General features: G+C 46.7%; 2 protein-coding genes across 5 annotated transcripts; one reads left to right on the top strand and one right to left on the bottom strand.

Annotated features, from left to right (window-relative positions):
* Positions 1 to 13,071: 13,071 nt before the first annotated feature.
* PLA2G2A (phospholipase A2 group IIA) lies at positions 13,072 to 53,419 on the bottom strand. 3 transcript variants are annotated; one of them, XM_023626373.2, is made up of 6 exons: positions 53,211 to 53,419; positions 52,548 to 52,662; positions 16,337 to 16,386; positions 16,029 to 16,173; positions 15,664 to 15,770; positions 13,072 to 13,532 (listed from the first exon to the last, which is right to left on the bottom strand). In XM_023626373.2, the coding sequence occupies exons 1-6, from the start codon at positions 53,359 to 53,361 to the stop codon at positions 13,390 to 13,392; spliced, it is 711 nt and encodes a 236-aa protein (XP_023482141.2). In that variant the 5' UTR covers positions 53,362 to 53,419; the 3' UTR covers positions 13,072 to 13,389.
* Positions 41,530 to 61,578, top strand: PLA2G5 (phospholipase A2 group V). Of its 2 annotated transcripts, none has more exons than XM_005607394.4 (6): positions 41,530 to 41,995; positions 49,616 to 49,783; positions 54,960 to 55,009; positions 57,378 to 57,522; positions 59,404 to 59,510; positions 60,239 to 61,578. In XM_005607394.4, exons 3-6 carry the CDS (start codon positions 54,970 to 54,972, stop codon positions 60,361 to 60,363), a joined length of 417 nt encoding a protein of 138 aa, XP_005607451.1. In that variant the 5' UTR covers positions 41,530 to 41,995; positions 49,616 to 49,783; positions 54,960 to 54,969; the 3' UTR covers positions 60,364 to 61,578. The 2 variants fall into 2 exon arrangements, with proteins under 2 accessions (XP_005607451.1, XP_070108257.1); XM_070252156.1 differs by having other exon boundaries at positions 41,701 to 41,995; positions 54,963 to 55,009.
* Positions 61,579 to 66,701: the final 5,123 nt, after the last annotated feature.

The raw sequence follows: 66,701 nt of genomic DNA, 5'->3' as shown, positions 1-66,701 counted from the left end.
ATCCCTCACCTGTATGGCTCCCTTCCTCCCTGTTTCTGCCTCTGCTTCCTGCAGTCTCTTCTCCGCACATCGGCCAGAGTGCTCATGTTACCTGTAAGTCACATCATCTCACTTTGCTCGAAAAGTTGCAGGGCGTCCCCACTCATCTGAGAGTAAAAGACAAAATCTCACCATGGCCACAGGGCCCTGATGCTCCAACGCCCTGCTCCTCTCCTGTACACTTCTTCCTCACTCTGCTCCAGCCATTCTGGTCTCCTGGCTGGTCCTGCAACATGCCAGCTGCACCCCTGCTCTGGGGCCTCAGTCTTGGTTGCTCCCTCTGCCTGGTAGGTTTTTCCCCTGGATATCTGCATGGCGGACACCCTCACATCCTTCAGTTCTTTGTTCAAATGTCACTTTCTCAGTGAGGCCCCCCCACCATTTACGATTACAACCCCTCCCCTGCCTCTGTTCCTCTTAACCTGCTGCACTTTTTCTTTTTCCGGAGCATTTATCACCTTCTAACATACCATATAATTTACTTATTAATTATGTTTATTGTTCACTGACTATCTCCTCCCTCCCCCCACCCCCGCCACCCCAGGGCAGGGACCTTTGCCAGACACCTGTTTTATCTGATGTGTTCTGAGTACCTGGAACAGTGCTGGATCGTAATAAATGCTCAATAAATGTTTATTGAACGCTTGCGTAAAGAATCTAACAGGTTTAATTCTATGCCCTGTAAATAAGGCTATTCCTTCTAGTGAAGTGTGTCTCGGATATAACCAAAGACAGACCATACATCAGGTCTCAAGAAACCATCAATTAATTTTTTAAAAAGGTGGAAATTGTGCAGACTTGGTCTACAACACAACAAGAAGTAGTGATAACTAACAAAAGGAGAAAGAAAAGCCCCCAGTCACTCAGAAAGGTAATTCTCCTAAAGGACCCTTATATGCATGAGGACACTTTTAATATTGCAGAATATTGAAACACTTGCCAGATTCTGCTCTAGGCACTGAGGATACAGCAGGGAACAGCAACCCCTGGCTTCAGGAGCTGACATTCCAGCAGGGGCTCCGAGTGCAGTGAGAGCTCAGCGCATGCTGTTGACTCTCGTATCCTTTAGTCATTCAGCAAACGCTTGTTGATACCTGCCCTGTGCTGGATGCTGAAACTACAGGAGGACCAAGATGTAGGGCAGCCTGCAGTGTACACTCTAGGCATACGCTGTCTGATATGGTAGCCACTAGCCATGTGTATCTATTTAAACGTAAATTAATTAAAATTAAATCAGAGTTAAAATTCAATTTCTCAGGGCAGTGATGATGGGAAGGGAAGAAGATGGGCCTGACAGGTACTTAGCAGGCGGAACCGGCGGTACCTGTGACTGCCAGATGTGAAGGAGAGTGAGAGGGTTTGCTAAGCGATGAGCATGCTTTCAGCTTGGGTGGTCGGGTGGAGATGGGGTGGAGATGGTGGTGCCTCCGGCTGAGGTCAGGACCACAGGAGGAGGTCTTAGATGGAGAAAGAGCAGTTCCGGTGGGGACATATTGAATGCAGGGGCTTGTGGGACACCCAGGAGGAGAAGTCCAGTGGCAGCTGGAGGTGTGCACGGGAGGGTCGGGGCTGAGGACCCCTAGATTGGAGACTTATCCACTGAGAGTTGAAAGAGATTGCCCATTTCACGTTTAAGCGCTCAGAAAGGAGCGCAGAAGGAAAAACCAGGAAGTAGAAGGAAAACAAGAGGGAGCAGTGTCCTGGAAGTCAACAGGTGGAAGGTTTCAAGAAGCAGGAGGTGTCGGATGGTGTTAGAAGAGTGGTGCTAGCAGAGAGATCCAGTAGGACACTGATGGAGAGGGCTTCCTGAAGGCGGAGACCTGGAGACCACTGGGGACCTTGGTCAGTGTGGTGCTCATGGTTGGTGCGGATGAAGCGGGCTGCTGTGGATCGAGAGCGAGAGGAAGCTGAGGAAATGGAGACAGTGAACGTAGGCACATTTTTTAGAAAGTCCGATTGTGAAGGGCGGCAGAAAGAGGTTGAGAGGTTGCTGCAGGGGGCTGCTCAGTCTGAGACAGATAACTTAGGGTCTCTGAGGATGGAGCCCTGAGCTCGGTTTTGAGTGTCCCTGACCTCTAGGGCTCCCCCAGGTCAGGGACTGTGTGTTCCCTGAGGGTGTGGATCCTGTCTCTCCCATCAGATCAAGAGCTCCTTCAGAACAGGATGGGGCTGCCTGCCATCAGGCTGGGAGCTCCTCTAAAGCTGGGACGGTGTCTCCACCATCAGACTTGCGGATTCTTAGAGACAGAGACTGTCTCCTCCATCAGACTGAGTGCTCCCTGAAGCCAGGGACTGTGTTGCCCTCCACTCGATTGGGAGGTCCAGAGGGGAAGTATTGAGTGTCCTCACTGGTCAGAGGCCCCAGAGGGAGGGGCCTGAGTCTACTCCTTCCTCTGTATGTCCCGGAGGTGTTCAGTATAGAACGCGACCCCGTGTCTTTCCCCTTCTCTCATGTCTGTTTTCCGTGGTTTCGGTGAAAGATGCCTTCTGCTAGGAAGCAGCCTGTGACTGAGACAAGGAGGCTGCCTACTGTTTCCTTGACAACCTCTGCACCTACAACGAAATGATGTGCACCTTCCCCAGTGCCTTGTGTGCAAAGCTGGTCCCCCCCTGCTGGGGGCCTCCTCTTCCCTCCAGCCTTTTTCCAGGACGAGGGCTTCCTCTCCTCCACTTGCTTGTTTCTGCACAACCCAGACTCTCGGTCCCCCAGCCTCTCCACCCAGAGGCAGGATGCGGCCCCACCCAAGAACAGAAAGGCCAAAGTCAGGCTGAACCATGTTTACCTGGCCCTGGCCCTGCTTCCTGGGAGGTTGTTGGGGATGGAGTGCAAAGTTTTCCGCATGGGGCCCCAGTCCTGCACTGTTTCTAGATCCACTCCCTTAGCCATCCGTCATGTTGCACTTGTCTTTGAAATAAAGCAATCCCGTGGTAATGTGTGCATGCATGTAAACGGGGGAGTGAGAGGTGTGCCAAGGGCATGCATTTCATGCATTTCCTTCATTTACTCATTCATTCCACAAATATTTATTCAAGAACCTATTGTGTGTCAGGCACTATTGTGGGGTCTCACGGTTCAGTGGGGAACAAAGCAGTGAGAAACAGAGCTCCCCTTGGCCCACTTCATTCCAGCCCCTCTGACCTTTTGCTGTTCCTGGAATAGGATGTTCCAAGCTCAAAGCCTAGAATGTTCTTTCACAGTGGCTTTTTCTCATCTCTGAGTTTCTGGCTCAAATATCGCCTCCCCGAGAGCCCTTCCATTTCTACCCAATGTACAGCAGCTTCCTCCCCCATCTCTTTACTCTTTGCCACATCATCCTGTTTGGTTCCTTCTTGGCAGATATCACAATCTTGAGCACCTCATTGTTAGTTTTTATTTTTTGGTTAGCTAAAAGAAGGATGAAAAGTGGGGCCCTATAGGCTTCTTGGGTAGAGGAAGCTTTAAAACTCTCCCCGTTTTCTCCACTCCTCTTCTTGCTTTCCTCCTGAGAGCAGGTGTGTGCCTTAGGTCTTCTGGAAGCCATGCCAAGATGGAGTTGGATGTGAAGGAGATGTCCTGGGGGAAACAGCTCTGAAAGATAATGGGAAAGAGAAGGAGGGGAGTGGGGAGAGAGGGCGTTCAGATCATGAACAGGTCTGACACCTCTGACAGGAGAGGAGGAAGGAAGGACGAGTGGATGGGCAGCCGCAGGGCAGCTCTGAGGAGTCTCAGAGAGCCTGGTGGGAGCCCCAAAGGAAGGATGCCCATTGGAGGGTCCTGCAAGAGGAAGGGTGGCCTGGATCCAGGCCCCTGTCACGCTCAGTCATGGGAACAGTTCAGGAGCACGCGGCTTTGTCATGAACAGGTGGCAGATCCCAAAGGTACAGGAGCGTGGGGGCTGCCCACCAACTACACCCCTCGAACGGGTTCTCATTGGAAGGGAGACTGACAGGGGCATCTCCAAGGTTGTCACTGGAGGGGTTGCTCCGGACTGGTGAGATTCTAGGACGCCATCTGAGCCATGTTTGCTAGTGGGTGGGATCATTGAACATAAAATGTTAAGTGCAGAAGGTCAGGCAACAGGAACTCTCGTACATTGCTGGTGGGGATGTAAAATGGGACAGATGCTTTGGAAAAATGTTTTGACTGGTCTTTGTAAAATTAAACGTACCTCTACCCTTTAACCCACTCCTAGATATTTAATCGAGGGAAGCGAAAACTTATGTATCAGAATGTTCATGGGCTGACCCCATGGCCAAGTGGTTAAGTTCGTGCTCTCCACTTCGGTGGCCCAGGGTTTCACTCCTTTGGCTCCTGGGCGTGGACATGGCACCTCTCGTCAGGCCACGTTGAGGCGGCATCCCACTTGCCACAACTAGAGGGACCCACAACTAAAATATACAATTATGTACTGGGGGGATTTGGGGAGAAAAAAATATATGGGCAACAGTTGTTAGCTCAGGTGCCAATCTTTCAAAAAAAAAAAGAATGTTCAGAGCAGTTTTATTCAAAATATCCCCAAACTGGAAACAGCCCGATTGTCCATCATCAGGAGAATGGATAAACAATTGTAGTGATGCCCACTATGGAATGCTGCTCAGCAGTAAAGAGCAAATTACTGACACACGGCAGCGAATGAATCTCGTTGTTATTATGCTGAACGGAATCAGCCAGACATAAAAGAGGACACACCATCTATGATTCCATTTACAGGAAGTTCTAAAGCAGGCAAACCAGTCTAATGTGAAAATAATTGGAACAGTGGGTTCCCCAGTGATATGGGCTGACTTGTGTCCCCCCAGATCCGCGTGTTGAAATCGTAAGCCCCAGTACCTCAGAATGTGACTATGTTCGGAGAGAGGGTCTTTAAAGAGGTAATTAAGGTAAAATGAGGTCATTAGGGTGAGTCCTAATTCAACCTGACTGGTGTCCTTATAAGAAGAGGAAGTTAGGGCACAGAGGGAAGACGGTGTGAAGACACAGGGAGGAGATGGCCTTATGCAAGCCAAGGGGAAGAAGCCAGCCTGCTGACGCCTTGATCTGGGACTCCCAGCCTTCTGAATTGTAAGAAAGTAGGTTCCTTCCGTTTAGACCACCCCCTCTGTGGAGCTGTGTTATGGCAGCCCTGGCAGACGAATCCACCCAGACAGGAGGACTGACTGGGGAGAGACGCGGGGGAGCTTTCTGGGAGAGGGCAATGTTCTACACTGTGATGGCATGTGGGTTATGAGGGTGTATCCATCGGTTTGGTAAACCTGTCCAGCTGAGATTTGTGTATTTCAACATGTGTATGTTTTACCTCTAAGAACGAGCTATAAATAATAATGATGATGATGTTAACTGAGTGGAGATACAGAGTGGGTGGAAGCACAGATGACGAAAGAAGCCAGAATGTGGATTACTGTTGAAGCTGGAGGATGGGTGCAGAGGAGTTTGTTATGTGATTTTGTTTACATTGTATATGTTAGAAATGTTCAAAAATTAAAAGTTTAAAATAAAAAGGTTAGGCACATGGGAGTGGTGCTCTCGTCTCTTTTCCTGGCTGGTGTAGACTTCCTGGCTCTCTCTTCCATCCTTCCACATGACTGGCTGGGGTGTGGAGAGATTCTGAGGTTCAGGCTTAGTGGAGGACCTGTTGCCATGGTTTCATAGAGCTGATGTATCATAGGGATTAGGAGCTCAGTCTTTGGAGCTCTGAGTTGGAATCCCAATTGCCATTCACTAAGTAAGAATTTGTTTTAATCATTTGACCTTTTTCATTCTCTGTTCCCCATTTATACAGTGGAGTTAACAATAGTTACTTCATCAGAGAAGCTGAAAAATAGTAAACATAAGAATGTATACAAATCATTTGGGATGTTTTTAATGCAAGTAACAAAACTCCAACTCAAACTGGTTTAAACAATAAAAGAAATCTGTTGACTTGTGCAAGGAAAATACAAGAGGCTTTCAGGTATGGTTTGATCCAGAGGCACAAGCTTATTATTATTATTATTATTATTATTGTTACTATTACTATAATTATTATTTCCCAAAGCCACCAGGTAGGTGTACTTCTCTTTCCGTATTTTATTCTAGATACCTAGGAGTTTTCTTCTTCTTTGTTTTTTTCTCTTCTTATCTGCCTGAGAAGAGATTCCAGGAAAGATTAAGCAGCCTTGATTTCATTTCCTACGCTCTCCTGCTTGCTAACTGCACGTTCTTTTGGTTCTTTCTGGTATTGTTCTGTACTTCAATTTCCTTCTTTCTATCCTCAATTACATCAAGCTCAGTCCTGCCTCTGTGCCCTTGCCTTAGCTGTTCTCCCCCTTGGATTGATTTTCTTTTGATCATCTTAGAGCTGACCCCTTGCTGTCATGCATGATCTCACTTCAAATGCCCTCTCCTATGCAGCACCTTCCCTGGCCACTCCATCTAAAACACGTACCCTGTCTTCCCCCTACCCTCTCCTATTCTCCTATTTTATTTTCTTTATATTATTTACTGCTATCTTCTTTTCCCTTGTAATTTGTTTCTTGGCTGCAGCTGGCTCCTCCCTGTGGCTTGTAAGTGTGGAGAGGCAGGGACACTGGCGGTCTGGCTTTTGCTGGATTCTTAATGTCTCGTTCTGCGCTGGAACATTAAAAGTTCTCAATAAGTATCCTGTTGAATGAATGAATGGAAAGTGGGAATAGCAATGTTCTCTACCTCGTAGAATCGTTAAGAGGATTGAATGAGAAAATGCATTTAAAATACTTGGCCCAGGACCTGCCACAAAGTAAGTGCTGGTAGATGGGAGTTGTTGAGACACAGCTTTCGCTGCTGTTGTCAATATCCTGGCTTCAGAGTAGCTTTCTCCACCACGCTCTCGTTTGGATGGAAGTTACTCCCGGGCCGTGACCCAGCTGAAAAGTGGGAAAGTCCCTCAGTCAGCCAGCTGGCTCTTTCATCTCGTCCACACCGCATAAGTGGTGGATGTGATTTATTTCCCGTAGGGAATGGAATTCACCAGTAGTTTTGCCATTGAAAAGTCTCCCGGGCTACGTTTGAACTAAATGTGGGAAGCTCAGATGGTCTCAATTCAATTTTCAAGGTCTTCAGAGACCAGCAACAGCCTCATCACTTCACTGGCCAAATAAGAGTCATGGAAGTAAAGGGAAGATGTGCTCATGGGAAGTGACTAGAAGAAAGGATGGTTTTTTCCCCTAAAGATTTAGCCTTTCCTGAAAGAGCCTCTTCTTTGGGACAAATCCTTTTCTCCAAGAGTCCAATCTCAGAGTTTCTTGAGCCAAGACGGGTGGCAGTACCATTCTTAGACGTGGGTCGCCAGGGCCCCTGGCCTGGGGCGAGGACTCTGCTGGCCTGAGGGTGTTCCTGCCTGCAGCCTGGGGTCCCCCTTCCAGACCACGATCAGGGAGCCTGTGACTCTGGATTGTCCTTGCCCAAATGGCCCTGAGTCACTTCCAGGACCTGTGTGGGTCACTCGCCCAGGTCTATCCTCTTGAGTGAAGGTGACGTATGCCATAGGAACAAGAAATGAGCCAAAGTGTGGGCAGAGAATGAAGGAAATCTGAGATGGGTGTGGGAGGAAGGAGATGATGAGTGTCAGCTAAGACCTTAGAAGTGGCTAAAGCAGTGGGGACTGTGGCTATTTCACTAACCTTTTTTTTTTAAAGGTTTTATTTTTCCTTTTTTCTCCCCAAAGCCCCCCGGTACATGGTTGTATATATTTTGGTTGTGGGTCCTTCTAGTTGTGGCATGTGGGACGCCGCCTCAGCATGGCCTGACGAGTGGTGCCATGTCCGCGCCCAGGATCTGAACCCATGAAACCCTGGGCTGCAGAAGCAGAGCGCGTGGACTTAAACACTCGGTCACAGGGCAGCCCCTCACTAACCTTTTTGATAAAATCTTTTAGGAGATCTGGATTGGATCTTGAAGAAGACTCTGTGACCCATTGGCCTTGTACCTCCCTCTCAGTGTGGAAGTGAGGGCATCTTGTTATCACGAGATAACAGTGGCTCCGTGCTGTAGTGTGGAAGCTGGGCAGGATGGGAGAGCACAAGTGGATCCGACTGGCTCCGGGGGTAGACTGTGCTAGGCGCTGTTTCTGGGTCTCCCCAGATTCTCTAGGACCTGTGTCCTGGAGCCTCAGCGGTTGCTGCATCCAGGCCAGGCCCCGAGCTTATGGTGAACTAGATGTAGTTTCTATCCTCAAGTTGCTCCCACAACACCACTCACTCATGCATCTACTTAATTAACGTCCCATCGCGTCATGTATAGAAGATTTCAGGCTCAGGGCATCACCTTCCTGCCACTCAGCAGGAACCTGACTTTATTCTACTGGTGATCAGGCAGGATCCACCAGTTCAACTCCATCATAATAAAATTGAGGGCAAAAGCAAAATAAGAATGATTTTCAGATTCTGTATGGTCTCTGTTAACATAGCCCAGAGATAGCAATAATTGGGAAATGGGCATTTCATTCTGGCTAGATTGTATAAATGAGGACCCAGAGGCCCAGCCGGCCGGTATGTCAGTGGGCACTCACACTGACATTCCAGTCAAGCTTTCTAACATCATGGGCAGCAGAAAGAACAGACTTTGGATCGAGACAGCTCTGGGTTTGAATTTTCTGTCCCTTACACGCTGCTCATGCATCACTGTGTGTGTGTCTGTGCATTTATAGGTAAATTTCCAGAAGTGGGTTGCTGCGTCAAAAGATAAATGCATTTAGAATTGACCAATTGCTTAACCTATTATACCCCGGCTTCTCCTCGGGGCACACTGTTATCGCTGGTTTATGTAAGACATTGGTTTTGCTTTATACATTTTTCTCCTTCATTCTCCAGCTCCAGTATTGATTTATCCTTCATATATTTATTTAGATATATGGTTCCATGAGAAATATGTAGTGTCTCCGCATGTGTGCTTTTAAATTACTCACAAGATACTCTGCTATATATTTCCCCTTTTCTTCTGCCAAGATTGCAAACTGGCAAAGACCGCTGGCTCCCTTTGCCAAAACCAGTCTGGAAAACCTACAAATCCAAGGGAGAGGCTTGGATTTGAAGAACAAACCGAAGGGCCCGTGCAGCGTCCTGCAGGAAATATGCAGCTGATCTCGAAGGCTGGGTGTGGCTGTCGGGAGAAGGGGCTGGCTGTGCCCTGGAGCAGAGGATGGCTCGTTCTGGCAAAGACTGGATAGGTTGGGAGGAAGCTTCTTAAATTCTCTCCTTCCTCTCCCTTTGCCTCTTCATCCCAGAAGCCAGATGCTCAAGTTCTGGAGATAATATTAGGACTGTCCAAAAACCTGCTGCAGCGAGGAATTGTGGGAAATAATCCAGGCTGCTCAGCGACCCTCAGGCACTCATTCTTTCATCTCATCCTTCACTACCTCCTTTTCTACTGCACCTCCAATCCCAGGGGCGGCCGACTTGAACCTGGGGTGCGACTTCTTGCCAGTGTGGCTGCTTCTCAGGTGCTATCTGACCAGAGCACCTGCCTGTGGGGGCAGCAATTGGCAATCATGAAATCTAAGACTCATCCTCTCCCCTCTCTCTAAATTCACCGTGAGGCATACGGACTATGCCCACTAGGAAAAAAGGAAATATACTTGATTGCATATACCATGTGAAATAGAATTGTTAGAATGGATGAACGAGAAGTGAAAATAAGCATGTTAAATATACATATGTAGATAAGGGAAGATATTAGCATTACAAGCCAAGAATAAGAAATCACTAAAAAATACCCTAAGTGTAAATGTTAGTTATGAAGAATGTAACTGTTGAGATGGGATGGCCAGCTGAAGAATGACACGGGGAGTTAGGGGCATCGATTGAGAAATCCTCATGGGAGAAAGTGTATAGAGAAAATGGGGGAAAAAATTGAAGAGATATGGAGGATAAATGTGCCCACGTGCAGATAATAGAAGTCCCAGAAGGAGAGGGAAAATGGAGGGAAATATTCAAAGAAATAATGAATATGAAATTCCTGTACTTAAAGAAAGATGAAAAGACATAAGAACGCACACAGGACAGATAAGGAAAAATCGATGACTGGACACGTTGTAGTGAAAGTTAAGAACATCAAAGACTGAGAAAAATTCTAAAGATGAAGGAGGAGCAGACAACCAACCAACGATTAGGAGGCAGATTAATATCAGACTTTTCATCAGCAACGTTGAAAGCAAGGAGAAAACGGAGGAATATTTCTAAGGTATAATAGAAAACAATTGAACCTAGAATATTGTGTCCTTTCAAGTTGTTATACAATGTGAGGTATAAAGGGAATGTTCTTAGAAATAGAAGGCCTCGAAGATTTTGCACATAAAGACTTGCCCTGAGAATATTCTTGGAAGAATATTCAATTAGGAAGAGCAAAGTCTTCGCTAGAGGGAGAGCTGTAGCAGAGTTTGTCAGTCGCTGCCTCTCTCTTCCCCTAGATCAAGGCAGAGGGAAAGAAGAGGCTTTGTCAAACACTTAATGAGGCTTTCTTCAAAGGGTGGTTCAGAGCATCTCTTCTGAAGCTGAAGCGCCATCACTGAGGAGTAATGTGGTCCCATCCTCACTCCAGCGGGTCCTGAAGGGTCGATAGGGGAGAGGAAGCAATTCTGCCTACCCAGGAATAGTGGTGCTTACCTTAAGGACAGAAACACGTTGCTGATTATGGAATCATTAAGAGCATTTGTCTTTCCTCGATATGGGTCGGACCAGTGTTTCCAAAGTGGGGTCCAAGGGCGAGTGTCTCTGTGAACTGTTTCCATCCAGGGTGAGGTACATACAGAGATTGAAAGTCTCTAGAAACTTCAAAGCAACTTAGAGTAATTTTATGTTCATTGAATGGAATAATAAAACCTTTGGGTTCGTATTGTATTTTACATTTGGGTTGTCTTTTATTTTGCAAAAGTGGTGATCTGAGGCAGATCAGAGACAACGAGAACCAGTCCTTCCCCAGGGGCAGTTTGAGAAGCCCTGGCTTAGACCAGGGATCCGCAAACTCTTTCTGCAAAAGGCCTTACCTTCTCTGTTACAACCATTCAATTCTGCTGTCGTAGCATCGAAGCAGTCATAGACAGCATGCAAACCAAAGATCATCGTTGTGTTACGATAAAACTCTATTTATTGCCGCTAAAATGTAAACTTCATACCATTTTAATGTGTCACAAAATGTTCTTCTTCTTTTGTTTTTTTTCCAACTATTTAAAAATGTAAAAACCATTCTTAGCTCCTAAGCGGTATAAAAACAGGCAGTGGATAGATTTGGCTGGTGAGCTTGGTTCCCCAGTCCTGGGATTAGACTATATTGTCTCTGAGAATTAGCGTCTGTCTCAGGGAGAGGAATATTTGTGTGTGCTTGATTATGCTAATTTTCTTTTGAATAAGAAATACATTAGAGGACTAAGAAAAATTATATATTGAGAAATCTCCCTCTCATCTCATCTGTGCCCGCTGCATTTTCCTGCCAGCCCTGCTCCTTACATAGGTAACCATTTTAATTAACTTCTTGTGTGTTCTCTAAGTGTTTATGGCAATATTGGCAAACACATATCCGCATTTCTGCCCTTTCCGACAGGAACGTGGCACACGGTTTATACCATGCTCCCTCGTGTTCTTTTCACTTGCCGCCACGTCCTGGAGATTTTCTGTATGGCAACAGACGAAGCTTCCCTCATTAAACAGATGTAGCATGTCTCATCTTGAGGTGGTATCATTGTTTCTCTAACTAGTCCTCTCTACATGGACATTGGGATTATTTCCAACCCAATTCAGAACAATGTGGCAAGGAAAAACTTGCTCACGATTCACTGTGCATGTGCTTGTGTGTGTGTGTGCACGCATAGGGTAAATTTCCAGAAGTGCGGTCATTGAGCCAAAGGAGAAAGGCGTTTATAATTTTGGTAGCTGTTGCCTGTTTGCCCCCTGTGGGCCTTCTGGCCTCCTGCCAGCTACCTATGACAGTGACGGTTTCCCCATGCGGCCTGGCCGCTAGAGCTCGTTGTCACACTTTTGGAGTTTGATCTATTCTTACAGATAAAAATGGTATCTCAGGGGAGTTTAAATTTTCATTTCTTTTATTGTGAGTGACAGTAAACGTGATCAGGGCTACTGCCAGCAAATGAAGCATCTTTGTGCAGAATTAGAGAAAGGCACTCCTTCTGGCAGGATGACTTACAGAAAGCCATCGCCTCTGGGTGAACACAGAGCTTGCTGAGCCGTGCATGGACTAAAGTTCAGCTCCCACCTGCGCCCCTAAGCAAGGTGCCTTGTGCAGACGTCCACACCCAGCACCCCTGATGATGGGTAGTGAAGAATCAGGTGGGGCTGTAGCTGGTCCAGGTGGAAATATCCCCACGGAACCCTGGATGACAGGAGGGGAAATAGCATTCAGGTGAGGGTAGAACCAGCTACATAATTTGTGGGCCCCAGCGCAAATAAAAAGTGGGATTCCATCTTATTAAGAATTTTGAGATGGCTGGGGCAGAGCATTAAACCAGATGCGGCATCCTTCCGAGCGTGAGGCCCTGCAGGACTCTGCACGGGTCACATGCCCAGGAAGCTGGCCCTGGGGGAGGGGATAGTGCTCTGAGGGCACTGCTGGTGCCCAGCATTATGCGAACCCACTTTCACCAAGTGGCAAGACAGGAGACAAACGTGCCACGCAGAAGATGTGGATGATAGCTCCCCAGGACATCAAGACCAACGTTCTTCCTGTTTTCCCCCCAACAGGCCAGCAGGAGCTGCCCTTGCCCAGGGAAGGAGAGGCGGACGGCTGGCTTCCACGTGTAATAAGGATGACAGATGCAGACCTGCCAGACCCAGTGCTTGACATTCCTTCTCTCTTTGAATTCTCCAACAAGCCCATGCAGTTGGTACCCACGTTATCTCCGTTTGGATGAGAGAACTAAGGCTTAGGGAGGTGATGTGGCGGGGGGGGGGGGTTGACTCAGCTGGTCTGACTCCAGAGTCTGGATTTTAACCCCTTACACCATATGGCCTTGTACCAGTTTGTTTTCACACTAACAGTGCCTGGGGCAGCGCGCGCACACACACACACACACCCACACCCACACACAGTTTGCCAATGAATTGCTTTATTCAGAAGAGCCTCCCGGGAGTGTAGCTACTACTATGGAGCAGGAAGCTGGACTTGGAGGAGAGCGGAAATGCTGAGGGAGCAGAGGGAAAGGGCCAGGCACGGATGGGAGAAGGGCCAGGCTTTAGGCTCCTTGTTCTGGATAGAAGACTTCTGTCTGGGGATGGGAGGGCTCCTGGCTTGTCTCTAGGATGGGAGATGGTGGTTCCTTCATGGCCAGGGAACTTGGATCGGGCAGGGAGCGGGGTGCTGGAGAAGGATACAGCATTGGGCGGCGAGGCTCCCAGGGTCGGGGGCTGTCAGCACCGGGGGGTCTTCCCTCTGCATGACTTGTTGTTGTAGTATTGATACTTTTTACTGTAGGTCTTCCGGTTTCTTGCAAAACACGAGGCGGCTGTTTTGTCACATTGACACAATTCACTCCTACAGGAGTCCTGTTTTGCTGAAATCATAAGAAAACGAACACCAGAAGAGGGTTTGTTAATATTCTACAGCTTCTTGTGGGAACCCTGGGGGAGAAGACACAGCCCCTCTCCTCCAGAAACTTCTAGTCTGAGACAAGCACCTATGCTCCAGATATTTCTGACTGACGGGGAGACAGAATTCCTGCCCTCAGGAAGCTAACACTCAGTCTGATGGGGACACCAGTAGCCAAGCACTGGTAGACTCCGTTAAAGGCTTTCCCGACAGCCGTTGTCTCTTTCTTCTTGCTAACGGATGTGTCCAGGATGGTCATCCTTTCTTCCTTTGCAGTGACTGGCCTCTGGGTTGCACGTGACCTTGCCTTGGCCGATGATCCAAAAGAGGAAGTCTGAGGGGGCCTTCCGGGAGCATTCATTTCCTCCCTCAAAAAGAGATGTGCAAGGGGAAAGCCTCTTTGGTACGATGAGGCCATGATACTTGGAGCTACATCGTGTGTCTTGGCATCACATGGCCAACACGGCAGAGCAGAAGGTTGGGAAGAGGCTGGGTGTTTGACGACACAGTTGAGAGGCTGTCCCAGCCCTGGCACTGCCCTCTTCCAGGCTTCTGTTCTATGAGAGTCAGACTTCCCCATTATCCAAGGCTCCTTGAGTTGGGCATCTTGTTGCTTGCAACTCAAAGGCCTCCAAGGATACATGACCCCGTGGAGAGGTCATGATGGGGAGACATAATTTCTGATCTTAAAGAACTCAGGCTGTGGGACGAGAGCTTATGCTTTCTCAAAATCTCACCAGTGGATCTGCTGTCTAGGGGCACTGAGCAAACCCTTCCAGCTACCAATCTGCCCTCCCTACTCCTCCCCTTCAGAGTCAAGCTTTCTCCAGAAAGTTGTCTATACTTACTGCCTCTGCTTCACTTCCCGCTTCCCACTCGCTCCCCAATCCACTCTAATCTGGTTTTGCCCTCACCACTGCATGGAAACGGCTCCCCCCGAGGTCTTCAATGGTTTTCCTGCCTCCAAACCCAAGGAGCCTTGTTAACCCTTATCCCAGAGGACTCCGCTGTTGAATTGGCTGCTGTGAATCATCTGCTCCTTGCCTTCCTTGACCTTCTCTCTCAGTTCTCCAGCTCTCTCTCTCTGACTATCCCTCCTCTGTCTTCTTTCTGGGCCTTTAAACATCAGATGGGTGAGCACAACCAACTCTCAGCTCTCTGCTGCTGACTCCTGAATCTGTGCCCCTGGTCTTGATCTGATCCCTCTCTGGAGCCGTGAGTTTCTACATCCAGCGGCCTGCACATCTCCCTGGGGCTTCTGGAAGCCTCCTAAACTCAACGTGTTCTAAATGGAACTCCTCTCCCCTCACCCACCAGACCCCCCTCCTGTGATCTGTACCTCAGTTTTCCATCCATACCTCATGTACCCTCTCAACAGCTGCTTATCCCCGGTCATCAAGCCCAGCTGATTCTACCTCAGATGCATCTTAATGTGACTCTCCACCCTTCCATCCTGACCACTACTGTCACACGTTAGGCTCTTTCTCTTGTCTGCCTTATGCCGATGGTCTTCTCACTGGGTCCCCCTTTCATCCTGTCTGGATCCACCCTTCAGCCAGAGAGAGTCCTCCAAAATGCAAATCTGGTCCTGTCACTCCTTTACTTAAGAGCTCCCTACTGCTTTGTGACAAAATTTAAATACAATATGGCCTCGGGGCTTGGTCTAGCCCCTTCCTATCTCTCCAGCTTCCTCCCTCCCCACTCCTCCTCCTCACATTTCCCTTCAGTAGCACAGAATTGTGACAACTCCCTCTGGTCCCTTTGACCCTGCTGTGACCTCTTGTTGGATTGCCCCAAATCCTCCTCTTCCCTGACTCCTGCACAGCCTTTAGGACTCAGCTTGGATGTCACCAGTTTCTGGAGCCTTCCTCGAACCTCAGCCTGTGTCCAGGCTCCGCCAGTTTGCTTACTTCCTATTGGAGTCTATCATGCTGTGTTTTCATTTTCTTTACTTCCCACTCAACTGTGAGCTCCTAGGGGCAGGAACTCTGTCCCTTTGGAACTCTGTCTCTGGTGCCCAGCATGGTGCCCAGCACAGTGGAGACTCAGCGACACGAATGAAGGAGACTGGGTGGAGGTGCAGAACTCTTTCTTACCGCAGATGATCTTGCCCCCGCGGTAAGAAAATTTGTAGTTCAGAAGTTTGGTGCCACACCCACGTTTCTGCAGACGATAGTAGCAACAGTCATGGGCAACGCAGCACCTGTGACGAGAACATCCTATTGGGGCTGCCCTGTCACAGCTCCAGGGAGCCTGGTGCATGGTCTCACCCCCTTGACCCTGGGCAGAGACCCAGTGACTTTGGGATAGTCGAGAGCAGAGTTTCTAACATGCTGGCTGCTTGTCCAGCCAGGCCCTCCTGGGGTCCTGTGCCCATGGGGCACCAGTCCTACCGTTGCAGCTCCCGGCCCTGCCCGGGCCACAAGTGGGCAGAGGGAAGGGAGGGCTGGGGTGGCCTCACCGATCTGTTGCATCCTTGGGGGATCCTTTGCCGCCCACACCACAGTGGCAACCGTAGAAGCCATAACTGGATGTAGCTTCCTTTCCTGTCATCAACCGGATCATTTTCCGGAAATCCAGCAAATGCCCCTGGACCTGCAGCAAGCCTAGAAGGAAATCACGTGGTGATGGGGCCTAAGGCACTGTGTCCTCCCTCTCAGCCTCTCCTTCTTCCTACTGAGAGAGAGTCTCCTGCAATGGGAACGGAAACAGGAGGGCTTCCCTCCCTGGGCTGCCCCTTTGTGGCCAGAGGTCAGGGTCATCTCTTACCAAAGGCCATGATCACCGCCAACAGCAGGAGGGTCTTCATGTCGACAGCTCTGTGTGGGAGAAAGGCAGATGGATTGCCTAGACTCTTCTCCCAGGTGGTGCCAGCTTCTGTCCTGGTCCCTTGCTCTCCTGCTCACCCTCGACAACCCCAGAGAAGGGACTCTTCAAGGCAATGTTCAGACATGCTCCTCCATCCCAGGCGGGGGCCAGAGTGACTACTTTCGTCACACACAGGGTACACAAGAAGTGTGCACATGCATGACTTCCTGACCCCTCCCAGCTCTGCTGAATGAACATTTTCACACACGTGCAGGATTCAGACCTATCGCTACCCCCACCTGATACACTAGTGAGACCTCTGCCCTCAGGGGACTGAGAGTTCCTGGAAGGTCCCAACGAACTGGGAGATTCCCAACGTCATAGGTTGTGTGTCCCCCATTAGGCATATCTTACTTGTCCCCACACTGGAGTCAAGGCTTGGGAATTTCATCTATGGATCCAGTCCCCAATATTTTTCTCCAGAATGAAAGCAGCACCCTCTCTTTGTAAGACTGTCCCACCCCTTACAGATATACACATGCACAAACATGTACACATTTACACACATATGCACACATACACATACTCTTGAGCTCATGCACTAATGCAGACATCCTTTTGTACGATACACTCACACAGCTGCACAACACACTTGTGCACGCATACCCTCTTGTACACATCAAATCATGTGCATGCGTGCTCCTGCTCACGTACGCCTACATATGCATGCACACATACATGCACACACACACACACACACAACCCAGACACTCTCAAAGGCAGCCAATGAGCAGGAAATCTTACACTCCCCCCCGGAGCACTCATTTCTGGGTATTTACCTCTCAGAGGACGTGAGAGTTGATACTTCCAAGCGACTGCCTTGTGTATTCTGAACTCCAGTTCCCCTTAAATAGCCACTCCCTCTGGGAGCTGGGGGGTTGGCAGGGCAGGGGCATGGCATGGGGGTGCGGCCAGTGCATGGACTCACAGTTTGGCATGCCCACGCCCCAGGGTAATCCCCTTTTCTTCCCCTCATCAACTGGCAGGACAGAGCTGAAAAGGGAAAAACCTTACGTGCCGCTAGCTGATGCCAAAATTTTAGATTATTTCGTAACCTTTACCACAGGCCTCACTCCTGACTGAGTAAACTCCCATAACAGGCTCCGGGCATGAGTACCGGTCACCTCCCTGCGACCACTTCCGGGAGAGGGCGGGGCATCTGCCACTGCTGGCTGTGGACTCGTTTGCACGGCCAGTGGGACCTTGACTGAGTGAGGATCTCTCCTTCCTTCTGCTCGACATGGCATTTGGGAACTGGAAACAGTGCATTTAGTGTTATTCATTCGTTCACTCAATCATTCATTCCCAGGAAGTACACGCAAGGCTCTACAAAGTGCCAGGTCCCATGGGAGCCTTTCAGGAGGTGATAAGACGTGCCCTGCCCCTGCGGACCCCAGCAGGGAAAGGGTGCAATGGGGCAGACGCCCCTACATTCTCTTATAGCTCCTCTTTCTTCTTCTCTTCCTCCTCTCCTTCTGGGAAAAGCCAGAGACTGTTCTGGAATTTCCGTCCAAAGTACAGCCTTCCCCTCATCCCCAGTCCTCACCTGTTTGGAGACGGAGCCAATTAAGGCTCCCTGGCACTATTGTTCTTTCTTCTCCAGTCTTCATGGACACAGTGACTCCTGCTGTAATTTCTAAAGCAAATAGCTTATTTCCTGTCCTTTGATATATGCTAAGGATTTAAGTCAATGTTGCCAACGCTCTAAGGAAACACGGCCTTAAGGAAACACTACTGACACCAGCCCCCCAAAAGTCAGCATGGCAGAGGCTGTGACATTCACAAACATTCCATCTGCGCCCCACCTTCTCCAGGCCCCCTTATAGGGGTGCAGGCCCAGGAGACTGGTGCTGGCTGGCAATACGTGAGCATTGGTGCTGAGGGTCACTTCCAGGCTAAAACAAGGTGCAAACCACGTGCAGTGCCCCAGCCTTTCTCCGCCCCTCGTGAGGAACCGGAAGATGGAAGCAGCTTGGACCCCTGTGTCCTGGCGTGGAGCGCAGCTGTCCTGAGAGTCCTGCAGACCCTCAGTGGACTCAGTGTGAGCAAGAAATAAACTTTGGTTGTTTTAAGCTGCCTGTCACTGAGGTTGGTAGCGACTGTAGCATAATCTAACCTGTGCTAACAGCCATCCAGGCGCTTTCACCTTGAAAATACAATTTATGTCAAGGGCTGGACCCCTGTTACGGGTTGGATTTTGTCCCCTGCAAAATTCCTATGTTGAAGTCCTGACTTCTAGTCCCTCAGAAGCTGAGCTGGTTTGGAAACAGGGTCTTTGTGGAAGTGGTTAGTTAAGGTTATTAGGATGGGCCCAAATCCAAAATGACAGGAGTCCTTATAAAAAGGGGATATTTGGACCCAGAGACACACACAGGGAGAAGGCCATGTGAAAATGAAGGCAGAAACGGGAGGGATGCAAGCTGAGGAATGCTGAAGATGGCCAGGACAGCCCGGAAGCGCTGGGAGAGGCCTGGAACAGAGTCGTCCTCACAGCCCTCAGCAGGAACCAGCACTGCCGGGCCCTTGATCTCTGCCTCCAGAAATGTGAGACAATAAATTTCTGCTGTTTCCGCCATTCAGTGTGTGGTACTTTGTACCTGGTGCAAGGCCCCAGCCAGCCAACACAACCTCCAGGGATCTCTGTCAATCTCCTTCGCTCTCTGTAATGTCGGATTTTCACTCGTAGCTGTTTGTTTCAGGTTTAAGTCACGGTTCAGAGGTGATGGGCTACAGCTTCACCTTCTTTTAAGCCCCTCAGTGTTTGGAACTCTGTCGTTTCTACAATAGGCAGACTACCCCCTCCCCACCTCCCATATATCCTGGTGGCCCCTGGTATCGCGTCCAGGTCTCAATACTCAAGGACTCTGGTGACATCACACATTGCCTCTCCTTTTCCCATCTTTTCAGGATTTTTTCCCAAGAATTCAAAGTCCATGATTTGGTCTCTTGTCTGGGCTCCTTCATCCAAGGACTAATTTAAGCATTTGGAATACATCCACGAATGAAACAAAATCTCCACTCTCGTGGGGCTTGCATTTTAGTGGAGAGGCAGACAGGAGACAAAAGACACGATCAGTAGATTATATAGTATGTCAGATGGTGACACTGCGCTGGGGAGGAAGCGCCAGAGATGGATGGGGCGCAGCAGGACTATGAGTGGGTGAAGGGAGGGTTGCAATTTGACATACGATGGACGAGCACGAAGGGAGGCACGCTGAGCAAAGTTGGTGCTCAGAAGTTTTAAATTGTTAATAATTAAAAGAGTCAGCCTATGGGCAGCGGTTGCTTTTAGTTTCAGGATTATGGTGGAAATTTTTCTACTACCCTCTGCTTCTTAATTTTTCCTTTGTGAGAAAAAATTACTCATTCTGTTTTTGTTTGGAAAAACTTCTTATTCTGAAAGACACTTACACTTATTGAAAAGTTGCATACCTCTCACCCAGCTTCCCTGAATGTTAACATCCTACATACAGCCGTGGTCCAGTTACGGAAAGCAGGAAATGCACATAATTAACTAAGCTGCAGAACTTACTTGAGCATCACCAGTTTTCCTATTAATGTCTTTTTTCTGGTCCAGGATCCACAGTGCATGTAGTTTTCACGTCTCCTTTGTCTCTTCCAATCCATCACAGCTCCTTAGTCTGTCTGCTTTTCGTGACCTTGAAACTTTTGAAGAGCCCTGCTCAAATTTTTGTAAAATGTCCAGTTTGGGTTGGTCTGATGTTTTCTCATGACCAGATCGAGGCTATGCATTTTTGGCAAGAATATCACAGAAGCGATATTGCGTCCTTCTCAGAGAATCTTATTAGCAGTCAAAATTGGGAAATAGAGACACACGCATGCACTCACACACACACTCATGATGAGTTCACACTGACACCTCCAATTCTGATCCAACACCACGGGGTTCATTTTAACCTTCCCCCCTTCCTTATTTAGAGCTGCTTTCTCTAACAGGAGTTTCTCTATTCACAACATGTTTACTTACTTGTTCAATGCTAGGACAAATAAAGTCGTTTTAGAATTGCAAAATCTGTGCCTCTGTGAGAAATGGATTTATTAACTTTTGCAAATATTTTCTCCCAGTTCCTGTCTTGTCTTTCCTATTCTCTTGACCGTGTCTATTGCAGTGCAGAAGGTTTTGATTTTAATGGAGTCCAATGTATCTAAAAAGTCATCACCAAATCCAAAGTCATGTAGGTTTTCTCCTATGTCATGTTTTAGGAATTTTATAGTTTTGTGTTTTGCATTTAGGTCTATAATCCATTTTGAGTTAATTTTTGTGAAGCATGTAAGGTCTGTGTCTAGATTCATTTTTTTGCACGTGGCTGTCCAGTTGTTCCAGCACCATTTGTTGAAGAGGTTATCCTTTCTCCATTGAGTTGCCTTGCTCCTTTGTCAAAGATCAGTTGATTATGTTTGTGTGGGTCTGTTTCTGAGCTCTTGATTCTGTTCCATTGATCTATTTGTCATTGATTGCTGTAGTTTGATAGGAAGTCTTGAAGTCAAGTAGTGTCAGCCATCCAACTTTGTTCTCCTCCATCATTATTGTGTTGGTTATTCTGGATCTCTTGCCTGTCCACAGAAACTTTGGAATTAGTTTGTCACTATCCACAAAATAACTTGCTGGGATTTTGATTGAGATTGCATTAAATCTGCAGATCAAGTTGGGAAGAACTGACATTTTAGCAATATTGAGCCTCCTATCCATGAACATGGAATATCTCTCCATGTATTTAGTTCTTTGATTTCTTTCATCAGAGTTTTGTAGTTTTCTCATATAGATCTTGTACATGTTTTGTAAGAGTTATACCTAAGTATTTCATTTTTTAGGGTGCTAGTGTAAAGGGTATTGTTTTTTATTTCAAGTTCCAATTGTTCATGGCTAATATATAGGAAAGCAACTGACTTTTGCATATTAACCTTGTATCCTGCAATCTTGCTATAATTGCTTATCAGTTTCAGGGTTTATTTTTGTTGATTCTTTGGGATTTTCTACAAAGACAATCATATATCTGTGAAAAAAGACAGTTTCCCCCTTTCTTCTTAATCAGTATACTTTCCTTTCCTCATTGCATTAGCTAGAACTTCCAGTATGATGTTGGATAGGAGGGGTGAGAGGGGACATCCTTGTCTTGTTCCTGATCTTGGCAGGAAAGCATCCAGTTTAGCACCTTTAAGTATGATTTTAGCTGTAGGTTTTTTGTACAAGTTCTTCATCAAGCTGAGGAAGTTCTCTTCTGTTCTTAGTTTTCTGAGAGTTTTTATCATGAATGAGTGTTGGATTTTGTCAAACGCTTTTTTGTTTCTGTTATTATGATCACGTGGCTTTTCTTCTTTAACCTGTTTATGTGTTGGATTATGTTAATTGATTTTCAAATGCTGAACCAACCTTGCATATCTGGAATAAATCTCACTTGGTTGTATAGTTCTTTTAATACTTTACTGGATTCTATTTGCTGGTATTTTTTGAGAATTTTTGCAGCTATGTTCATGAGAGGCATTGGTTTATAGTTTTCCTTTCTTGTAATGTCTTTGTCTGGTTTTGGTATCAGAATAATGATGGCCTTCTGGATGAGTTATAGAGTATACCCTCTGCTTCTATTTTCTGGAAGAGATTGTAGAGAATTGGCATAATTTCTTTCTTAAATATTTGGTAGAATTCACCAGTGAAATCATCTGGGACTGGTGGTTTCTGTTTTGGATGGATATTAATTGTTGATTCAATTTCTTTAATTTATATCAATCTATTCAAATTTCAAGAATTTGAAGAAATTCAAATCTGTTTCTTCCTGCGTGAGTTTTGGCAGTTTGTGTCTTTCAAGAAATTGGTCCAGTCCATCTAGGCTATCGAATTTGTGAGTGTAGAGTTGTTCATGATATTCCTTTATATCCCTTTAATGTCCATGGGATCTGTAGTGATGGCCCCTCTTTTGTGTAAGATATTAGTGTTCGTACATTCTCTCCTTTTTTTAGATGCCTGGCTAGAGGTTATTGATTTTATTGATCTTTTCAAAGAAACAGCTTTTGGTTTTACTGCTTTTGTCTGTTGATTTCTTGTTTTTAGTTTCATTGATTTCTCTAATTTTTGTTATTTCTTTTCTTCCACTTACTTTGGATTTCATTTGCTCTTTTTTTTTTCCAGATTCCTAAGGTGGAAGCTTGGATTATTAATTTTAGATCTCTCTTCTTTTCTAATGTATGCATTCAATGTTATGAAGTGCCCCCAAACATTGTTTTCACAAATTTCAAAGAGTTGTATTTTCATTTTCATTTAGCTCAAAATATCTTTTAATTTCTCTTGAGATTTTTTCCTTTAACCATGTGTTATTTAGAACTGTGTTATTTAATATCCAAGTATTTTAAAATTTTCCAGCTGTCTTTCTGTTATCGATTTCTAGTTTAATTCTACTGTGGTCTGAGAGCTTACATTGTATGATTTCTATTCTTTTAAATTTGTTAAGGTGTGTTTTATGGCCCACAATGTGGTCTATTTCAGTGAATGTTTCCCATGTGCCTGATAAGAATGTGTACTCTGCTGCTGTTGCGTGAAGTACTCTATAAATGTCACTTAGATCCAGTTGATTGACAGTGCCGTTCAGTTCAACTGTGTTGTTAATTATGTCGTTGCTGATTTTCTGACTCTGTCCATTGCTGATGGAGGGGTGTTGAAGCCTCCAACTACAACAGAGAATTCAGCTATTTCTTCTTGAAGTTCTATTAGTTTTGGCCATGCTTATTTTGATGTTCTGTTGTTAGGCACATATACAAAAAAGATTGTCCCATCTTCTTGGAGATTTGATCTCTTTATAGTGTGTGAATACCTGTCTTTATCCCCGATAATTTTCCTTGCTCTGAAGTGTGCTTAGTCTGAAACAAGAATGGTTACTCCTGCTTTCTTTTTACTAGTGTTAGCATAGCATGTCTTTCTCCGCCCCTTTACTTTTAATCTATGTATGTCTTTATATTTAAAGTGGGTTTTTTGTAGACAACATTCCTGGTGTCTTTTGCAGCTAGGTTTCTGAATTAGATTTAGGTTCTGTAAATAAGTTACAGCCATGTGAATCTTGAATTCAGAACTGATTTTGGGGTCTGAGGCATGCATTTTGCTGGTGCAGTTTGTAGACGGACATCCTGATTCTGGAGCTGCAGCTCCAGAAGCAGCTTCTCCATTTGGCAAGTCAGTTTCCTGATTGTGTTGGAGGCACCAGTTCCCTCTGTGGCCTGGTTGGGAGATTAAAGATATTAACGTCCAAGTGAGGAATGCCTTCTCCAGGGTACAGAAAATTGGTTCAATTAAGCTGGAAGTTAATTCCACGTGGAATTACCACATGGCCATTTTGGCATTCTCATTCCTCTGGAATAATAGGAGATCACTTAGTTGGAAGTGAGGTGCAAATATGAGAAGAAGGGCACGTGTAGCAGTAGAATAAACAAAAAGACAGACTGTGGAAGATATCTGTGGACTGCCTTGTTCAACATCTCCTTCAATTCCATCTCCTTCAGCTTCCTGCACTGCAGAAGCTGGAAAACTTAAATAAGAATTCCTTGCAGATAAGATTCCATATAGTATAAGATTCTGCCTATCAGATATATTTGTTTGAGCTTTGCAATCAGAACTGAGTGACTAGGAAAAGGGGCTGGATGGAAGGCATCAATTTTCTGGCCTAGGGTCATAGCGGAGGCGAGATTCTGGGGATGGAAACCATGACGACAGCTTTGTGATTTGATGAGCAACTTCCTGTGGTGGCAGAGCAGCAGCTCCCTTCGCAGAGCAGCGCTGTGATGTGACTCTGGGAGTCGTGTCTGGAAACTTGGTCTGCTTTTCTGACATCCCAATGATTCTGTAGGATGCACTGCCCTCTGTAAATATTTTTCTTCTAAATAAGCTAGACCTCCAACACTGAGTGGTGTCCTAGGGGAAGCTTGTTGGAGGCATTCTACGCAGAGGAAGCTGTAAGGACCACGGCTGTGTACAGGAGGAAGTGCGCTGTTGGAGGAAGTGAGAAAAGGCCATTGGGATGGAGCACAGGGGATGAAATGGAAGTGGAGAAGTCAGAAGGGCTTAGAGTACCGCAGGCCTTCTGGCCTTCTTGGCTCAACCTATGGCACTGTGAAGCCATGTTGTAAAAGGTGGAATGCTATTGATCAGCTCTCATCTTCAATCAGTTCAGTACTTTCCACGCACAGAGATTCAATACAGTGGTACGTTGAGGTTGGGTATGAAGAAAACCTCGTTTTGTTTTAAGACTCAGAAGCATCCAGAGGCTAGCGTTGGAATGAGTTTAAGGAAGAGGCCCAGAGCCCTTTTGGGGGCTGGATAAAGCAGGTCTTTCACTGCCACAGGGGGCTGGGCTTAATGACCCTTTATGGACCAAGCAGCTTGGCGATTCTGGACCTTCCTTCTGGGCGGGCTGAGTCTCTCCATCGCTCAGACTTCTCTCTGGGATTTGATCCAGGAACACAAATAAATCCACCTCTTCATCTTTTCCAGAAAATGTCCTTGATTCTGTTTTCCACTTTAAAATAATTGGCACCCAGAGAGGTCATCTCATATTTGCTCCACCCTGGCCTGTCCGCCGCACTTGTGTCATAAATCTCTCAGCACGAGTATGAATGTGGGCTTCTCCTTCATGCTTGAAATGAGTAGGGCCCGAAAGAATCCCTCTTTCCACATATCTTCCATCAAAACACCTCTCTGGGGGTAAGGCACCCCGCTCCTTCCCTCAGCAATAAGCCAGCCCTCTGCTGTTTTATAAGGTGCTGCAAATCCTTAGAGATTAGTATTTACGGATCCAGTCTGTCCCCAAACAAGGAGCTCTTCCAATTCTGGGAGCTCTGCAAGCACAGAGCTGTGTCTTTCTCTGCAGACTGAGAACCCCTTGAGAATAAGGAATGGTCTCTCCCATCCGACAGGAAACTCTCTGCATCTCATACTCCTCTGTCTCCCTACGTTACATTCCAAGAAGACGTAAGAAAATTGTCCCTTCAATTCGAACCACATGGAGAGTGCCAGGACAGCAGAGCTGAGCAGGGAAGCCCACTGCAGAGGAAAAACTCTGTTAGCACTCGCGGATGAGTGTAGTCCCCCTCCGCTCCCGAGCTGAACGTTCAGAGGGAACTTGCCCTGGGCTGACAAGGTGAGAAATGACAAATAGAAATGGCAAGCAATAGGATATATTGGAGTATATGAGGAAGCCATTTGGTGTAAACCTAATTCGGCCTGACGTTGTTTTTCCAAAAGGGCCTGACTGAGGCCATTGAGCATGTATTGCATATCTGCTTTAGACATTTCCTATGGCAAGAACAAAGGCCCTTGAGATAAAGGTGCAACTTCCCTCCCCCTCCCAACGTTGGCATTTCCTTAAGGATTAAGTATCTTTCCTTAGGCTCCGAACTGATTGCGGCGCTCACCTGTGATCACCCATCTGCGACAACAGACTTGTTTCCTGCTGTGCCCACCAAGATAGCAGACCCACTACCTGCTGTGTCCATCAAGTGCTGTGCCAACAGGGCAATCTTGTGACTATTGTGGGAGGGACATTTCAATCATATGTGAAATATCCTGTTTGGGGGTATATAACCACTCTGTATACCTCACTTCCTTGGTGCCCTTTCTTGCTTCGGGAAGAAAGGCCCCGGGCCATGGTCCTCAGATTTTAGCTCAGAATAAACTCTCCCAAATTTTCATTTATAGATTGGTTATGGATTATTTTTGTCGACAGAAAGCAAACTACTGTGCATCTTGTTCCCACAGCACAGGGCCTGTTGAAGGGAGGGGCTCCATAAGTGAGTGTAGAGCAAATGAGTGGTAAATATGTGGGTATTTATCATCTCAAACACCAGGTAGTAGGGCACATGATTAATTCTAGGTCCAACATTTGGGAGGCTTATAAGTTGCTTGTTTGGGTCATGATTGGCTCATAACTGGACAGAGCTGTAGTCCGAAGCTTCTAGAGCCCCAGTGATGAGGATTTTAGGCTGGTTAATTTTAAAACTGCAGATCAGAAGCAGGCTCTGAGGACTGGAATTTTCTTGCCCTTTTGAGAGACATTTGCATTTGTGAAGGAAGGGGGGATGACCTTGTAGGGACCTGAAATTGGCCACCCCAGGATAGGTCTCTTTGGCATTGGGATTGTTTGGGGCCGATTGCTTTCGATAAACTGGGACAGGGAGGGAGGCTCTGGGGAATGGAACTTGCCCTTTGTTGGGACACATTTACATTTGTAAGGTAAATCTCTATCTGTAAAATATGCCTCCCTCTCTGTACCAGGAAGAAGAGAGATGACCTTGTCCCTAGAAACTCTTAATGGGGAAGGCAAGAACTTAAGTTGGTTGCTGTCTGGCAATCTCACGTAGCTGATTTAGGGTGGTGGCTTCTGACCTTTGCTTAATCCGATTTGATTCTTGTCTAAAAGTCATGGGATCACCCAATGACCAGACCCCACCTGCACTGATACCATTTTAACGGTTTTTCATATTCTTTCCTTTGTCTTGTAAAGAAATAACTCACATACCCATGCCTTATAAAATTAGCCCTAACCCTCAACTCAGGGCAGCAGCAGCTCTGACTGCCTATGGGTCCTGTCCCCATGCTATTCCACACTGTTCTCTAAATAAAAGAGCCCTACTGCCAGACCTTGAGAGTCCAAGAAATCTTTCTTTCGACTCCTCGGCTCGCCGATCCTGCATCACCAGGACCTGTAGCTGAGAAGGTCTGGGGCAGGTCCAGGGAAATGCCTGCTCATGGCTTCTTGAAGAGTTTGTGTTTGATTTAAGTCACGAGTTTGATTTCCTCACAGCAAACAGGTGCTCCGGTTAGTGCTGGCGGCCTATTCAGTCGTTTCCTTAACTGACTTTTCTGAATCCATTCAACTGCAGCAAAATCTTCTTTGGCTCCAGGATGGAGCCAGGTGCCCCGAGGCCATCGGATGTCAGTGGAGCCTGTGGGCAGAGGTGCCGAGAGGAGGGTGTTCTAACAGTGCCCAGCGTCCTGGGGTTTCCAGCCTGCCCGGGAGAGGCAGCCCATCCTGGAACAGGCTTCCCCCTCGGCTTTGAGACATGAAGTCAGGCAGCTGGAAGTCCAAGGCTGCAGCCTCGTCTGACTACCGCTTAACGGACCAAAGGTGGATAAGCATGGGGGAGGGAGCTAATCAGTTGTGATGTGGGCTCGGTGAGTCAAGGAGTCGAAAGAAGGATTTCTTGGACTCTCAAGGTCTGGCAGTAGTACTCCTTTATTCAGAGCACGGCATAGAGTAGCAAGGGGACAGGACCCCTGGGCAGTAAGAGCTGCAATGTGTTGAGGGTTAGAGCTAAATTTATAAGGGATAGGTATATGTGAGTCATTTGTTTACAAGACAAAGGAAAGATCATGAAAAAAATCGTTAAAATGTGACAAATAAAAATGGCAAGTAATAGGATATACTGGAATATATGAGGAAGCCATTTGGTATAAACCTAATTCGGCCTGACCTTGTCTTTCCAAAAGGGCCTGACCGAGGCCATTGAGCATGCATTGTATATCTGCTTTAGAGATTCCCTATGGCAAGAGCAAAGGCCCTTGAGATAAAGGTGCAACTTCCCTCCCCCTCCCAACATTGGATTAAGTATCTTTCCTTAGGCTAGAAACTGATTGCTGAGCTCACCTGTGGCCGCCCAGCTTGAGACAATAGACTTTGCCTCCTGCTACACCCACCAAGATAGCAGACCCACTACCTGCTGTGTCCATCAAGTGCTGTGCTGACAGGGCAATCTTGTGACTATTGTGGGAGGGACATTCCAATCATATGTGAAACATCCTCTTTGAGGGTATATAACCACCCTGTGTACCCCCACTTCTTTGGAGTGCTCTGTTCCTTTGTGGAAAGACTCTCCTGGGTTATAATCCTAAGATTTAAGCTCAGAATAAACTCACCCAAATTTTCATTTATAGATTGGTTATGGATTATTTTCGTCAACAAATGGTATCAGTGCAGGTGGGGTCTGGTTATTGGGTGGTCCTATAGCTTTAGATAAGAATCAGATCGGATTAAATCAGGACATCCTATGCTTCCTGGAGGATGATATAGATGGGTATGTAGGGCAGGACGCCTTGGGCTTCTCCCTGGGGCAGCCTGGATCCTCATCAAGTTGGAAACTTGAAACCCTGGCCTTGGAAAACCCAGAGTCGGGCCCTGATTTGGAATGAATGTGCTTAGAATAAAAGTAAAGAACGCAGAGTAGGAAGGGCCCCTAAAGAGGCTGGGACTCAGTCATCTCATTTGGGAACAGGGAATGCTGGAGAAGCTGAGACCCAGAGAATCTGGCAGAGCTGGGACTCCAGTCCCCTCTGAGTCTTTGCACTGCGCCATAGCTGTCTGGGAACACGAAGCTGGTACAGTGCAACCACCTCCTTCTCATTGTGTTTGCCACCTGACTTAAGACTCTCTTTCAAGTAAGCAGCCTGTCCTTTCTAACCCCAAAGTAGCCATTGTCTGGGCAATGCCAGTAGTGACCTTCGAAGCCTCTAGAACACAATATTCACTTGATTTGTACAAATGCAAATATTTGGTGGCCCTATTGGCCACCATAACCTTTTGTTGGGTTTCACTCAGCCATATAAACTTCCAGTCTCAGCCGATTCATTTAGTTGAAGCAGAGAGTTCCAGTGCCTTTGGAAACAGAAAATAAATGTGATTCAGAAAGAAAGGGTATCACCAACTAACTGAGTTCTCAGAGGAACTCAAGGGTGGTTTTGGAAGCATTTAACTGTTTTTCCAAATTGTTTTTTTCCTTTTGTTACATTAAGGAGATGCAATCACCAACCTCCCTGAAGAAGACCACGCCTCACCAGAGAGCTACGCCTGTGACCTTTGCCTTATTTTTCTGGCTAAGAGCTCTCCAGGAGGAGCTGATTTCTGTAACCTGCAGCGTGTGTGGAAGCATGTTTTCCAACTGAGACTGCACAAGCAAATACCCACCTCTTCCTTTTGAATATTCATTCTCCATCCGAAATAAAAGGTCCCAGCTTCCCTTTGTTCCGGGACGCCATAACTCTGGAAATGATTCCACGTGGTCTCCTATTTGCCACAAATGTACTTTACTTTGTGAGACAACTTCTGGTAGAATGTCCAATTTAACTCGCCAGTAGGGGAACCCACCCTGCTTTTGGTAACAAGGGCAGTGTTAAAAATGGAATTTAAAAAAGGAACCACAAAAAACACTGATGAACATTGTCATGAAATTAGACTTTCTTACCCCCTTATCTAGAAAACAGATTACAGAGGGTGGAGCCCGAGTCTTCCGGTCTTTTTTGCATGTCCTGCTACTCCAAGTATGGACCACATACCAGCAGCATTGGGATCACCAGGGAGCTTGTTAGAAACATAAAAATCTCAGGCCTCTTCCCAGACTTGTGGTCCAAAATCAGCATCTTAACAAAATCTCCAGGTGATTTGTAGGCATAGTAATATTTGGGAAATACCACCCTAGGGCATGAAAGCTAATCAAACACAGAATAGGTTTGAACAAAGAAAGAAAATCTTTACCTTGCTTTCACTGTAATCAAGAAGGTATGTAATCATGTAAAAGCATTTATTACAACAATGGTTCTTCTAAAATTAATAGACTTTTTTTAAGGACAATTTTAGATTTACAGAAGAATTGTACAGAATTCCTATATACCTCTTCCTAATCTGGACACAGTTTCCCCTATTATTAGGGTGGCATTAGTGTGGCACAATTGTTACAATGAATCAATCAACATTGATACATTATTATTAACTAAGGCCCATAGTTTACATTAAGATTGACCCTTTGTGTTGTATATTCCATGGATTTTGACAAATGCATAATGTCATGTGTCTGCCGTCACTGTATCTTACAGAATCGTTTCATAGCCCTAAAAGTTCTTTGTGCTTCCCCCATTCATCTGCTCTCCCCGTTCTGATCTCCTGGCAACCACTGATCCTTGTACTGTCTCCATAGATTTGCCTATTCCAGAATGGCATATTGTTAGAATCTTATAGTATGTAGACTTTTCAGACTGGTTTCTTTCACTTAATATGTCTTTAAGTTTCCTCTGTGTATTCTGTGGCTTGATAGTTTCCGTCTTTTTATTGCTGAATAACATTCCGTGTATGGACGTACCACAGTTTGTTTCTCCATTTACCTATTGATGGAAATCTTGGTTACTTCCAGTTGTTGGCAATTAGGAATAAGGCTGCTATAAGCTTTCATGTGCAGGTTTTTGTGTGGGCATAAGTTTTCAACTCAATGAGGAAATATCTAGCAATTTAATTGCTGGATGCTAATGTAGGGTTATGTTTGGCTTTCTAAGAAGCTGCCAAATGGTCTTCCAAAGTGGCTGTGCCATTTTGTGTTGCCACCAGCAATGAACAAGAGTTCCTGTTGCCCCACATCCTTGCCGGCATTTGGTGTTTATCAGTGTTTTGGATTTTAGCTGTTCTAATAGGTGTGTAATGGGGGTTGTATTAATTCACATTTCCCTGATGACATATGACGTGGAGCATCTTTTCATGTGCTTCTTTGCCATCTGTTTATCTTCTTTGGTGAAGTGTCTGCTCAGATCTTTTGCCCATTTTGTAACTGGGTTGTTTATTTTCTTATTGTTGAGTTTCAGGAGTTCTTTGTATATCTTGGCCACAAGTCCTTTATCAGATATGTGTTTCGCAAAGCATTTGCTCCTGGTCTGTGGCTTTTGGCTTTTGCAGAACAGAAGTTCTTAATTTTAATAAAGTCCAACTTGACAATTCTTTCCCTATTTGCACGTTCAGTCGTGTCATTTAGGTAGCTTGAAATCAGTCATAGTAAGAGTACCTTACACTTCAGAAATTGGAGAACTCTACAAAACTCTACAAAGCTTTTTATTTCCCACAAGAGTGGGTTGTAAAACATTTGCTAGCACACTACTGCCTTCTGCTAACCTTCTGAATTGTCCCAGCTGGTCTATTACTTTACTAATGATTTTTTTTTCTTTTTTGCAGGGAAAGATTTGCCCTGAGCTAATATCTGTTGCCAATCTTCCTCTTTTTTTTCCTACCCAAAGCCCCAGTGCACGATTGTATGTACTGGTTGTAAATCCTTCTAGTTCTCCTGTGTGAGGCACCACCACAGCATGGCAACTGACAGGTGGGTGGTGTGGTCCTGAGACCAGGAAGTGAACCTGGGCAGCCAAAGCAGTGAGAGCACCAAACTGTAATGACTAGGCCATCAGGGCTGGCTTGCTAACAATTTCTTTTTATGTATCAGAGAAGTTTTTTATTTTGTGTATATGTGTAAAATATTGGTATTTTATTTTTCTTTTGATTTAATTACTGCTATTTTTCACATTGTCCCTACTAACACAGGGGATATGCTTATGGTCATTTTTTATCTGGGTGGGAATTCTTACATAATACAAATTGTTTTTTTTCCCTCAATTATTACTGCTTTATTTATTTATTTAGTTAGTTTTGAGGAAGATTAGCCCTGAGCTAACATCTGCTGCCAATCGTCCTCTTTTTGCTGAGGAAGACTGGCCCTGAGCTCACATCCGTGCCCATCTTCCTCTACTTTATATGTGGGACACCTACCACAGCATGGCTTGACACGTAGTGCCGTGTCTGCATCTGGGATCTGAACTGGGGAACCCCGGGCCACCGAAGTGGAACATGTGCACTTAACTGCTGCGCCACCGGGCCGGCCCCCTGTTTTATTTATTTATAAATGACTTTGATATTAATGATTAGACAAAGTTCTGATTATTGATGCAATTTCATCACAAGTTATTTGTTTGAGAAATAAAAATAAGTTTATGCCTAAAATTAATAATTCCACATAATTAAGCCAATTCAACAAAGGAGATGAGGAGCTTTTATAACATCTGATTTTTTAGAACTTTTTATTTGAGATTATGATAGCTTACAGCCTTGTGAAATTTCAGTTGTACATTATTGTTTGTCGGTCGTGTTGTAGGTGCACCACTTCACCCTTTGTGCCCATCCCCACCCCCCTTTCCCCTGGTAGCCACTAATCTGTTCTCTTTGTCCACATGTTTGTGTATCTTCCACATATGAGTGGAGTCATACAGAGATTGTCTTTCTCTGTCTGTCTTATTTCACTTAACATAATACCCTCAAAGTCTATCCATGTTGTTATGAATGGGATGATTTTATCCTTTTTATGGCTGAGTAGTATTCTCTTGTATATATATACCATATCTTCTTTATCCAATCATCAGTTGATGGGCACTTAGGTTGCTTCCACATCTTGGCTATTGTAAATAATGCTGCGATGAACATAGGGGTGCATGGGACTTTTGGAATTGCTGATTTCAAGTTCTTTGGATAGATGCCCAGTAGTAGGATGGCTGGGACATACGGTATTTCTATCTTTAATTTTTTGAGAAATCTCCATACTGTTTTCCATAGTGGCTGCACCAGTTTGCACTCCCACCAACAGTGTATGAGGGATCCTTTTTCTCCACAACCTCTCCAACATTTGTTACTTTTTGTTTTGGTTATTTTTGCCATTCTAACAGGTGTAAGGTGATATCTTAGCGTAGTTTTGATTTGCATTTCCCTGATGATCAGTGCTGATGAGCATCTTTCCATGTGCCTATTGGCCATCCGTATATCTTCTTTGGAGAAATGTCTGTTCACGCCCCCTGCCCATTTTTTGATTGGGTTGTTTGATTTTTTTGTTGTTGAGTTGTGTGAGTTCTTTGTATAGTATAGAGATTAACCCTTTGTCGGAAATATGATTTGCAAATATTTTTTACCAATTGGTGTGTTGTCTTTTTGTTTCAATCCTGTTTTCCCTTGCCTTGAAGAAGCTCTTTAGTCTGATGAAGTCCCATTTGTTTGTTCTTTCTATTGTTTCCCTTGTCTGAGAAGAAATGGTGTCCGAAAACATCCTTTTAAGACTGATGTCAAAGAGTGTACTGCCTATATTTTCTTCTAGAAGGCTTACGGTTTCAGGTCTCACCTTTAGGTCTTTGATCCATTTTGAGTTTATTTTGGTGAATGGTGAGAAAGAATGGTCAATTTTCATTCTTTTACATGTGGCTGTCCAGTTTTCCCAGTACCATTTGTTGAAGAGACTTTCTTTCCTCCATTGTAGGCCCTCAGCTCCTTTGTCAAAGATAAGCTGTCCATAGATGTGTAGTTTTATTTCTGGGCTTTCAATTCTGTTCCATTGATCTGTGCATCTGTTTTTGTACCAGTACCATGCTGTTTTGATTACTGTAGCTTTGTAGTATGTTTTGAAGTCAGGGATTGTGATGCCTCCAGCTTTGTTCTTTTTTCTCAGGATTGCTTTAACAATTTTGGGTCTTTTGTTGCCCCATATGAATTTTAGGATTCTTTGTTCTATTTCTGTAAAGAATGTCATTGGGATTCTGATTGGGATGGCGTTGAATCTGTAGAGTGCTTTAGGCAGTATGGACAGTTTAACTGTGTTTATTCTTCCAATCCATGTGCATGGAATGTCTTTCCATCTCTTTATGTCATCATCAATTTCTTTCAGGAAAGTCTTGTAGTTTTTGTTGTATAGGTCTTTCACTTTCTTGGTTAAATTTATCGCAAGGTATTTTATTCTTTTTGTTGTGATTGTGAATGGGATTGTGTTCTTGAGTTCTTTTTCTGTTAGTTCGCTGTTAGAGTATAGAAATACTATTGATTTATGTAAGTTGAGTTTATATCCTGCAACTTTGCTGTAGTTGTTGATTATTTCTAATAGTTTTCCAGTGGATTCTTTGGAGTTTTCTATATAAGATCATGTCATCTGCAAACAGAGAGAATTTCACTTCTTCATTGCCTATTTGGATTCCTTTTATTTCTTTTTCCTGCCTAATTGCTCTGGCCAAAACCTCCAGTACTATGTTGAATAAGAGTGGTGAAAGTGGACACACTTGTCTTGTTCCTGTTCTCAGAGGGATGGCTTTCAGTTTTTGCCTATTGAGTATGATGTTGGCTGTGGGTTTGTCATATATGGCCTTTATTATGTTGAGGTACTTTCCTTCTATACCCGTTTTATTGAGATTTTTTTATCATAAATAGATGTTGGATCTTGTGGAATGCTTTCTCTGCATCTATTGAGATGATCATGTGGTTTTTGTTTCTCATTTTGTTAATGTGGTGTATCACGTTGATTGACCTGCGGATGTTGAACCATCCCTGTGTCCCTGGTATAAATCTCACTTGATCATGCTGTATGAACTTTTGGATGTATTGCTGTATTCGGTTTGCCAGAACTTTGTTGAGGATTTTTGCAACTATGTTCATTAGTGATATTGGCCTGTAATTTTCCTTCTTTGTGTTGTCCATATCTGGTTTTGGGATCAGGGGGTGTTGGCTTCGTAGAATATGTTAGGAAGTGCTCTATCTTCCTCAATTTTCTGGAATAGTTTGAGAAGGATGGGTATTAAATCTTCTTTAAATGTTTGGTAGAATTCTCCAGAGAAGTCATCGGGTCCTGGACTTTTATCTTTGGGGAGGTTTTTTTTTTTTTTGAGGAAGATCAGCCCTGAGCTAACTGCTGCCAATCCTCCTCTTTTTGCTGAGGAAGACTGGCCCTGAGCTAACATCCGTGCCCATCTTCCTCTACTTTATATGTGGGATGCCTACCACAGCATGGCATGCCAAGTGGTGCCGTGTCCGCACCCGGGATCCGAACCAGTGAACCCGGGCCGATGAAGCAGAACGTGTGCGCTTAACTGCTGTGCCACCAGGTCAGCCCCTGGGGAGGTTTTTGATTACTGTTTCAATTTCTTTACTTGTAATCAATCTATTCAGATTCTCTATTTCTTCCTGATTCAGTTTTGGGAGGTTGTAAGAGTCTAAGAATTTATCCCTTTCTTCTGAGTTGTCCAAATTTTTGGCATATAGTTTTTCATAGTATTCTCTTATAATCTTTTGTATTTCTGTGGTATCCATTGTGATTTCTCCTCTTTCATTTCTAATTTTATTTATTTGAGTCTTCTCTCTTTTTTTCTTCATGAGCCTGGCTAAGGGTTTGTCAATTTTGTTTATTTTCTCAAAGAACCAACTCTTCATTTCATTGATCCTTTCTACTATCTTTCTTGTTTCAATTTAATTTATTTCTGCTCTAATTTTTATTATTTCCCTCCTTCTACTGACTTTGGGCTTTGTTTGTTCTCCTTTTTCTAATTCTGTTAGGTGTAATTTGAGATTGCTTATCTGAGATTTTTTCTTGTTAATGAGGTGAGCCTGTATTGCAATGAATTTCCCTCTTAATACAGCTTTTGATGCATCCCAAATGAGTTCATATGGCATATTTTCATTTTCATTTGTCTCCAGATAATATTTGATTCCTCCTTTAATTTCTTCAATGATCCACTGGTTGTTAAGTAGCATGTTGTTTAGTCTCCACATTTTTGCCCCTTTTCCAGCTTTATTCTTGTAGTTGATTTCTAGTTTCATAGCATTATGGTTGGAAAAGATGCTTAATATTATTTCAATCCTCTTGAATTTGTTGAGGCTTGCTTTGTTTCCCAACATATGGCCTATCCTTGAGAATGTTCCGTGCACACTTGAGAAGAATGTGTAACCTGCTGTTTTTGGATGGAGTGTTCTATATATACATCTATTAAGTCCATCTGGTCTGATTTTTCATTTAATTCTACGGTTTCCTTGTTGACTTTCTGTCTGGATGATCTATCCATTGGTGTAATGGGGTGTTGAGGTCCCCTACTATTATTGTATTATTGTTGATATCTCCTTTTAGTTTTGCTAGTAGTTGCTTTACGTACTTTGGTGCTCCTGTGTTGGGTGCATATATATTTATAAATGTTATGTCTTCTTGACATATAAACTTTTATCATTATAAACTGCCCCCTATGTCTCTCTTCACCTGTTTTGCTTTGAAGTCTACTTTGTCTGATATAAGTATGGCGACACCTGCTTTCTTATGTTCATTACTAGCTTGGAGTATCATCTTCCATCCCTTCACTCTGAGTCTGTGTTTGTCTTTGGTGCTGAGGTGTGTTTCCTGGCAGCAGCATATTGTTGGGTCTTGTTCTTTAATCCATCCTGCCACTCTGTGCCTTTTGATTGGAGAGTTCAATCCATTTACATTTAGAGTGATTATTGAAATGTGGGGGCCTACCACTGCCATTTTATCACTTGTAGAAATCTGATTTTTTGAAAATATCTAAAATCATTCACACTGTAGGTAATAATTATATTTTGTGACTTTTTCAGAACTTAAAGAATTATATTCAATTTGATATGACAATAACCTCCTATTTTGCTTATCTGCCTGCTTAGTAAAGTGCCTGTCATATAGTAGGCACCCAATAAATATATACCTAATTAATGAATCAATTAAGGCCAAGACTAAGACACAGATACCTGCTATCACACCTGGAATTATATATTTTACCAGAAGTCTTAGCCAGTGGAATGAAACAACAAAAATAAATAGGTGTAAAATTTAGAAAAAAATAGACAAAATTCTCATTTGCAGACACTACGATTTTCTTTGTGGATGATCCAAGAGACAATCACCATGGTTCACTAATAAGAGAATTTGATAGTTGCTAAATATCATAGCAATATACAAAACCAAAGGCATCCCTATGTATCACCAATAATCAATTAGAAAATGTAATGGAAGGAAAGATGCCATTCATGATAAGATAAAAAAATACAGGATTTCTAGAAAAAAATCTAATAAATATATGTGAAAACCTTTACGAAGAAAAGTTATAAAATATTAATCAAGAACATATAAGAAAACCTAAATTAATAGAGTAACATCATGTCATGTTCAGAGTTGGCAAGACTAAATATCATCAAGTCATCTATAAAATTCAATGCAATTCCAAAAGAAATCTCAATGGGAGATGCCATGGAATGTGAAAAGTGAATTCTAAAATTCATATGGAGGAGTAAAGGTCCAAGAATAACAACAACAACAACAAAAAAACGTTTTTGAAGAAGAAGAAGAAAGAAGAGGGACCTCCTTTAGTTTCTATGAGGACTTACAAAGACATAGTGATTGGGCAAAGTGATATTACAGCAAGTGTAGACGCATAGATGAGAGTAAGAAAAAGGAAATCCCGAAATAGATCTAAGCATAGGTGGAAATTGAGGGAGCATTAAAGTCGGAGGGGAAAGATCAGACTGTTCAACAAAAGGTGTTGAAATACGTGACCTTCCCTACGGAGACGCTAAATTAAATTCCTGCTTCATACTATACACAAAAGCCAATCCCAAATGGATTAAAGGATTCAAGTTCCGAGTGGAAAAACTAAAAATTTAGAACCAATAGAAGAAAAATATCTTTATGACCTCAGAGTCACGAGAGACTTTTCAAACAAAATGCTAAAGCAGATTGGTAAGTTTTATGACATAAAACACAAAAGCTTTTCTACTATATAAGCTATCCTGTACAGTTTACTGTATTGTGTAGTATACTATAGTATAAGTATGGTATATAACTCATATAGCACATAACTTACATAGTATAAGTTGTGCTATATAGCACAGTACACTATATAAGTTTATAGTATAAAAGTTGAAAGCTTTTATACTAGACACCATAAATAAAGGTAAAATACAATTGACGTGCTTAGAGAATATATTTGCAACATACAGAGCAAAAGATTGATGTCTTGCTCTCCAGTCTCCTGCCTCCTGGAAGCAGCTGATACAGGAAGGAATGTACCCCCCTCACCTCACCCCTGCTCCCAAATAGAGCTGAGCAGGGGAAGGATGGGGATGGAGCTGGGAGGAAATAGGACTGTAATTAGCACAAATATGAACAGGTGTTCATTAAAGAGGAAGCCCAAATGGCTGCTAAGTACGTGCAAAACCACTCAGCTGCACTAACAGCTAGGGAGTTAAAACTAGTTAAAATGACAAGGATATACCATTTCCTACTCATGAGATTGGGAAACAAGGACAAGTGGAACATTGTCAAGTGCTGGCTGTGGTGCTGCTGGGAGTGTAAACTGGTACAAACATTAAGGACAGTATTTTGCAATAATTAGTAAAATTGAAAATGTGCATGTTGTATTCTTACCAAAAATGTCTAACCTAGTAACCATGAGGAAACAGTAAGACAAATTGAAACTGAGGGGTATTCTGCAAGTCTACTGGCCTGGATTCAAAAGTGTGAATGTCATAAAAGACAAAAAAAAAAAAAAAAAAGATTGAGGAACTTTGTAGATTAAGGGAGACTGAAGAGGCACAACAGGTTGCCATGACAGGAAATGCAGCGCCTGATTCTTGTTTGGATTCTGAATTGGAAAAAAGCAAACAAATTGGATATAAAGGACCTTGGTGGGACAATAGGGAAAACTGGACATTAGACATTTTTAATGTATGGTAGATAATTGTGTTCTATCAATGTTAAATTTCTTGAGTGTTGTAAGTGTGTTAAGTTATGTAAGAGAATGTCTTGTCTGGATGACAGATTGCTCAATTACTTAGGATGAAGTGTGTGGGGGACTGCTCTTGGCCACACCAAGATATGTCTCTTTGGCATGAGGATTATTTGGGACAGGGAAGGAGGCTCTGAAGAGTGGAACTTGCTTGCCCTTTGTTAGGAGACATTTACATTGTAAAGGAAATCTCTGGGTGTAAAGGTCCCTCCCTCTCTGTACCAGGAAGAAGAGGGGGATGACTTTATCTCTAGAAACTCTTAATCAATACCAAAGGCAAGGACTTAAATCTGCATAATAATCTTATTCCTGTTTCTGGTAACCTCCTGTAACTGACTCCCCCCATCCCCAACATCCTCCTTTGTCTTTGGCTGGACATGATATTTAAGGTGAGGGCTTCAGCCATTTTGGCAAGTTGCTCAGTTTGCCTGAGCCTCCCATGTATATATTTTATAAAGCTTTGTTTAATTTTCTCCTGCTATTCTGTCTCATGTGAATTTAATTCCTTCTCTGGCCAGACGAACCCAGAGAGGGTAGAGGAAATGTCTTCCTCCCCTACAAGTGTCTGCAACTTACCCTCAAATGTGTGTGAGAGAGAAGTAAAGCAATTGTAGCAAAATGTTGGTGAGTTGAAGGATTTATGGGTGTTAATTGTTCTCATCTTGCAACTTTTCTGTAGATTTCAAAATTTTCAAAATAAAATTTTGGGAAAAAATGTGAATATTACTCAACATTGCCCTTTCCAATATATACCTTAGAATAAATCACTTCTATTGGGATGTACATGGATAGAGGGAACAAAGTAAGTTGCAAATGTTAAGTACACTCTCATTCCACTTGTGTAGAAATAGAAAGCAGGAAATAATGTTATATATTGTTTATGGATACACATCAATTTCATGATCTGGTTACCTGTGGGCAGAGAAGGAAGGAGCAGAGAAGGAAGGACAGAAGTAGGATGGGAGAGGGGACAATGAGAATTTCAATTTAACCTGTAAAGCTTTAATTTTTTTTTTTTTTTAAAGATTGGCATCTGTGCTAACATCTGTTGCTGATGAGGATTATTTTGGGCTGGTTACTTTTGAAAACTGCAGACAGGAAAGAGGCTCTGAAAAGTGGAATTTACTTGCCCTTTGTTAAGAGACATTTACAGGAGGTCTCCATCTGTGGGGGTGTCTCCCTCTCTGCACCAGGAAGGGGTGGGGGATGACCTTATCTCTAGAAACTCTTAAAGGGGACAGCAAGGACATCCTGACTTAATCTGATCTGATTCTTACCTAAAGTTATAGGAACCACTCAAGAACCAGACCCCACCTGCACTGATACCATTTTAACGACCTTTTTTTTTTACATAATCTTTCCTTTGTCTTGTAAAGAGATAACTCACATACCTATGCCTTAAATTTAGCCATACCTTCAACCCGTGTTTGAAGCTCTTACTGCCCATGGGTCCTGTCCCCATGCTATTCCATATTATTCTCTGAATAAAAGTGCACTATTGCCAGACCTTGAGAGTCCAAGAAATCTTTCTTTCGACTCCTTGACTCACCAAGCCCGCATCATTGCCAATCTATTTTTTTTCTTCTTCTCCCCAAATCCCCCCAGCACATAGTTGTATATTTTAGTGTGGGTCCTTCTAGTTGTGGCATGTGGGATGCCGCCCCAGCATGGCCTGATGAGTGGTGCCATGTCTGTGCCCAGGATCGGAGCCAGCGAAACACTGGGCTGCGGAAGCAGAGCATGCGAACTTGACTACTCGGCCATGGGGCCAGCCCGTAGAGCTTTATTTCTTGAAAAAAAGAAAAAAAAACGAAAATCTGAAACCAAAGTGAAAGCTACTATGGACAAAAACGAAAAGAAAGAAAAATAAAAATTATTAATAGTGGTTATCTTGGGTAGATTATGGCAAAGGTTCACTTTTAACTTTACACATTTCTGGATTGTTTTTTAATGATTTTTTTGCTCCTCTCTGATCATGAGAAAAAAAAGATTTAATATCCATATTGTGTCAAGGACTATACCAATCAAATGAGGGGTTGCCAGTCTGAGTGAACGGAGTCCTAAGCTCGCCGGAGCGTCTGGTTAGCTGTGTCACCTTGGCCCACGCCCTGGACCCCCTGTCTGCACAGCCCTTGTCCCACAGTTAATGTCTATGTTGAACGGGATAAATCACGGTTTGTGCTTAGCCTCGTCCTGGTACACGGTAAGTGCCCCATGAATGTTAACGCCGCAATTATTATCAGCGGCCGCTGTTGCTATTACTCCCCAGCTGCCCTGGCTGGGCTGGGGGCCCTCTCCACGCTGGGCTGGGCTTCTGTGTCCCTGCACTTCTGCAGTGTTTCTGACAGCGTGCTCACTCGTCAGGTCTCCACCATTAAACTGAGCAAAGAGACCCCGATTCATCTCTGCACCCGGACCCTCTGCCCAGTGGCTGGCACACAGTAGGTTCTCAGGAAATAATTTTTGAATGAATGATACCGCCACACTTCTGGCCACTGGTCCCCACTCTCAGAATTCACCTCTAGAAGTCTATTTGCTTCCTGGATGGCTCCAATTCCTCCTCTGACCCCCTTCCTCCCCATCTGTTTTCCTGGGCATCCCATCCCCAGGCTCTGTGTTCATGCTCCTGTCTCAGCAAAGACTAGGAACCCCCAGGTACTCAAATGGTCAAGTTGCTTAGTAGGGTGTCAGGTCCTTAAGGAAGTTTGAGCTCAGGGCCGAGGTGGCAGTGATTGCTCCAGGCTGAGGGGATTAGCCAGGCCTTGTGAAGCCGGATGAGGCTGTGACCTGGATAATTCAGGTCTCTCATCCACCCCCACTGGAATTCTCTGGGTGGCTGCCCAGGCCCCTTTGCTGGAGAGCCAGCCCCGGGCTCGGAGAGTTTGCTGGACTTCCTGTGTCTGTGAAAGCAGCTGGGGGCTGAGCAGAGGAATGCCTGGCCGGGTCCAGGCAGAAGTTTCTCCTCACCATCTCCAGGCCTGTCTTCACCGCTCGCTTGCATTCTTGGCTTTAAGATTCTGGAGGCCAGGAGTCTGTTGGGATCTACACCCCATGGACCTCAATGTTGTGGCTGGTGGTGGGGAGCCAGCAGGGCCGGGGGCTCCAGGCTCTGCCCGATGAGGCTGCTCATGGGGGCAGGCCGCAGGAGCGGGAGCTGAGGCCAGGCCAAAGAGGTCAGTTCTGGGCTTGGGGGCTGCACAAAGCTGGAGCGGGAGAGACTGGAAAAGGGGGGGGGGGGTGGTGTCTGGAGAGCAAAGCGGGGTCCCTGGGAAGGGAGGGCAAGGCACAGACCCTGTTGGAGGAGATCCCTCAGGCTGCTGGTGTCCTTTACTCATAACATATCAGACCTGGTGAGCTGTGTCGTTTTCAAGGAGGCAAGGCCACATCTCAAGGGAAGACGGGGGTGACCCGGAAGATGGAGGTGACCCAGAAGATGATCCCTGAAGTTAGGGGCAAAGCGGGGCTGGGCTATTGATAAGGTTAGAGTTGGGACTTGTTATGTTAATCTGAGGCCCTGCCTGAATTTCTTTTTAACCCAAGTCACATGAAAATATTCATCTTTAGGAAAAGGAATTGTCAACATTCCCTAACCTTTTCTGAGCATCCTCTGTGCGGCAGGCACTTTGGGGCACGGAGAAAGAAACGCGGAGACGGGGAAGGTGCCATTCCAGGCCCTTATGCGGGGGTCTTTCTCTTCCCTTCCTCCATCTTTCTCTGGCACTCCCCTCCCTCAACTCCCAGGCCTCCCCTCTCTCTGGAAGGCAGGTTAGCCTCAGGCTAAGTATACGTGGGGCCTTGGGAGTCAAACTGATCAGGTTCAACTCAGAGCTTAGCCACTTACCAGCTGTATGACATGGGTGTGTTACTGTCTTCCTTTGAGCCTCACTGTCCTAATGCACAAACTGCATATGATAGTACTGCCTACATCATAGGACCACTTTAAGGATAAAATGGGATAAGCCACATAAAGAACTTAGCATGGTATCTGTGCTTAATAAGCATTAGCTATTTCTATTAGTCATTCAACACACCTTTTTTTTCTAGGACCCAATCTGTGCCATACAGTGTACAACTAGGTGCTGCCACGGGTAGGGATGAATGAGATGTCCTCAAGGATTCATTGTCTGGTTTGTTCATTCATTCATTGATTCAGTTAGGCAGTCAATAAATACATATGAAACCCTATGCTGGGCAGGGGAATGTGAAAAGACACACTCCCCGTCCCCAAGTTGCTCACAGTCTGGGGGGAGACACTGTAATAGAATATGTTTGATGCTGTGATGAGGGCGCTCACAGGATGCTGGGAGAACACGGAGGAGGGGAACCCATCCCGTTTCGGGTAGCGTGGTGGGTGCAGTAGAAGGCTTTTTGGCAAAGGGAGACCTAACTTTCTCCTTGATTCTCCAACTCACAGGCTTGCTCCTGCTCCAGGACCTTTGCACTGCTCTTCCCTCTGCCTGGAACATTCTCCCCCAGGATATCCCCACAGCCTGCTCCCTCACCTCCTTCATAGCTTTGCTCAAATGTCACCTCTGCAGTGCGAACTTTCCTGGCCACCCTGTTTGAACTGGCTGCTCCCACCATCAGCCCCCTCCCTCAACATGCACACGCACACGCACATGTGCACACACATGCACACACACATATGCACACGCACGCACACACACACATGCACATGCACACACCACTCCCATCCCCTCCCCTGCTTAATTTTTCTTCATAGCACTTAACACCACCCCTAAACTGTATATTTTATTTATTTGCTTGTCTATTTCTGTCTCCTCCCACCAGAATGCAGGGTCCATGCGGGCCACAAGGGTGGAGTTCTCATCTGTTTTGTTCATTGCTGTTTCCCCAGAAGACAGCCTGGCACAGAACAGGTGCTACCAAACAGCTATTGCATGACAAGCATGTTAAGTCTAGAAAGAGGAGTAGGAGCTGAGCAATAGAAGAAAGGCCAGGGACTAGCAGGTGAAAAGGGAGTGAGGGGAGAGAGGGAGAGAGATGCAGCGCGTTTGGGGAACTCAAGGGCTGGCACAGGCCTCTTCCCAGGGACGCGCTGTGGAGTGGATGGTGTCTAAGGCAGGGCTGAGGACCTGGCGGCGGGGCCAGATCGCAAGGGGCCACGTGCCTGTGCGGGAGGCTGGTACCTCTGACTTTGGCAGCGTGTGATGTGTGCTGAAATGGAGGTTAGGAAGGTGGACCCAGGAACAGAGGAGGAAGCCGGGCACCCTGCCTGGCGGGTGTCAGGGAGGGCGGCTCAAAGGGGTGGCAGCTCGCCTTAGGCCCAAGGAGGGAGTTCAGACGTTGTTCTGGTGTCACGGGCATTCAGAGACCTGGTCTCGTTTCCCGCTCCTCACGGGCAGATGCTGGATGATAGACTGTGGAGTGCAGCGGCTGATGGAATCAGCTGTGTGTTCTTGGCGCCTCCCTAGGGCTCTGCCCGCAGGACTGGCTCCGGAAATGGCTGCTAGTTTGCTCTGGGATTGGAGGCAGGTGGAGTGGCCTGGAATCGACAGTGTTCTGGAACCCTGGATCTTGGATCTTGCCAAGCAGAGCAGTACCTGACCTAGGGTTTCTCCCCCCTCCAAGAAACAGGTGACAATACAGCATGGAGAAGCAAGGAGGCTCTCACCAGGTGAAAGAGAGGTCAAAGGGCATTCCAGGGGGAGGGAACAACAGACGCAAAGAGAGAAAGAAAGGCCGGTTTGGGGTATGTTTCTGAGAGTGAGCAGTTCAAGTGGTTTTTCAGATAAAACATAACGTGGACTTGTGATCAAGGAGGTGACTGGATTTGCATTTCCACCAACAGTCTCGGTGAAAGGCGGACTTGAGCCCGTTATTGAAAAATAGCTGTCACCTATGGGTGACCAGACTGAGACCAAGATCGGCCGAGCTGCGTGTCCCTTTAGAGCAAGCTGCCGACTTACAGAGCAGCTGAAATCCAGCGAGGCTGCCACCCCCTCCGGCCCTAACTGGTCCACCCACCCAATCGTTCTTTTCGCCGCAGATAAGTATCGACCCCCAAATATGTACCAGGCTTTGTGCGACTGCTGAGAGTAGGATGAAGAGCAGGACTGAGAGTTTCCTGACCACTAGGGGTTGGGGTAGGAGACATAAATCATAAAAAGGTAAAGAAAGAAATTAGAGAGAGTTAAAGATGATGGTAAGTGCTACAAAGGAGAAACAGGAATGTGAGATTAACTGGGGGAGGAAGAGCTATCCTGAGTGGATGGTCAGGGAAGGCTTCCCGGAAGAGGTGCCATTTAAGATGAGACCTAATGCTAAGTATTAGTGTTCTACGCAGGGGGAGCAACCAATGCTAACGGCCTCAGTAGAAAAGCTTGGAATGTTCAAGAACAGGTTAACGTGAGAGCACACACTGTTACCAAATGTCGCACCGGGTGGGCCCCCCGGAGCTCATCCAGTCCATATCCCGCTCAGCAGATGTTGCTCTTTGCATCCTCCCTGAATGTGACTCGGGCATGAATGAATGTTGGGGAGGGGGGACCCGGAAGGCAGGGAGCACAGAATATTTGACAGCCCTCTCCAGGCCACAGAGAAATGGAAGGGCTCCTGATTTTTCTGTTTTTCTTTAAAAGTCCTGGTAGAATGTTAATTTTTTTCACACTTTTACAGACCTGTGAGCCCACGCTTCACAACTGGCATGACTGACTCCGTGTGCCCTCCGTGAGTCTCCCGTGTCCCCAAGGCTTCAAGAAAGCTCCTTTTCCCGAGAAGTCGAGCGGGGGCTTGTCCCACCCCTCAGCCTCCACCTCCCAGACAGAGTTTCTGTTTCTGAAAGTACCTCTGGGGACAGGAAACTTACCAGCCCCCAGACAGCTCGTCCTTTCAAGGACACTTGAGTTGCTAGAAAAAACTTTTCTGGGTGTAACCAAAATCTGACCCCTCAGAGGCCCGGCGCCTGGCGCTGCCCCCACAGTCTGGAGCCCCACAGCCCTTCAGAAACGTGGAGACAGAGGCTGGGCGCCCCAAGCCCCCTTCCAAACCCTAGGCAGCCCACATTCCCTCCATCCCACAGGCATCCCGTGACCCGGACAGCCCCGTTTTCCAGAAACCCTCCTAGAGTGGGGTTCGGGACCAGGCACCTGTCTGAGGGCAGGTGGGCTAGGAGGCCCCGTCCTGGGCCCCGCACTCCTGCCACCACCGCCAAGACAGTGCTGCCCCTGTGACCTGACTGGTACCCGGCTTGGGGGTCACACGTGTGATTGCTGGGCTGTGTCGCCCCACCCTGTCCTTGTGCGTGTAAGTTTTGGGGGTCTGGGGCAGGAGATATTCAGTCTCTTTTTATTGAACTCCCATCTCCTGGCTGTTGATGGAGGTCACTCTGGGACCCCCTCCGGAGAAAAGGCCAAACTCCTTAGCCTGGCACCCAAGGCTCTTCGTGACCTACCCAGCTGTGTCCCTTCAGCCAGCCCTTCCTAAATTCCTACTAGACAGGTCAAGAAAGTCCCCTTTCTGAGAAATCAAGTCGGGGCATGTTCCACCTTCTGAGTATAAAAACAGCAAGCATTTATTGAACCCTTACTCTGTGCCAGCACAATTCTGAACACCTGCCATTTGTCAACTCAGAACGTGGGGATGAGGCAGGTCAAGTGATTAACTCCCTTATTCAGCTTGGAAAACTGAGGCTCAGAGCAGTTAAACAACTTGCCCAGGGTCACACAGCTAATAAGTGGTGGTTCCAGGTGGTAAGAGCGTGGGCTCTTACCTGCCACGCATCCTGCCTCAATCAGTGGCGTGCGATTGTACATCTCTTTCCAACTCTGCAGTCAGTGACCTGTGTTAGTAGCATGACGTTGCCCGTGGTGGGAGGGGTTACACTACAGAAATGGGCAAATGTTGAAAACCAGGGCTTTTTTTCTGCCTGGAGAGCCAGTTATTAAATATTTACTAGAAGACCCCTGCCGAACTCCCCACGTACCTCATCAATTTGTCGTTCCCTGAACGAGCCACTGTAATTGATGCATGCCCGTGAGGCTGGCGTAGGCTGCTCCTTCTACTTAAAATGTCCTTCCTCACATTCTTGCTCTGGTGAACACCCATCCACTCTTTTTTTTTTTTTTTTTTTTTCCAATTTTTAACTGTGGTAAAATACACAAACCCAAAATTTACCATCTTAACCATTTTATGTGTACAGTTCAATGGTATTAAATACATTTGTAATGTTGGACGACCATCACCACCATCCATCTCTATAACTCTTTTCATCTTATGAATAAAACTGAAACTCTATGCCCATTAAACACCAACTCCCCACTCCCTTCTCCTCCCAGCCCCTGGCAACCACCACTCTATTTTCTGTCTCTGATTTTGTCTACTCTGAGCACCTCATGTAAGTGGGACCAGACAGTATTTGTCTTTTCGTGGCTGGCTTATTTCACTTAGTGTAACGTCCTCAAGGTTCATCCAAGTCGTGGCGTGTGTAGCAGTTTCCTTCCTTTTTAGGGCTGAATAATATTCCACTGGATGGATAGATCATGTTTTGCTTATCCATTCTCCTGTTGCTGGACCCTTGGGCTGCTTCCACATTTTAGCTATTGCGAATAATGCTGCTATGAACACGGGTGTACAAATATCTCTTTGAGACTTTGCTTTCAATTCTTTTGGGCACATCCCCAGAAGTGAATTACTGGATCATATGGTAGTTCTACTTTTAATTTTTGAGGAGCCACCATACTGTTTTCCACAGCAACTGTACCATTTTCCATTCCCACCAACAGTGCACAAGGGTTCCAATTTCTCCAACCCACTCTTAGCAGGTGACTTCTCTTCCAGAAAGCCCTCAGTGATTCATGCTGGGATGGGGCCTCTAAAGTGCTTGCACAGTATTTACTCAGCAACCATTATGTCCTAGGTCTGAGCTCAGCACTTGAAACACAAATTTGCACAAGAGATGCTCTCTGCTCTCAAGGCGCCCACTCTCCCATTACTGATACACCTTGAGAGGCTCGGACTCAAGATTGAGTTCCATGGCGGGCCACTAGAGAGCCCTCCAGACAGAGAGCAATGGGGAGGGAGGTTGGGCATAAGGCAATAAGGAACGGTGAAGACTAGAGCAAAGCTAGACTCCTGTCCAGTCCACGGGGGCAGCTCCGGCTTCACTCCGGCCAGTCGTTGCCGTGTGGGAATCCAGAGCCAGGACTGCCAGATCTTTTAAAGAGAAGCCGGAAATTTGGATTCTGTCTGAGATCTCTTAACCTTTATACATTAGCAACTCACTCCATTTTCCTTTAGGGCGCTGTGTGGGACAAGCAAAGCGTTTCCAAGGGCTGCCTGTAGTCCCGGCCTGAAAGCTTAACCACAGCGCCAGTTCCACCCATCGAGCGAATATCGGGAATTATGAGCTGTAACTAACTCAGCTTTCACTTCTCCATTTTGTCTATAAGGAAATTGTGACACTTTGGGCAGATATCCTGTGAAAATCCCAATCATGCCTTTATCGGGTCTCAACCCCGGTGTGTAATGGAAAGAACATGGCCTTGGGTCACAGAGAGGTCAGGCTTAAGGTTCTGGGTCCAGCTTTACTAGCTGTGTGGCCTTGGGCTGTGAGCTGCCTGACGGCTGCCCCTCGGTTTCCTTACTCACGGAATGGGATCACGACGCCCCGTGAGGTTTTGGGAGGAGTAAAGATCACGAACACTGAACATGCCTTGTGCTTGTGGCACAGCGGATGCTCACTGAATACTGGGTCCCTCTTTCCCTCCTTCCTGAGCCATCAGCCTGTAATCCCCTCCAACGGGAAGTGCGAGAGTGGACCGTGTGTGTAATGAGTTCTATAACATTCCAGAGACGGGCAAGCTTCCTGTGGAAGAGGGATCACGGAGACTTCCTGGAGGAGGAGGACTCAGTGTAGACTTTCCGCCAGGAAGCCCAGGGCAATCCTGTTCTACGTGCCAGCCTCCTGGGGGGGCATTGAACCATTTGATGAGGCTGGGGTATTTCAGCAGCTCGGGGTCTCAGGGCCAGAGAGCATCCGGTGTCTGCGGTTGCTCTCCGAGCCTGCACAAGACACAGAAGTGCCAGAGAACGAGCATGCCCATGGGAGCGTTCATTCATTCCATGGATATTTCTTGAGGACCTACCACGGGTCAGACCTTGTTCTAGGGGCTGGGGTCAGAAATGAATCGGAAGAATCCTGCCCTCAAGAGTCTCCCACTCTGCTGGGGGTGGAGGTTGTCAGGGTGTTTTAATTGCTGAAGTGTGATTGGCTGGATCCATGACCAGAGAGAGGGATGCTGGAGGGGCTGGGTTGTGGGGGAGACAGTGAGTTTAGTTCTGGGGTTCCTGGGGGACACTGAGCTAGAATATCAGGCAGCTGTTTGCACTTTATTTATTTAAACATATATTAAATTTTACAAATTAAAAATATATATTCAAATAAATATTATAATTAGGATTCAAATACCTGCCTGTTTAAATTTAATAATAATTCAAATTACATTTAACAATTATATTTGAAGGGTGGGCTGGGACAGTAGGGTGAGTATGAGGGTAGAGATGGAAGAGTCAAGTATTCACTCAACAAACCTTACTGAGCACCTTCTATGTGCCAAGTGTTGGGGGGAGAGAAATGAAGCAGACACAGTGCCCGCCTGGTGGAGCTCTCACTTTAGCAGAAAAGCGTAATAGTAATGATGTCTGTAGTGGTTCTGATTCACTGAGCGGCTACCGGGTGCCAGGCGCTGTGCTGAGCCGCTCTGCCTGCCTCATCTCATTGAGTTATCGCAATTATGAAACGAAGCTGATTCTACTATTCTCCTGTTTTACAGGTGATAAAATGGAGACCTGAAGAGGCCAGGTGACACGGAGTCAGAGGTGACACCTGGATTCGGATCCGGTTCTGTCTGACTTGAAGCTCAGGCTCTTCCACTTGACATTGTGCTTCCCCCTCATTCATTCGTTCATGAATTCAATCATTTGTTCACTCAGTATTACTGGTGAGTCAAAGCTAGTCCAGGCACCGCTCGGCTGGGCTAACTCCTGGACGTCTGCACAGAAATGAGACCGAAATCCCTGAACACGGAGGAGCTCACCGCGGGAGGGGTGAAGAGAAGGAGGGGCAGATCCCTTGAAAACACCTGCATTGGGGGGGCCAACAGAGAGGGGGATGAGGAGCAGGTGGGCAGAGGGCCGGGTGCGGCCTCTTGAAGACCAGAGGGAGGGAGAATCTTGAGAAGGAGGAGGTGGTCGGTGGGATGAGTGTCTGAGAGATGGAGAGCATGAAGCCCGAGCTTGGGCATCGCCAGGCTTGGCGGGGTGGGATGTCCTGAGAGCCGGCTCAGGGACGCAGCACCGGGCTCAGACGGAAGCGGAGGCTTGTCTGTCCAGAGATGGGGCTTTTAGAGAAAAGAGAAAACTGGATGAGGTCAGCAGAGGCAAGGGACGTTTTCCATCTCTGGGCTTCCGTGTGTTTGGTTTAGGATGGCGAGGTGTGTGTGTGCCCGTAGGCAGCAGAAGGAGCTGGCGGACAAAGAGAAATGAAAAGCAGAACACAGAGCACTTCCCCCAAAGCTGTTATTGCCCTGGACGTATTGTCTATTTCCGATGCCTTTATTGTCTGTTTCCTTGACCTGAAGGGAAGCTCATGGGGACCGGTCTCTGTCTAGGTCACAGGGGGTCCCCAGCAGAGTCAGGCATGCAGTAGACGCTCAATAAGTACTTCTTGTATTGAATCGAAATCACAGGCTTCTGCGGGGAGCCTGGTGGTTAGGTCCTGGGGAGAGACGGGTTCGTGAGGACCCGAAGGAGAGAGGGGCTTCTCTCTGATGCTGCCGCCAGGGCAGAGCGGGAGAGGAAAAGAAGTCAAGAGCAGTGAGAAGAGCGCATGTATGTGGGGGTCAGAGGGGTGGGGTAGGGATGGACAGAAGTGGAGAACGGAGCATAAGGACAATGGAGCTGCCGAGGTCCTCGCCAGAACCCTCTAGGAGGTTACTGATCATTTATTTATCAGCATTATTTTGCCACTGCTCTGTTACAAATGTGTTAATTCATTGAATCTTAACAACTGAGACACGCGAATTACAGTCACCCCTGAGGGATGTAGCTCGTAGGGGGAAGCCAGGATTTGGAGCTGATCCCGAGTCTGCAATTTTAACCCCGGAGCCGCCTGTCTCCCCACAGCCTAGTTCTATGCAGTACATTCCTCACCACCTCTGGGGCGTCAGGGGGGTCTCACATTTCACAGGAACAGAGAAGCCTGGTGACTTGCCTGGGCTCACACAGCTGCTAAGTGACCCAGCAGGGACTCCAGCATGCTTCTCTCTAACTGCAAGCCTGGGGTTTTTCTCCTTCCCGAAGGAAGAAATGCAGGAATTCAGTAAGGAATCAGGTGCCAAAAAGGAGACGCCAGCAGGGTCTGGGGGACCACATTTTACAGCATCTTGAGAGTGGGGCTTTCCCAGGCTCCTGTGGGGCCCTTGCCTGGGAACAGGAGAGAGAGAGCTGAGGGCTGGCAGATCGGGAATAGGGGCAACGCTTCCAGTCTGGAGGGGATGCTGCCTGGCTGCCATGGCTGTTTCTGGGCTGAGGCCAGCAAGACAGGATGAAATGTGAGCAGGAGCCGGGGCTGGAGGACAGGACAAAGACCAGGCGTGGTGGGAGGGTGGGAGGCAGGCTGCCATGGGGGATTCCAGGTCTCTGGTCCCTGGTGGAGGAGAACCCTGGACTGTGGGTGGCCCCAGCCAGCCCGTCCCCAATGTCTCTCCTGAAGGCCACTCAGGTGCCATGCCGTGCTTCAGGAAATCACCATTTGAACACAGAGAGGATGAAGTCCCCAGGGGTCTGGAGTAGGGAGGTAGGGCTTCCCATGTGAGTTACCAGGAACCCCGCAGCAGGCCCACACAGGAGTGTGGGAGGAGGGCAGAGAGGCCCTAAAAGCAGGTGGGCCTCGGCCCGGCCACTCTCCAGCCTGAGGACAGAGAGAAGGTCTCGCTGGTGAGGAATCTCATTCGGGGACTGCTTTGCTGGGGAGTGTTGGGGGAGCAGGGCACGGAGAGGGGGCTGCAAGAGGAAACACCTGGCCACCTGGTGAGGGGAGCAGGGTACAGAGAGGGGGCTGCAAAAGGAAACAGCTGGCCACCTGGTGGGGGGAGCAGGGCACAGAGAGGCGCTGCGAGAGGAGACCCCTGGCCCCCATGTCTCCCCAACAGATGGAGGGGAGGTCTCAGCAGCGCCTTCTACGTGGTGGGGTTTGGTGCTGTTCATCCTTTCCAGTCCTGGGGGGTCTTGGGGGTTGCTGCATGTGTACATGGAAGACCTGCCCCTGCAGTGACCCGGCCACTCCCCAGCCTCCACGTTTTCGTGCTTCCTTCGGGCTGTCTGACTCCACTCTTCCCACCTCTCATTACTGCGGCCACTGCTCCACTCCAAAATTATCCGGCGGCTGCACTCATTGCCCTCTGTGGTTGCTTGATAAAAATAGCCAACCCCACATCCTTCTCCTGGGGGCCTGCTTTGGGCTCCATTGATGGCCATTGTCCTGGCCCCTGGGGGAGCTGCTTCAATGCGTCTGCCATGTTCTCTGTGAAACTTCTCTTGGACTCTTTCAGATCCCTTTGCACGGGGCCTCGTGCTGCTGCCTCACACCCACAGCCCGTGTCCCAGGGTGTCCTAAAATGCACCTGGGATTTTGGTTTTATTCAGGTATGATGAAGCCAACAGATTGGGAGATGATCGCCATTTAAAAGATAGTTTGTTACTCACAGTTTCCAAGAGACGGGGCACAGCACACCTTGCAGGGCCATGCGAGGAAGCACCAGGCTGATCAGGAGGCAGAAGAAGTGAGCGAAAGCATGGTCCAGAGTCTTTATTGTGTTTTCTGCAGGAAAGGCAAGGCGGTGCAGCGTGGATGGCTTAGGATTGGCTAGCTTGAATAATTTCAGTCGACTCTGGGCTATAGGGGTGGTCCCTAGGTTTCTGGTCCTTGTCCTTGAGTGACTTCGGGCAGGGGAAATGTTGGCTTGGAGTGTGAGAGTCAGATAAAGGAAGTGGCTGGGCACGTGAGTTTAGGATTGATTGGTTTGCATATGAAAGGCACAGCTCACAGGAGAGTCTTGCTATCTCTAGGCAGTCGCTAGTCGGGGGAGGGGCTGTCTCTTCCCAGCTCAGCAAGGCCCCCAAGATGTCAGAGCATCATAAAATATAGAAAACGAACAACATAGTTAACACAGAGGGGCTGCTCAGAGGCAGTGGAGTGGAGTCAGTCAAAGGAGTAGATTCTTAGTCCTGGGCTGAGGCCTTGGGCCACTCACTTCCCCATCCTGAGCCTCGATTTCCTCATCTGTGAATCAACAGCTGCTGTTCCCTCATTCGGCAAATGAGTGTTAAAGGCACAGACGCTGTGCCAGCAGGTGGAACGGTACCCACCTGCCAGGGTTGCTGGTGGGTTTAAAGAGACAGTGGACAGTGTCTGGCACATCGTAGGGGCCCAATACGTGGTAGCTGGTGTCTTCCTCCTGCTAGAGCTCCAGGAAGAAGCTGAGATCGATTGGCGTGGAAGGGCAGGGTCTAGGGCCATTTTCTTCAGCTGTTTAGAGCCCTCGGCGTGGAGGCCGTGGTGGACAGAACCCTCAGGAACGTTCTTGGAACTCGGAGGAGCTGCTGGACAAAGGATGGCATGGAGAGGCCAGCCCAGTGGTCAGGAGCCCTGGGGACTCAGAGATTGTGTGTTTGCAGCCAGGCATTGGGAGGTGCCAGGGGCTCGGGGCAGAAGAGACCACTGCACTCAGGGATCAGAGATGGCAGGGCACCGAAGGGGCCATCCCGGCAGACCATAGGCCAGCTGAGCAGCTCTGGATAAACCAGGACTTTGGGATCCAGAGAGCGAAGGGAAGCAGGCAGCTATCAGTAAGGAACCTCTGAGAGGCCAAGTTAGAATCAGATGCTGGCCCAAGACATATGGAATTTCCTCTGCTTTCAGGATGTGATTTTTTTGGAGTGAAGGCCAGTGATTCATGTGTTTGCCCAAGGCAGAGGCTGGGGAGGGAAGCTGGGGCCTCCAGGCCCCTCTGCTCACAAGACAGCACATCCCTCTGGTGGGAGTCTGTGTGGTGCATGAGGGTCACTGGGCTTGAACCCTGCCTCCACTTCTTACTAGCTGTGTGACTTCTGGAAGTTCCTTGAGCTCTCTGAGCCTCCATTTCTCCACTGGCAAAATGGGAACAATGATACCCACCTTTCAGAGCTGTCATGAGCACCCGGGTTCAACTTATTCTCTAGGTAGACACAGGCCCTGGGGCCCATGAAAATGTTAATTTTAAATTCTTTTAAAACCAGGAGAAAAAAACGAATATAGTAATGATGAATACATAATAATAACTGCAGCCTGGATTGTAATTGTTTTTATACCAACGCAGTTGTAAAATATAATTTCAAAAGAATTTGTTTTTGGAAGAAGGGGCCTATGAAAGCAAAAGTGCTTGAGGCCCAGAAGAGCCATGACAAGGCCCTGAAAGCCCCGTCAGGGGGTGGGGGCGGGCGCTGTTCGTGCTTCATTCCAGAGCGCATACTCAGCCGGCAGTATTCTCAGCGTCGGGAGAGGAGGCCGAGTCCACCCAGTTTATGCCCTCAGAACACGGGCCAGAAAGACATTCTTGAAAACAGGCCCTCAGCACCATAAAGGAGATAAAAGGAATACGAGACTTGGAACAATCTGTTTCTCTTCTGCACCCCCCGACCCGCTGTACCAGGCGCTCCCTTTGTCCCGTTTTCTTTTCTCCCTGTCAGGTCCTTGCATCCTTCACACAGGGCTGTGTGCAGGTTGTGTCAATTTCCATCCCTCGCTTCTTCCCCTAAATCTCCATTTAAGAATCCTGCCTATTTCTCTGGTTACTTTTGGCCATTTTTGTGGAGCATGAAACTGTGTTGGGGGCATTTGTGGTGAGAAGGTCCTTTCCCATCTCTACTGGGGACAATACCCCACAAATGCCCCTCTGCCCCCAGGCACCCTTTGGATCAACTCCTTGAGATTTCTGCCTCATCTTTTCTGGCTAGGGTTGCCCAGTTATTGCCTATCACTCGAGTGTGGGGCCTGGCGGGGGGAGCAGGGGTGGGATCTGAATGGGCCATGGGAGCATCTCCTGATAGACATGTTATGGGATGTGTTTTCTTTTCCAGAAGCCCAGAGATGAAGGACCTCCTCACGCTGGCTTGGTTCCTGGCTTGCAGTAAGTGCTTGCTCCACGACCTCTGAACTAACGACCTTCTACCCTGTAGGAGCAGTAGGGTAGTGGAAAGGAGACCAGTTTTTGAGGTCCTAGAGGCTTGAGTTTGAATCTCTGCTCTGCACTTATTGTGTAGACGTCAGCAAGAGCCTTCGCCTCTCTGAGCCTCTGTTTCTCATCTGTGACACAGGGTAGTATTCAGCCAACAGGTTGGGCTGTGGCAGGATGATAGGACATGCATGATGTGTGAAGGTTGAGCTATGTGGGCAGCATCCGCCGCTTGTGTGGGGGAAGTGGGAGAATTCCCCCACCCCCCGCCCGTTTTCCTTAAGGTTCTTATGGCTGGTCAAATAATTAAAAAGGCAGGTTAGCAGGAGAAAATCAAACAAAGTTTAATAGCAAGTATACATGGGAGAAACTCAGGAAAAACTGAGCAACTCAGGCATCTGCCGAGGTTGCCTGTTTCAGTATCTTCAGCTACAGACAAGGACGATGTCTGGAGTAGTGGTTTGGGGCTTCAAAGGGCAGGAAGGCAACCCACAGGGAAATGGAAAAGCAAATGTTTGGCAAATAGAACTTTGATAAGAGTGGGTTTAGCCAGGCTCCTCCCAGACTACCGGAACCAGAGATAACACAGAGTTATCTATGGCAAAGGCTTGTCCTGGGGACAGGCCTTGATTTTAAATTTCTTTCAGGCAGTTAGTGGGGAAAGGTCAAATGTTCTTCCTGAGTCTGAGCCTTTATTGTCTTAGCTCGAAATATTCCGCCTACCAGAGTGGCGCATCTTGGGGCGGCCTGCCCTGAACTCCATCAGTTCCATCCTCTGAACCTTTTCTGGAAGTTTCACATATAAAAAGCTGATCTGGGGGCTGTGGAGAGAAAAATCGAGTTAGTAGCTGAGTGGTAAGAAATCTGCAAAGAGAGAAAAGAACTTAGATTAGAATGAGGGTAAACAAGCAGAAAAGGACAAACCATAGCACAATTCCCCACACTCCATGAAACCAGTTCCTCAATCCTGGAAATAAGTCAGACCAATAAAATGTGTGAGCTTCGTTTATCTGATGGAAAATGTCAATCTTCTCTTTCAATAGATGTAAGTTAGATAATCCTTGCCCAGTCTGATTCACGTAAAAGTGACATTTTTCCCCGATGGTTGCACAGGGTTCTCCTTGCTGGGCAGTCAGTGTATCCAGAGCACGTTGACTCTGGAGCCCCACAGAGGCCGGGGTGCTCATCTCTGACTGGAATATTTTCACAGTTTGCGTGGTGGCGTTGAACTCTTGTTCCATCACCATGGAGAGATTTAAGATTGCCTTTTCCAATTCGTAATCTCCAAAGCTGGGGAATAAGACTCTCAATGCGGAAAAGAACTCGGAGCTGTGATACACAAGCGCATTCTGCTGCTTCCCCGACACTTGCAAATGTGGGAGGCAGATTTTTGACTCTGATGCCAAACAAAATAAGATAAAGCCAAAACAAAAACAAGCCCAGGATATAAATACTGCATTCCAAGTTTCCTGGGTCTTTCTCTAGGCTACCTACCCCACCTGCTGGCCCCTCCCAGCTGAAGGTAGCTGCTGGGGGAATGTTGGGGGGAGCCGGCTTTAGGCCTCACCTAACCATGTACACAGCCGCCGACAGGCTATCCCAGTCTTTGATGCCTTGCCAGATCCCTGGAGACCCCAGGAGGAGCGGAAGCCTAGTGCACGGGGAGAACCTCAGGGCCACTGTGAAACCCCGGGCAAGGTGCTTAACCCTCCAAGCTACAGTTTCTCAGTCTGCAAGATGAGGGAGCTGGCTTCAGTGATCTCTGAGGTCTGCTCTAGGCTTCTGTGCCTTATCTCGTACATGGCATTAGTTGCCTGGGAGGGAGGGGTGCATTGTCAGGACAGAGGGGGGCGCCTGTCTGCCTGCTTCATATGGATACCATGTTCATTATACCTAACATTTCTTGATCGCTTACTGTGTGTCTGTCACTGTGCATCTGTCACTGTGCTCAAAATTTACTTACCTTATTTTAACACTCATGACAACTCCAAGAGGTAGGTGTTCATTGTAGGTGCCTGTTTTGCAGATGAGGAAACTGAGGCTCAGAGAGATTAAGTGACCTATTCAACACCTTACTGTGAATCAACGACAGAGTCAGGATTTGAACCCAGGCCTGCTCCCTCTCCAAGTCCAAACTTTTAACCGCTCCTCCATACTGCTTGCGCTCACCTTTCTTGTTCCTCTCCCACTAATGGGAAGAGTGAAAAAGAGACACCTGGGTCCCTCCAAGCCCCAGCGTAGGAGAAAGGGCAGGAGCATGCTGGGGAAGTGGCCAGGAGCAGCCGTGCCTGGGTTTCATTTGGGGACGTGGGCTGTCTTTCAGGTGTGCCTGCTGTGCCAGGGAGCTTGCTGGACCTGAGGTCAATGATTGAGAAGGTGACTGGAAAGACCGCCCTGACCAACTATGGCTTCTACGGCTGTTATTGTGGCTGGGGCGGTCGAGGGACCCCCAAAGATGGTACCGACTGGTGAGCTGATTATCATAACGGCGCTTTATGCTCCAGGCTCTGCACCCACATTATCTCATTTAATTCTATGTTGATGCTGGTAGATGAGCATCAAAGCCCCATTTTTCTACAAAACTGAGCTTCAGAGAGGTTAACTGACTTGCCCAGGATATATCTAGTAACCCCCAAATCTCAGTGGCCTAATATATCCATTGGTCTGTTGCTACATCATAAATCATCTTAAAACGTAGAGGCTTAAAGTGACGATGACCATATGTTTTGCGAAGAATCTGCCATTTGGGCAGGGCTTAATGGTGTTGATGCATAGAATCAATAATTATTCTGCAGTACAGAAAAAAGAGAGTTTTAATTGAGCCTAAACCGAGGACTATAGCCCAGGAGCTGCAGCCTTCAAAGGAAGAAAATGCTCCACAGAAGAATGATCAGCAGCTATACACAATTTTCAAACAAAGAAACTGACATCAAGCATGACAGGGATACATTCTTTCAAGGGTTCAAGGGGATATTTTGTTACAGATTAGCATACATGGCGGGTCAACATGACCCTGGCACCTTGGGAATGACTTATCTGGGGTCATAAGAAGGGAGGCATTAACTGCTATCTTCAAAGGGCCCATTCTTTACTCCAGGGTAATGATTAAAGCAGATGGACAATGTAGGTTTGAAAGGACGTCAGTCAGGCTTCTTTGGTTTACTTAAAATTTAGCTCAAATCAGGTTTAACCCAGAATGGCGTCCCCATACACCTCAGGATGTAAAAATGTCTTATATCCGTGGGACGGCTTGTCTCTGCTCTGCCTGGTTTCAGCTTGGGCAGCTCGACTGAGGCTGGATTATCCACTTTCCAGCTGGCTCACTCCAATGGCTGGCAAATTGTCGCTGTCTGCGGGTTGGCAGCTCACATGAGGCTGTGGCCTGGGGGCCTCAGTTCCTCTCACTCAGGCCCCTCCAAGGCTGTTTGGACCTCCTCACAGCACGGTGACTCTTGGGTTCCAGGAGTGAGTGTCCCAAGACGGCAAGACAAAAAGAGTATGGCATTTTTATGATCTGGCCTCACAAGTTCCATGGTGTTGCTTCCCGTGTCCTCTTGGTCCAGGCAGTCACAAAGGGTTTAAGAGGGAGGGGACCTAGACCCCAGCTCTTGATTGGGAAGTATCCAAATTCTAGAAGAACATGTGAAATGGGAGAGATGGAAGATTGCTGGGAAAGAGTTGCCCTGAGCTCACATCTGTTGCCAATCTTCCTCTCTGCCTCTCTTTTCTTTTTTCCTTCCCCAAAGCCCCAGTGCATAGTTGTATATTCTGGTTGTAGGTTCTTGTAGTTCTTCTGTGTGAGCTGCTGCCACAGCATGGCTACTGACAGACGAGTGGTGTGGTTCCACGCCTGGGAACTGAACCCAGGCTGCTGAAGCGGAGCGCACTGAACTTTAACCACTAGGCCATTGGGCCTGGCTCCCAGAAGATTATTTTTGTTCACGTAACAGTTCAATTTGAATCATATGTTGACTCTGGGACTCAGGTTCCTTCCATCTTGTGGCTCTGCCATCCCTATGGCCTCAGAGCCTCCTGCTGAGAGATGGAGAAAGAGAGAAAGCGGAGGATAGTGTGGGAGGTTTTTATGGGTCTGTCTGGAAGTGGTGTATATCACTTCTGCCCACATTCTTAGGGGAGCCTAGTCATGTGACCACATGTACCTGCAAGGGATGCTGGGAAATGTAGTCTTGCTGTGAGCCCAGGAGGAAAAAGTGGGTCAGTGAACTGCTAGCTAGTGGCAAAGCAGGGTAGTACTCAGCCATATTATTAGATTCTTTCTCTGCCAGATCACACCCCCCAAGATGGCCTCTGCCCCTCCCACTCAGGATGGAAGTGTCTTGTGTTGACAGGTGCTGTTGGGTGCATGACCATTGCTATGGGCAGCTGGAGGAGAAAGGCTGCCACATCCGGATGCAGTCCTACAAATACAGATTCACACGGGGCCTGGTCACCTGTGGTAAGGCTGGGGCTTCCCATTCAGGCCACTGGAAGAGGCTGGGTCTCTGCTGGCTCTGAGGTCAGCTGCCCCTAAGGGTCAGCCAGCCTGTATCTTGTTGGGGGGCAGAGCTGGGGGCAAGAGGGACAGGATTACTGCAGGTGTATCTGACTTCCAGGGGAAGGGCTGAAACATTTTAGACTGAGCAGTCTCAGTGCCAGGTGCTTTGCATACCTCCTTTTACTTGTTCTCCCAAAATACCCTGTGGGGTAGGCTTGGTCTGTCCATTTTACAGATGAGGAAACAGAGACTCAAAGGCTTGCCAGTGCACACAGCTAGAATTGGGATTCAAGCTCAGGTCCATCTGAGTTCAAAGCTGTCTCCTCTCCGAGAACTGGTGTTCCTCTGGAGCAAAGGCCGTCTCTACCATCAGACTGGGAACTCCCAAGGGGAGGGAATGTGTCCTTCGTCAGACTAGGAACTCCTTGAGGATAGCAGCTGTGTCTCCCTGGGCTGAGATGCAACCCACCTGCCCGCCCCCCCGGGCAGCTGTGCCTCTTCCATCAGATTCTGCATCCCCCGGTGTAGAAGCTGTGCCTCCCTCGTCAGACTGAGAGCTTCCTTGGAGCAGGAAGCAGGCCGGGGAAGCTGCTCAGTCTTGAAGCAAGTCCTGACAGAAGCAAGCTGGGAGGCAGTGTCTTGGAGCATGTCTGCCGTTCCTGACTCTGCGTTTTGTGTCCTGTTTGCAGAGCTTGGCCCCTTGTGCCAGGTGCAGCTCTGTGCCTGTGACCGGAAGCTTGTCTACTGCCTGAGGAGGAACCTGTGGAGCTACAACCCTCGTTACCAATACTTTCCCAACATCCTCTGCACCTAGTCGCCCCAGGGAGCCCCTCCCACACCAAGACTCCCTCCCTTCTCCTCCAGCACAGAGCTCACCGACTCTGCTGGGTTCCTGAGACAGGCCCCCAGGTCTCAGACCTCATCCTTTCTCAGTGGTCCACCAGGTTGGGAGGAGCCCCACGGCCACACTTCACCCTCCAGAGTCCCAGCAGAGTGACTCTGGTTAGAGGACTTGGTAAGGTCAGTGTCCCCAGCCTCCACTTGTGAGGTCAGCCCCCTGGTGCCGAGAGCTCGCGCCTGACTCCAGGCCAGCTGTGTTTCTCCTCGCCCCTGAAGACGCGCCCCTTTTCCAGAAGGAAGACTTTCCCGGGATGCACTCACATTTCAGTTTCTGCAGTCGCCTTATCACTGCCACCCTCTAGAGAATTTTTACTCAAGTAGAAGCAAAATTGACTCCATAATCTGCCATATAGATATTAAACTCCTTCTCTAGACGAATAGAAAGCACACAGGCATTTTCCTCTGCTGTGGGGGTTGCCTGTGCTTTTTCTCTGCCACTATGGCACTAAACCCAAGGTTAACTACGTTCTTTCAGATGTAGAAGTTGCCGATTAGCAAATAAAAGATTTTCTGGGATGAGATTCAAGCCTTCTTTGGGGCTCGTCTCCCTAGCCTTGGGGGTCCTCTCCAGCAAAGCCCTGCAACTCATTCTTCCTCGAGGGGGTGAGGAGAAGATGGCTGGCAATTAGGACAGCAGCCTGGGGTTCCAGGCCAGAGGGGCTCATTCAAATTCCGGCTTTGGCTTCTCAGCTGTGTGGGCCCAGGCCCACTACAGAACCTCTCTGACTTTGAGTCTTTTTAAAAAAGAAACTAATGTTTCTTGCAATGTAAAATGGGGATGTTGAAGCCACCTTGATGCTGACACGGAGACGCTGAGGTTCTGGGATTTCACAGAGAGGACATTTCAAAAAGAAAAAAAAAAAAGGGTTCATCTATGGGGTTTATTTTTACCAAGTAAGGACATTTAAAAACCCAACACATCTCTCCATTCATAAAAGAAAGGGCCTTCTAATACCAAGACTGAAGGAAGACAGGATACGCTCCAAAGCGGAGGGGAGTCCTTTCCAAGAAAGGACCTGTGGCTTCCTTATGCTGACAAACCCGAAAATAACCACATGATAAATGGGATCTTTTTTTAAAACCTCCAATGTTGAACATTTTCAGAATAAAATTTAATTTTTTAAGATTACCCTGAATGTACTGGTGTTTTAGAAAAGTTTGATATGGACTCATGTCTATCGTTGACAATGCAACACAGAATGGGACCCAAATGTCCACTCGACTCATAAAACTTGTTTGACCAAAGCCATTTCCCAATCCATTTTTAAGTAGGCATGTGGAGGAAATCGGATGCTTCACTCAATGCCATTTCTCTTCCGTTGTGACGTTCTGGATGACGGAGGAGAGACCCTGGCCCAGGATTCTCCCTCCCCTTCAGGGTCGGTTGGCAGGCAGGTGGGGTCTTGTTGGTAGTTCTGTGCGAGGTGGCTGTGGGCAGCCTTTCTTACTGGGATCCCAGTATTTAGGCATCTGTGGGTGGGGCACGCAGTGAGGTTATGAAAGCAACACCACAGGCTGACATGGGTTTGAGCCGGAAGGACCCATGGAGAAACTTCATTTATCTACCAGGAAATTGAGGCCCAGAGAGGTTAGGAGACTTTCCCAAAGTGACACAGCACATCAATAGCAGAAGCAGGGTTAGACCTCAGATCTTGGTCCTGAACCCTGGGCTCTGGCCACTATCCCACTGTCTTCAACTCCAGCCCATGAAGAGAGAAAATGGAACCTGGAGTGGTTCAGGGACTCACCCACCTTGAGGGTTCTCAGGAGGATCCCTGAATTCCGCCCGACGGCCCGCTCCATTTCTCCTCTGCTCTGACGGCCTCTTGGGATTCCAGAGTCCGTCCTTGGGTGGTTAGTCTGGCTGGGACTCCGGGCTTCATCGTCAGGAGAGGGGACCCCCACTGAGGTCTCCACAGCTGCTGTCCTAGGCCCGCTCTCACTGCAGTGGACAGCTCTGGGGAAATGCTGAGGCCGAGAGATCACCAAAACCTGGGAAGAGGCGGGCTCCCTGACTGCTTTCTTCGACCATCTCTTGGCTGGGAGAAGAACCATCAGGGAGGGCCTCCCTCTCAAAATCGCATGACCCCCCTTTCAAGGGGGATACTGAAGTGTACAGACCAGACCGTAACTGCCTCCTGGATGGGTCTTTATGTAAGAGCAGGCAGATAACAGACACATAGACACTAACGGACAGGGTGCCTTGTAAATACAGGCCCTTCACTGGTGGTTGAAATTGAGCTTTGGATACAAATGGGACCCCCCCCAAACACACATAAAATCATCTGTATGAGCATGTGTACATTTGGGAGGGGGTTACTCATAGCTGTTACCAACTGGAAAGGCGCCAGAGTAAAACCCACTGGTTGTAGAGTCCCTTCTCTGTGCTGGACACCACATACACAATATCATCCACCCTATGGGGCAGGTGTTCTCATCCTCATGTTAGGGGTGGCACCTGAAACTCAGAGAAGTCAAGTGTTTTGCCTGAGACCACACAGGTAAGACAGACAGGCGGGGTGGACGCAGTGTGCTTGATTCCAAATCTGGGCTTAGGCTGTAGGATGGATGGTGTTCCATCACGGAGACTCGGAGCCTGGCCAGGCGTGGGACAGGCACGGGGGGAAAATGCATTTGGTTTGGTTCAGGGCAAAGCAAGGTAGATGTAGATTCTGTCACCTTAGCTAAGCTGGAACAACACGTCCCAGAATTCCTTTTCCTGCAGAGTTCTGGGTTAGCAGAGGCCAAAAGAAATCTTTTGTGTGAGGCCTGGAAGGCGGAAGTGAAGCAGCAGCGTGTTCTTTTTACGTTGGAAGGCAGTGGCTCAGGTGTGTCGTCACAGATCTGCTGGCTCCCCTCGCAGGTGCGAGCCTGCTGGGTCTCCTCTTTTGTCTTCTCCAACTCTCGGGCCAGGTGTGAGCTTAGCTTTGTAAGTAAGGGAGCCAGCTTGTCCCGCTAGACATACCCAACATCAAGGTCAGGGCTGGGGGAGGTGAGAGCCCACATGGATTCTAGTCCATCCTTTTCAGTTCCACTCATCCTTGCAGGTTCCAATTTGTCCTGCTTCACATCCTTCTTCCCTCTTCAGACCGTCTGCCCTAGGAGCTTCAGGCTGTAGCTCCAGGCACAGGAGAAACAGCATCCTGCAGAGTGCTAAACCAGCTCCCACATCCGTGCAGGGTCAAATTCCTACAATAAAGGTGTTGTGATGTAGAAAGAAGTCTTCTCAACGGAGGGTGGAGAGGCTGGAGCACCCCTTGGAGGAGCTGGAACAGGGTAAGAGAGAACTTCGCTTCCTGCCCTAAAGACTGTGGCCGCTGCCACGGGAGGCTCCGCGAGGGAAGGAGTGGGGGAGGGTGTCGAGTGACCGTGGGATCACCCAGGACTCCCACGGGCCCTTGCAGCCTAGAGGGAAGCCCTCTAGTCGCGCAAAAGCTTTCACACAGGGTGACCTTATCAAATCAAGACCCCAGGAGACCAGACAGTGAGAGCTGACAGAGAAATCCCAGAGTGCATGCAGGAAAAATCACCGCTCCCCCCACCGCCCCCGCTGCTCCACTGCCTCGGATCTCAGCTGAAAGCAGAGGGCTCAGGATATGAGGCTCTTGACCCCCACCCAGTGGCAATAGGCGGTAACTGCAACCGAATAATATCAGAATGCGTTAAGACCCGACCTTCCAACATCACACACTACATCAAATCTCCAGACCAGAGAGAAAATGACAAGCACCCAGAACTCAGTCCTGAGGACACAGAAATATGTAAACTAAATGACAATGAATTCAAAATAGCTATCATCAAAAAACTCAATGAGGTAAAAGAGAATATAGAGAAACGATTCAACAAGTTCAACAGCTCCTTCACAAAAGAGATCAAAACTGTAAAGAAGAATTGATCAGAAATATTAGAGATGGAAGACACAATGGAAGAGATAAAACAAAATACGGCTTCCCTGAATGCTCGAGTGGACAGCACAGAGGAGCGAATCAGCATGATCGAAGATAGAAATGTTGAAATGCTCCAGACAGAGGAGGAGCGAGAACTAAGACTAAAAGGAAGTGAAGAAAGCCCCCGAGAAATACCCGACTCAATGAGGAAATGCAACTTAAGAATTATAGGTATTCAAGAAGGAGAAGAGAAGGAGCATGGAGCAGAAAGCATGTTCAAAGAAACAATAGCAGAGAACTTCCCAAAATCTAGGGAGAGAGGGGGAAATCTATGTGGAAGAGGCTTCCAGATCTCCTAGATTTGTCTATGTAAAAAGACCTACTTCTAGGCATATAGAAGTAAAACTGGCAAAAATGAATGACAAAGGAAGAATATTAATGCAGCAAGGCAGAAGAAAATAACCCACAAAGGAACCCCTATCAGGCTTTCAGCAGATTTCTCTGCAGAAACCATACAAGCTAGGAGAGAATGGAATGACACATTCAAATCTTTAAAAGACAAAAATCTTCAGGCCAGAATACTCTATCCAGCAAAAATATCCTTCAGATATGATGGAGAAATTAAAACTTTACCAGACAAGCAAAAGCTAAGGGACTTTGTAGCCCACGAGACCCTCCCTACAAGAAATCCTCAAGAAGGCCCTCATACCTGAAAAAAAAAAGGGGGGGAGAAAGGGGTCACAAAATACAGAATAAGGAGATAAATAGGTAGACAGAATCAGAATAGGATAGCAAATATTCAACTATAGCATTAGGTTAGAGGGAAGGAAAACACCAAAAACAAAGATAATCCTGCCATTTTTAACCACAAACTCACAACACAAGATGGAATAAGACATGAGAAAAACAACTTAGGAGGGGAGGAGGAAAGGGACTGAATTAGTTTAGACTAAGGAAATAAGATGCCATCAGAAAATGGACTATCTTATACACGAGATTCTGAAAACAAACCTCAGGGTAACCACTAAACAAAAAAGCAGAACAGACACACAAAGAATAAATAAGGAGAAAACAAAGAAACACATCATAAAGAACTATATAATTCAATGGGTAGACCAAAACACATGGGACGAGAAACAAAGGAAATGCAGGAAAATCGGAAAATGAGTGATAAAATGACAGCATTAAGCCCTCATACATCAACAATCACCCTAAATATAAATGGAGTGAACTCTCCAATAAAAAGACACACAGTGGCAAGACGGATTAAAGAGCAAGATCCAATCTGCTGCCTCCAGGAAACACATCTCAGCGCCAATGAAAAACACAGGCTCAGAGTGAAGGGGTGGAAGATGATACTCCAAGCTAATGGCAAACAAGAGAAAGCAGGTGTCACAACACTTATATCAGACAAAGTAGACTTCAAGATAAGACAGGTAAAGAGAGACAAAGAGGGGCAGTATATAATGATCAAAGGGACAGTCCATCAAGAGGAAATAATGCTTATAAATATGTATGCATCCAACATAGGAGCACCAAAGTTCATAAAGAAACTGCTAACAAACCTAAAAGAAGATATTAATAATAACACAATAATAGTAGGGGACTTCAACACTCCACTCACATCAATGGACAGATCATCCAGACAGAAAATCAACAAGGAAACAGTGGAATTAAATGAAAAGCTAAACCAGTTGGACTTAATAGACATGTATAGAACACTCCAACCAAAACCAGCAGAATACACATTCTTCTCAAGTACGCAAGCAACATTCTCAAGGATAGACCATATGTTCGGAAACAAGGCAAGCCTCAATAAGTTTAAGAAAATTGAAATAATAAGCATCTTTTCTGATCATAATGCTATACAGCTAGAAGTTAATTACAAGAAAAAAGCTGAGACAGGGACAAAGATGTGGAGACTAAACAACATGCTATTGAACAAAGAATGGATCATCGAAGAAATTGAAGGAGAAATCAAAAAATATCTGGAGACAAAAATGATAACATACCATACCAACTCATATGACATGCAGCAAAAGCCATATTAAGAGGGAAATTCATTGCAATACAGGCACACCTTAACAAACAAGAAAAATCCCAAATAAGCAATCTCAAATTATACCCAGCTAAACTAGAAAAAGAAGAACAAACAAAGCTCAAAGTCAGGAAAATGAGGTAAATATATAATAAAAATCAGAGCAGAAATAAATGCCATTGAAACAAAAAAGGCAGTAGAAAGGATCAATGAAACAAAGAGCTGGTTCTTTGAGAAGATAAATAAAATTGACAAACCCCTAGCCAGACTTACAAAGAAAAAAAGAGAGAAAGCTCAAATAAACAAAATCAGAAATGAAAGAGGAGA

Source organism: Equus caballus, chromosome 2 (genome assembly GCF_041296265.1).
Source record: "Equus caballus isolate H_3958 breed thoroughbred chromosome 2, TB-T2T, whole genome shotgun sequence".
Lineage (NCBI taxonomy): Eukaryota > Metazoa > Chordata > Mammalia > Perissodactyla > Equidae > Equus > Equus caballus.
This window is presented reverse-complemented; position numbering and strand designations above follow the sequence as displayed.

Coding starts and splice junctions, on each gene's coding strand:
- PLA2G2A (XM_023626373.2), bottom strand. CDS start 53,361: ATGGCCCTAGACCCTGCCCTTCCACGCCAATCGATCTCAGCTTCTTCC. Junction 52,663..53,210: donor CCCACCAGCAACCCTGGCAG/GTGGGTACCGTT, acceptor CCTTTCCTGCAG/AAAACACAATAAAGACTCTG. Junction 15,771..16,028: donor CCCAAGGATGCAACAGATCG/GTGAGGCCACCC, acceptor TTCTCGTCACAG/GTGCTGCGTTGCCCATGACT.
- PLA2G5 (XM_005607394.4), top strand. CDS start 54,970: ATGAAGGACCTCCTCACGCTGGCTTGGTTCCTGGCTTGCA. Junction 55,010..57,377: donor GGCTTGGTTCCTGGCTTGCA/GTAAGTGCTTGC, acceptor GCTGTCTTTCAG/GTGTGCCTGCTGTGCCAGGG. Junction 59,511..60,238: donor ACGGGGCCTGGTCACCTGTG/GTAAGGCTGGGG, acceptor TCCTGTTTGCAG/AGCTTGGCCCCTTGTGCCAG.